The sequence below is a fragment of the Temnothorax nylanderi genome, unplaced genomic scaffold (assembly GCF_030848795.1).
Source record: "Temnothorax nylanderi isolate EJ_2023f unplaced genomic scaffold, tnyl_v1.0 TNYL_tig0375_pilon, whole genome shotgun sequence".
Classification (NCBI taxonomy): Eukaryota; Metazoa; Arthropoda; class Insecta; order Hymenoptera; family Formicidae; genus Temnothorax; species Temnothorax nylanderi.
In genome coordinates this window covers 17030-89118 of record NW_027249437.1, presented here as the reverse complement: position 1 = coordinate 89118, position 72089 = coordinate 17030, and the positions used below count along the sequence as shown (strand labels likewise).

Here is a 72089-nt window from a genome sequence, read left to right as displayed (position 1 = left end):
TTTTCTCACAATCTTCACAATTATTTTCTTAGTTGTTCAAAGAATGTTGGCATTCTTAAAACAATTTTTCGCTTTATCATTAATGTGTAAAATAAGTGTAATCAAGAACTTTATGATGTTCTCTTCGTCTTGTCTAGTATCTCTGATTGTAATATTGTCAGTTACCTCATATGTTCATGCTTGTTTTTGCCAAAACAACTTGTTTCAGAGTCAAGGATAAAAAATTATTTTTTATTTAATTGTTAATTTTCTGAAAAATTAGAAAATATTTTTATTTAATTATTAATTTTTTGAAAAATTAGAAATTATTTTTATTTAATTATTTATTTTTGAAAAATTAGTTTTAATTCTCGATTTATTATTAAATTTTCTAAGAATTAAAAAATAATGTTAAATATTAATAATTTTTGTAAAAATAATCTTTTTTTAAAATTAATTACAAATTGTTAGGTAAATAAAAATAAGTTGAAAAAAATTTTTATTTTTTTGGCAATTAATATTATATTTTGGCTTATTAATGATTGCTTTGACATTAAAAAATAAATAATGAAAATTTTTTTTTTGCCGATCACTGAGTTTCAGTGTCCTGACAACGCGGGATCAGAATATTATAATTATAAAGGCACTCACAGCATTATTTTACTTGCAATAAGTGATGCTAATTACATAATACGTTGTGTTGACATTGGAGCCCCTGGAAGGCAGGGTGATGCAGGTCTGTTTAAAAATAGTGCCATGGGCCTGTTATTGGAAAGCAAAGAATTCAATCTCCCACCTCCTGAAGCTTTATATGAAGATGGTCCAATTTTACCATACGTATTGGTAGGAGACGAGGCATTTCCACTAACCGATTACATGATGCGACCATATCCAGGCAAAGACATGACATTAGAGAAACGATTGTATAATTATCGTTTATCACTTGCTCGAAGAACGGTCGAGAATGTGTTTGGCATTTTAGCTAGCCAATGGCGACTGCTAAGACGACCAATTCTAGCAAAAGTTGAAAATGCAATCAAAATGGTTCATTGCAATTGTATGTCTTCACAACTGGCTCAGAAGACATGATGTTGAGCGAGAAACTTACATAACACAGGAACTTATAGATCGGCTTCTAGCAGACGGAGATATTGAAGACGGCTCTTGGAGAAACAATGTTGCAGATTATCGTTCATTTACTAACATTAGATGTACTCAAGCAAGAGCGTATTCGTTGCGCGCAGCTAACATTCGAGAAGAATTCTGCAGATATTTTAATGAAGAGGGGAAAGTTGCTTGGCAAAATGTGCAAATATACAAGTGAATAATTTATGTACATAGTTTTATTATCAAAATAATAAAGATATGCTCACTGATAACAAATATCTTATAACTAATGTAAGTCTCATATTACCTATTCTAGTGGACTAGCATACAGGTTATTGCGATACTGAAATATTATTTTGAAGAAAAACAGTGCTCTGTAAAAACGAAAACTAGTAGAAATCGGTCTACGCAAGTAGATAGGCTATAGGGATTCTAAAACATGGTGTGTCTGTCGGGGCGCAGGGGAGGATGTGGAACGCGTGGGGAATGCCGTAAGCGGTGGGCGAGGGGATGGCGTCGGCAGAGGGGCACCGCCTCACTTTCCGCCCTAGGGAGGAAAGCAGTCGTGACGAAGTATGATCACGCGTCTCGCGCGTGTCATCCAACGTCATAGGTGCCCCCTCTGCCGACGCCATCCCCTCGCCATACCGCTTACGGCATTTCCCGCGCGTTTCACATCCTCCCCCGCGCCCCGACAGACACTTTACGAATCTTTCCACAATTAGATTGTTAGTTTGAAGTTTAAATTTTTTTTCCGAAAGCGTGAGAACGTCGATAGTCGTTGTTCGCGCCGTACGTTTATATTGAGAGATAAAGAGTGCCATGGACAGTCAACTCAAGGACAGTCAACTCAAAGATACGGAGGTTTTGATTTCGTTGTCTGACGAGCATCTGCAGGATCAGGTCGTAGAAGTCGAACTCACATCGACGGATATTGAGTTGATCACTTTCACTTTGCTCGATCTGTTGCGCGAAGTTTGGAATTCTGAATGTCCGGCGTCGCGGAATTTGAGACTGTTGCTCGCAAGCGTCTCGAAGTACTTGGCGACTACGAATCCGAAGCGAACCGATTGCAACGTACGTCGTATGCGCGAGGGTAGCAACATAAAGAGCGTGCTGACAGAGCTCCATAAAATTTGGCTGAAGGAAGGTCCTAAGAATCCTACCTGTACAGAGAATGAAATGTACAATTTCATTCGCGATCAACTTCCGCCGAAGTTGTATTCGTCATTAGTGAGTGACCTAATAACACAAGATACCTATTACGAATGGATTAACTATCACGACAGATACGTCAATAGCTTATCCGTTGGTGCGGGAGGGGATATCCTCGCCGTGATTTCGACGGATCATTCGTACAGCATGGAGAAGCGGGTCGAGGAGGAGGCAGGAAGCGGTGGGCTCGACGCGTTGTTCGACCTGACGGAGTCGGGTCGCAACCTCGAACGTATGCCGCAGCATATATCGAGGATGAAGGATCGACGGATGCTTACCGTGAGGTCGCCTGGCGAGATCGGATCGCAGTTGATCCGTTTGGACATCTTTGACGTGAAGGATATCGTGAACAAGGATAGGCGCGAATGGTGGAGATACGCGAAATTGCGATCTCAAATTTTGACCACTTTGTCGCGTACGGATCGCAAACGACAATTACTGTGCCAGTTTTTGGATCAAGCCGTGGATGATTTGAGGAAGATTCCTGGGGTTGTGAAGGAGACGAAGAACGTCGTCTATGAAAGCGGTCGGAGCGACGTTTGAAAAAAAAAGATATATGTATTGTATATATCACAAATATTTTTTTGTTACATATATAAATAAAGAAATACGCGTATGTGTGTATCTTGAGATGAATATATGTACATGTACCATATATCTGCATTCCCTACTCTACGCTGTTATGCAGTAATCGCGATAACGATGAAGGGTGTCGATCAAAAGAAACATACATATAAAGAATATTGGTGGAGAAGAGGATAGGAAGTACAGTAACGGACGAAGTTTTGTCGGTTATTTTTTTTAATTTTTTTATTTTTAAAACGATACGAGGGTTACAACAATTTTTCTGTACTTTCAAAACACAGAACGGTTAACTCGCAATCGACGATATCATTGCGATCGAAAAATTCGCTCTCGCGTATCGTTCTCGGGACGTTCGCGGGATCCGTCGCGGTGACCGCGATAGCGATGAAGCGCGTTAGCTTTGCGTCGATCATGCCGGTAATCGCGCGCAACGAGGTCACGAGGCGGGTGACGCAAAGGTCGAGGTTGAACATACGGAGCACGGCGTTCATCGAGACGATCAGACGAGTTGTGGGCGTTTCTAGGCGTAGGGTCGACAGATTATTAATCTTTCCAAATCGTAATTTTAGATTTCCGTTTTCGAAGCACATCGGTGGTGGAGCGCGCTCGTTCTTGCCGCGCTGCAGGTGGGACAACACCGCGCGGCTTTGATCGACGAGTTCTTTCCACGTTTCAGGCGAGAGCGCGATCTCTTTGCCATGGCAATCCCCTATGATGATGTGCACGTAGCAGGGGAGTACGGCTGTGATACCGACGTCTATGAATTTATATCCCGTTTTTGTTAATAGGTATCTTCTTTCCAGAATTCGTACCGGATGACGTTCGGCATCGCGTTTCGAAGTACTGTCGTCGTCGTGACTGGAGAAAGAGAACAAAAAAATTATTGTTATATACTAGGTGCGCAACTAAGTTTCCGGGTTTTTTTGATCAATAAAAAATGGAAAATTTCAAGAAAAATACAAAAAATGGTTTATTCAAAGTATCGTCCCTCGCTAGCTATACATTTTCGCCATCTCTCTGGCAATACATGAATACCGCGACAATAAAACGACGCGTCTTTGGACCGAAACCATTCATCCAACCAATTTTGCACTTCTTCGAAATTGGTCAAGTGTAGCCCAGCCAAGCCATGCGCCATCGACCGGAACAACTGATAATCGGAAGGCGCCAGGTCTGGCGAATACGGCGGGTGCGGTAGCAGATCCCATTTCAGCGTTTTGATGGTGTCCTGGACGATGGAACTGCGATGGCACGGAGCGTTGTCGTGCTGCAATATCACTCGTTCGTGTCTCGTGTCCCATTCTGGCCGTTTTTCGAGCAATGTATGGTTTAAATTGATCAGTTGTTGTCGGTAGCGATGCCCATTGACAGTTTCGCCCGGTTTCAGCAGCTCATAGTACACGATTCCTTTCTGGTCCCACCAAAGCGCTCCTTGTCCTCAGTGTCGAAATCGCCACTTCTGAAGCGTTTAAACCAATCTTCACAGGTAGTTTTCGATGGTGCATGTTCGCCGTAGGCCTCCTCAAGCAAACGACGTGCTTCAGCTGCATTTTTTTTCAAGTTAAAGCAGAAAAGCAAAGCTTCCCGCAAATGCTGTTTATTTGGCACAAAACTCGACATCTCCGTTGTTAGAAAAAATATTTTTGCGTTGCGATATGTGTTTATATAACGACTGGTTATTGTTAACAGATGTCCAAGCTATAACTTCAGACAACTTCAGACATGTAAGTCGAGTACATGTGTTATTGGTGCCATCTATGTGTGAAACCCGGAAACTTAGTTGCGCACCTAGTATATATATCGTAGGCGAGCGATACGGGATCGCCGCAAACTTACCACATTTTTTGTTTTTTCCGTGAGTCGACGTTGCCTCGAATTGAAAACGGAGTCTCTAATTCCGTCGATTGCTCGTTGGCTCTTCTTTTCTTTTTCACGCTACCGACGCCGTTCTCGAGATCATCGCCGGATTGACGCTGTTCGAAATATGGGGCGTGTAACGTCGAGCACATCTCTCTCTTTTTTTTTCTTTTTTCTTTGTTGTCGCGGTGCGGATGACGGATCACGCGAGAATGAGTCGTTCGAGGGAAGTCAAGGCGGAATATAGTTTGAAAAAAATTATGAATCCCCACCTTTCATTAATATTCTCAGGAGCGGACCGTAAAAAAAAGGGTGGTTACGTCGAATCGTTCTGTTTTTCTTCCTCTTCTCTATTCGACGTCTCCTTCACGAACGCGTCAATTCGAACGAATCGACTCAATAGATCTCGCAGTTGCGTCATTAGTCCGTCTCTCGGGCAGGTAATACCGAGGATCCTCAGATCGAATTTGTCGGAAGCCGTTATGGTTTTCGTGAATTCGTTGAATCTGTAGAATCGGTTTTTACTGATGAAGTATAGATTACCGTCGATGTATCGAAAGGCCAACGATACGCTGTGAGGTATTCCCGGAAATATCGTGTCAATGTGGTAGAACTTAACGATATTCATCGAACAATCGTCTATCTCACCCACAAAATTATCGTTGTATATGACGAAGGTTCGTCTTTCGTTCGTGTTCAGCACGGCGTTGATCTTCGCGTTCGCATCGGGAAGTCCGAGATCTGTGTAGGATCTCGGCCAAGATGACATTAACTTTACACGCGGATAAGTGATCATGTAGCTCATATTGCCCGCGAACAGCATGATATTGCCCGAGGGCGTCTGATACGCGGCCGTTAGACGCGTAAAATTCTTAGGAAGAAATTTCATGTGGTTCGTCAATAGCAAGGGCTTCTTGTATGTTTTTCCGTCTATATCGATCGACCACATGTACCGATCGCGTGAGATGTACACTCGACCGTTCATTATCAGTACGGTATCCACGTTTCGCAAGGTGCACAGATCCGTCTCGACGTCTTTCGTAGTCGTCGCTATCGTTGTGGTAGTCGTCGTTGTCGTTGTGGTAGTCGTCGGTGTCGTCGTTGCTAGTTTTGGAATTTTAACGTTTTCTTTAGCGCCGTACAGATGTTGAATGGAAAGAATGTCCTCTAGACTGAGTTGAACGGGAAACATATCATCAGGCACGAACCCGTACATCGCCGAATCTTTGCGGAAGCTGTGCGCCAAGCCTAAAGAGTGACCGATCTCGTGCGTCAGCGTCTGAAGTAAATTGTACGTTCCCGGGGGATTCTTATTCAGCTGTATGTGCCACGTCTCCGCTTTGTCCACGTGCACCTCCGAGACGTAATTGGGTTCTCCGGTGGGAAAGAACGCGTGAGCGACATCTCCATGGGGACCCTTAAATGAAGCTGAACACAGTTCGTTTCGTAGGGAGTGTAGCATCGTGTGACGCCCTTCACGAAACGATATCAGAATATCGGGATTCAGCGAATTGCGTTCGAACGTCAATGACGAATTCGCTGCCCACAGATCGAACGCAGCCCGGGCCGTTTTCAAGATCCACTCGTTGGCCAGATGAAAGTTCCATTTGAGATGTTTCTTTGGCCATTTGTTTGAAAGCGGAGCGAACGTGCGTTCCGAAATGTCTTCGACGCCGCATCGCGGTTGACGCATTCGATTCAGCGTCTCTTCGTTTAATTCACCGTCGCCGGGTAGTTGGTAGACTTCTTGAAACAGCGAGATGGCTCGATGTAACTCCTGCGTAGTGTTGTCGGATGATGATGATGAAGAAAATCGTTGCACGCCGTCGTTATACAGATAGCCATATTTTTGCAGATAACGGATCACACTTTCATTCTCATCTTGAATCGAATTACAATTTACCGCAACGACGGTAATAATCGCGCACACAATTACGCGCGCGAATGACATTGCTGAGAGAGAAAGGGGCGGAAAAAAAATGACCGGTGCGTTTTTCCCTCAACCCTTCGAGAAAACGATAAGCGCCACCGCCCGACTGAGACTGACGTATCAAACGATGCGTACCTATTTTTTAACCATCGCCGCCGATCTAGAGTTCTAGAGTCTAGACGTCTAGACGTCTAGACGCTGACGGTTGCGACTTCCGGAGGTGACTAGCGGTCGCGACTTCCTCGCTAACCGCCGCGACTTCCAGAGGTGGCGACTTCCTCGCTAGCGGCCGCGACTTCCAGTATATTATAACTAGATATGAGTATCATATACGCCTATGCTGATCGGTGAATTTATACCGAGGAAAATTATCGTCGATTGAATCGTCATATGCAATCATCGCTAAATCATCGTTATTTGTTCCCAGTATAATCAAACATATTCAAATTTCATGTGATAATGTCTGAAAAGAATAAGTCACCGTATAATGATTTCTCTTTAATGAGTATATAAGGGGCTCTATTTTTTTTACGAGCTACCATTCTTTAAGCAAAGTTCTTAACTATTCTTTAAACAAAGTTTTTCGAGATGGAGGATATAAAAGATTTGATGATAGGTTGCGATCTGATAAAAAAAGAAATGGAGGAGGCTTACCATCAAACATTAATAATGACGGCAAGCGCCAAGCGATTGCAAACGGAGGTTGAAAAGATAAAACGCAATACCCCGAATTGCCTTGAAGTGGAGTACTGTATGGAGGAGAAGATGAAATTGTTCGATCAGATGTAAGTGTAATAATTTTTTTATTTCTATTCGTTACATCATCATCACAATCAATCAGACGCGATAAAGCGATTAATGTTTCTTTAATTTTTTTCTATTAGAAATCAATGTGTATCATCAATATTGGACTTGCGTATTCATTTGATAGATAGAACATTAATGGATATAAGAAAACGAGAATTCGAAGCACAAAGAATAAGCGAGAAATTTGACGAAATGTCAAAAAACACTCGTGTTATTATATCTAAAGATGATGATACCGTCGCTTCCGACAGCAGCGACAACGTCGATTGAATTGCCATATGCGATCATCGCTGAATCGTCGTTATTTATTCCCAGTATAATCAAACACATTCAAATTTAATTGCTTTAAGATACGGGTTTCTATGTATAATATAAGGAAAGTAATAAAGACAAAAAAAACAATGGGGAAAAAATATTATTGCGACTTCCTCGCTAGCGGCCGCGACTTCCAGAGGTGACGACGAGCGTCTACGTGAATCAGCGAAAAAAAAGATATCGTAATGATGAGAAGTTTCATTGTCAGTATGTCTGTAAGTTAATTATATATATTATAACTAGATATGAACAATCAATCATAAACGCTGATCGGTGAATTTATACCGAGGAAAATTATCGTCGATTTAATCGTCATATGCAATCATCGCTAAATCGTCGTTATTTGTTCCCAGTATAATCAAACATATTCAAATTTCATGTGATAATGTTTAAAAAAGAATAAGTCACCGTATTATGATTTTTCTCTTTAATGCGAGATACGTGTTGTGCCGCCGCCTTGAATTGGAGATCAGGGCCGGCACCGAGTTCTTTGGATCCGCCGATTAGAGGGAGAGAGGACACTGGCGATATTTAGTTAGCAGTCACGTTTAATAAAGGATAGTTTTATTAATACACTTGTGGATATTCACTACCCTGACTTGCGGGTTACAATTAACGTTTCATTGACTCGCGGTACGCGCTCTGTTCTTAGACTGCCCGCCGTTCCTTGGAAGGGCGGGCTTTTTATCGCCTCGGCATTGCTGACTTAGCAGTCAGCGATTTTGACTTCGCGATCAACGTCCTAGTGGGCTGGTGATATCCCGAATGACCATATATGGTCATTACCGCGACGCGTGCTGGCTTTCGCGTCATCGGTCCTCGTCGCTAGGGTCGGATTACCCAGTAATCCGGCCCTCGGTGTTGCCAGGTGCCATACTTTATCGTGAATACGTTGTGCGCTCACAACATACGGATAAAACAATTTTCTCGACAAACACAGCGCTACAGAGTGTCGAGACGCGCGCGACGTTCCGCCCACCAATCGTGTAACTTGCATACGTTCTCCATGGCACAATTCTTCGCGTGGCGTCCGCAGAGAAAAGATCGTATCGCACCGAGGGTCTCCAGTCGACCGATGTCCTCGTATTCAATGTCCATCGACTCGATTTTAACGTTAAATTCACCGACGGCATCGCCGAGAATCTCCTCCAGCCATCCTTTCTTTTCAGTGCCCTTCACGTAGATGAGCCTGAGCGTCTCGCAGTTCAGCCCGTCGCACACGGCGCGTCGAATGATTGTTCTCGCCCGAACGTAATTCACGTCTTCATCGTTCCATTTTAAACCATGATGATTCGCCGTCAACCAGCACGCCCGCGATTTTTCCGCTCTCGTTAGAAGATCCCACGTCATTGGCGCGCAAAACACTTGGTGAATCAGTTCCTTTCCGTTTCTGAGCACGGCCACTTCTTTAACTTTGAACTTATCGCGGATAACGAATCCCTGCAGATCCACGAATATTGGTACGTCGCGGTCGACGGGCATCGTCTCTCTCTCTCTCTCTCTCTCTCTCTCTCTCTCTCTCTCTCTCTCTCTCTCTCTCTCTCTCTCTCTCTCTCTCTCTCTCTCTCTCTCTCTCTCTCTCTCTCTCTCTCTCTCTCTCTCTCTCTCTCTCTCTCTCTCTCTCTCTCTCTTCTCTCTCCCTCTCCCTCTCCCTCTCCCTCTCCCTCTTCCCTCCCCTCTCCCTCCCCTCTCCCTCTCCCTCTCCCGTCTCCTCTCCTCTACCCCTCTCCCCTCTCCCTCGCCCTCTCCTCTCCCTCTCTCTCCCTCTCCGCTCCCTATCCCTCTGCCTCTCCCTCTCCCTCTCCCTCGTCCCTCTCCCTCTCCCCTCCATCTCGCCTCTCCCTCTCCGCTCCCTCCCCTCTCCCTCTCCCCTCTCCTCTCCCTCTCCCTCTCCTCTCCCTCTCCCTCTCCCTCTCCCTCTCCCTCTCCCTCTCCCCCCTCTCCCTCTCCCTCTCCCTCTCCCTCTCCCTCTCCCTCTCCCTCTCCCTCTCCCTCTCCCTCTCCCCTCCCTCTCCCTCTCCCTCTCCCTCTCCCTCTCCCCTCTCCCTCTCCCTCTCCCTCTCTCCTCTCCTCTCCTCTCTCTCCCTCTCCCTCTCCCTCTCCCTCTCCCTCTCCCTCCCTCTCCCTCCCTCTCCCTCCTCTCCCTCTCCCTCTCCCTCTCCTCCCTCTCCCTCTCCCCTCTCTCCCCTCTCCCTCTCCCTCTCCCTCTCCCTCTCCCTCTCTCCTCTCCCTCTCCTCTCCCTCTCTCTCTCTCTCTCTCTCTCTCTCTCTCTCTCTCTCTCTCTCTCTCTCTCTCTACGGACAGTCGTTACCCCTCTGTTACGTCGCGACCGATGAACATCGTCTTTGTCTATGGGCAGTCGCTACTCCCTCTCTTTGAACTTATCGTTTATCGCGATTTCGTCAGACAAATAGATACGTTCTTCTTCTGTTTTTTTTCTTTACACAATTTTACGGACTATGTTAGTCAGCGGATTGTACTCGATCACGCGATCGTGGATGATGAGACAGTAGGCTGTCGTATTGGAATCTATATTACGTTTGCAAGCAAACTCTATGCGAACGTCCACGGTGGCACTTTTGACCGATTCGTTCTGACGAGAACAGTCGATCACTACGAACGGGCCCCATTTGTCGAATTCTTCCATCGTTAGGAGCGCGCTCTCGCGCTCGCATCCGTAATACGACTTTTGAAATTTCATGTACATCTCGTACAGTATGGCTGTTCTACGCTTCTCAAAATCCAAGTTCATATCATCGTAGGGATAAAAATCTGAATTAAGGTACAGTTTTACATTGGTGAGATTACCGTCATCGAACTCGGAGGCGTGTTTCAATAAATTGTTAGACCTCCTGGTTTGCAGCGCGAAAATGACGTATCGCGGTTTCTCAAGTTGCGTCGCTGCTTTCACGGCCCACGAATGCCTGTTCGTGGTCTGCAGCAAAGGGTACTCGTACAGATCCCACGAGCGGAAGCCCATACTTAGGTATCGTCCGCTTTCCAACGTTCGTAAAAGGGACAATTTATTGATGTTGTTCAGCACCACGTGCGGCATTCGCCATTGCACTTTCAACAGAGTAATCATAGGATTCTTGTGGCGTTCCGGTTTCGTGATGATGCAATTGGTGTCGTTTCGGGAACGTATCAGAATGAGTTCGTGTCGCGCGTTTATCACCACGGGTTTGTAATCTTCGCAAAAACCTAGGAGTACGTTAAGGGGTACGCAGAAATTGAAATCGCCGATTTTAGATCTCGAACGAGGTCCCACGTTTTCCTCGATCACAGTCCATCCCGCGTTTTGCAGCTTCTTGCTTCTCTCGGCGGTCAGCGACACGAAATTCTTGATCGAACTGGTTATTCCAACGTTTCTGTTCCTGTCGATCTCCACGCCGTTGAGTTCGTATCGAATCTCGTCGAACATAAACGCCACGCAATTGTTGTCCATCGTCGTATCCGAATCCTTTTCCGGAACGTCGTCGGAGAGTATCCCCTCGATGTACAGAAAACTTTCGCAGGGTAGAGTGTACAGATCCTGTTGCTGTATCGGAATTCGTATTTCGTCGCTGTGCCCGAACGTGGTATTTGCATATGGATTATAAGTGTGAGTCTTGATCTTGACGATTCGATCGTCGAAGATCGGTTCACCTCCGATACTCAGGATGTCAGCCATGATCGTTCCTTACGACGAATCCCAGAGATCGTAGAAAAGCGACGTTCGCAGCACTCAGTCCGTTTTTCTTCTTCTTCTTCTTCTCTCTCACAGTCTACGTGTTCCTTTCGTCGTTGGAGCGTCGAACGATAACGTTCGCGGTGCAATGGTAGATGTGGCTCTCGCGAACGACTCGTTCAAAACGAGCATCTTTCACGCACGCACATATCCGTCCCGATTTTTTTATTTATTTTATTTTATCTTCTGCGCCGCACGTGTAGTCGAACCGTTATCTCCTCTCCGCGGAAGTCGATCAATCGTCCAATTTGATCCACGACGCGCAACGTTATATCGGTGATACTCCGCGCGATGACCGGAAGGTAAATGATCTGCGTCGGAGTCTCCGACAGTTTATATCCCGGTGGAACGTTCGGCGCAAATTCGTGTATCGTGTGTGCCGGCTTGCCGTTGCTATAGGCTCCCGCGGTGACGTTACATTCCACACGAATGATATTCACGGGCATAATATTTACCGGTTCGTCAGACGCGTTCCATTTATTCGGCTCGAGTACGCGACGTGTCGAGAAACCTAACAAAGAGCCAATGTTGTTCGGTTTGGTGAAGTCAACACTATAGGCGCACTTGATCTCGCTTCTCATGGTATTCTCGTTAGCGCGCAAAATTACCGAGCGTTCGCTTTTTTCGTGGTCGTCATCGTTATCGTCCACGTATATGTAATCGTCTTTCTTCTTCTCGCTACCGTGCGAAGAAATCGTACGTTTCTTGCGTAGGATAGCCGTTCTCAGGTATCTACCTATAGCGTCCAGTTCGTACGATCCTTCTGGAATAGCGATCACGTCGTCGATGTCGAAGTAAAATCTATTGTTCGTGGAGTCAATGTTCGGTATCGTGTTGTACGTCTCGAAATTCGCGAGACCTATCTCGTATTCGCCACCGCTCAGATCCAGAGCGGGAAAGTAGCTGGTCGAGAGGACGCTGCTTCTTCCGGTTAGCGAGAGAGTTAGCGACATAGCGAAATTGTTTCTCCCTCCTTCGCTTTGTCAGAGACGTTTCCAGTCGACCCCTCGGAGGAACCGCAGGCACAATTGACCGCAGATGCTCTGATCGAACGTCTGATACGAACGACGGTTGTACACGATATTCACGTCACTCCCGAGATATCGTTCGAGTTCCTTCGGGGGTCGAAGATTTCCAAAACTGTCGAAGTAGATCGCGTTGTTCCCCCTCTTCGCATAGGCGACCCAGTGCGTACCCGAGCCCTCCGCGTCGTCGAGATTCACGATTCCGCTCTCGTCGCGACGCACCTTCGTCGGCAACGCGTCGCGCATAAACACGCCCCTAAAGAAAGGTATGCGCGAAAGGCGCGCGGACCGATTCAATTGCTCATTCGTTGTGACGTTGAACGGCGACAAATCGAGCGTCGTCGTAGTCAGTGTCTTTTTCGACCAATTTTTTTTTACCCGTTCTCGTTCTTTTTCTGCTCGTCACGCCGCTACCGCGTTTGTACGGCGCGAGATATAGTCCGCGACCCTCCAACGTGCGATTGTGACGTTGCAGTTCCTCGAGCTGACGTTGAGCGGCCTTGTTGTCGTTCACCGCCTTGGCCACGCCAGCCGCTCCACCAATCAGGGATCCGAGCGCCCCCAATATCGGTAGAAAAGGAAGGAGACCCCCGCGTTTCGCCACCGGGAGAATTTTCTTTCTCGTTACCGCTCTCTTTTTCTTCCTTATGCCCATACCCATTTTCGTTTTTGCTTTCATAGCAGCCCATACAGCGGTCGCGGCAGCTCTCTCACCAAAGGTTGTGCCGCTCGCCGTAATACGCTCGCGCGCCTTTTCAGCTAGCGCTCGATCGGCGACGTGTCGATCGGCGAGATCGCCGCTTCGCGAATAAGCGATATCGTGCTCGCGACACGCCTCGTCCAACGGATTGATACCTCGATCACCGCGCGCTAGTCGCTTGGCGAGACGAGTACCCGGCCCGCAGAATTGATAGCCGGGTATGTGTAATTCAACGGGAAGCGCGCCTATCGCTCTGTTGAGAAGGCCGTTGCCGACGCTTCGGGACGCAGCGCGCGACATGCACCGCAATCCCTTATGAGCGATGGTGGGCCGTCTATGTGCGTTCTCTGCCACGGGCGATTGTAATGTTCCAAACACGGACGACAGTCTCGTACGTCGGGATCCGTCCTCAGATGAACGGGCAATTTGTCCCACAGTCGATCGACGTAGTCGGAAAAATTGCGCAGCAGAAGGATCTTCGGCACGAATTGCAGTTGCTCGGCGGATAGATCGAGAACATCGCGTTTATCCGTCGGTAGGAGAAACATCGCGGCCACTGGGGGCGTAAACCGATCGAACGCACGTATAAATAGGGCAAGTGTGCGCGCACGCGCGTAACAATGCGATTTGTGAGACAACCGTCGACGATAGGAGTGTCGAATCTCGATTGCAAGACGCGACTGACGTCGGATTTAACGTCGAGAGAGACGCGTCGGCACGGACCTCTTTTACCGATTGCGATACGTTGCGTCATCTGCGGCCCTTCCAACTGCGGTAAGACTAACGTGTTGTTAAGCCTACTGGAAAGTCCGCACGGTCTGCGTTTCGAGAACGTATACGTGTACTCGAAATCTCTGCATCAGCCGAAGTATCGTTACCTCGAGACACTGCTCGAATCGATGAACGAGATCGGTTATCGCGCGTTTTCCAACAATCGCGACGTCGTGCCGCCGAGCGAGGCGCTCCCCGATTCAATATTCGTGTTCGACGACGTAGCCTGCGACAAGCAGGACGCAATCAGGGAATACTTCGCTATGGGTCGACATTCGAATATCGATTGTTTCTATCTCTGTCAAACGTACGCCAAGATACCGAAGCACCTGATACGCGACAACGCGAATCTGTTGATCCTGTTTAGACAAGACAGGACTAATCTGAGACACGTGTACGACGATCACGTGAGCCCCGATATGTCGTATAAAGATTTCTGCGCGTTGTGCCGCGAGTGTTGGCGGCGCAGGTACGATTTTGCGGTGATAGACAAGGACAGCGCACTACAAAACGGCAGATACAGACGGGGATTCAACGACTTCGCCGTACTGTAGAACGATCAGTAGCAGTCGAACGTTCCGAGAGCGATGAACGACGCGAGGGACACCACCGAACGAGAAAAGACCGCGCGACAGATCGCTAAAACGCGTGCGTCGATACGCAGAAAATACAGAGCGTTGAAAACCGGCAGGATGGAGAACGAGATCGCTCTCAAGAGACAATTCAAGCCAATTGTCGACCCGTTGAAACAAATCGTCGAACATGTCGGGAAAAGCGAATCCAAAAATGACAATGTGGCGGCGACGAAAGAAATCGCCATTAAAAAGAAACGCGAGGATAGCGAAGATGACGACGACGACGACGACAAAGGAAAATTCGTTGGAAAGATGATATCGAGACCTAAGAAGAGAAAAAAACAAACGAGTCAGAAATGCTCCCGATCCATTCCACGCCTCTGGAACCGCGAAAATTATCGCTGTACGAGCAGATGGGGGAGGAGGAGGTTTTCGAGACCGACGCGTCGCCGTTGCCCTCCCTCGAAACATCCGTAAGGGACGTTCTACGAACGCCGCAGGGCCACGAGCAACTGCACAGTCAATTGGGTCCGTTTGAACGAAGATACATAGGCGCTCTTCTAAGCGGAGACGCAAAAAATGAAATCGATCACGTTTACGGTGTGTACTTCGGGACTGATGGCACGATGCTCGGCGACAAACGGTTCGACGTGAACGCGGACGATTCCGTGATCGTGGACGGAGTGAGATACGTGGGCACGCCCGGCTTGTACGAATTAATCTTCAAGAGGATTCCCGATGACGCAATTTACACCGAGGACGACGTGCAAAAGTACAAAAATCTACTGTTGGCGACAAACGCTTACAGACGCGGTCACAGTGCTCTAAATCCCATCATGGGTAACAGGGGACAAAAATACAGGCACATCATCGCTCCGTTGCTACCGCGCGAAAGGATCGGCAGTAATAGAAAGGGCGCTGGCGTGACCAGATTACCGTCGATCATGAGATTGAACGACAATACAAAAGATTACGTTTATTGGGACGATCCTAACAAATTGGTGGATCGTCTGCGATTGCTCGAGGCCTCTCGTTGAGCGGGCAACGACGCGCACGGTAACGAGATTCAGTCGATAATCGAGGAGCTTCGCGAGATCAGATTGATTATAAATTGAACTGTCGCGTCGACCGCGACGGCAGTGCGATTCTCGACGAGATCGGCGCAATGTCGGTGAACAAATTCGGAATGTCTCTGAGGAAACGCGGCGACGGCGGTGGATTCGCAACGGAAAGATCGCGATTCTCGATCGACTCCCTGCGAAACTACGTGCGAGACAGCGCGCTCTGCTTGAACGAGGATTCCTACGACGCGAGGGAGCGCAAGCTACGACGTCTAGCCGCGCCGGAGACCGACAGCGACGCGACCAACAAGAGTTACGTCGAACGCGCGCTTCAAGAATCGAGAAAAGAGATCGAGTCGTTTTACGAAAAAATAAATAAATCGTTGTCGACGGTAAAAAGCAAGGTGGATCAAACAAACGGCGACATGAACGGACTCAGAACCGCGTTGAGCGAATTCAAGGAGACTGAAAAGACGCGGGAAAAACAGATACAGAATTTGGAAAAATCTAAATCCACGCAGACGGAGCAGATACTCGGCGCGCAGAAAGCCATCGAAGAAACGACGGACAAGACGAATTCTTTGAGAAACGACGTAGATCAGATAAACAGCGTCATGAGCGGACTCAGAGTCGCGATGAACGATTTTCTGACAAAATTCCGTGAGATTGAAAGGGTGATGGTGACGAAGGAATCGCTCAAGAGAGAGATAGCGATAATGAAAGCGGACATTCGTGGCAACAGGGGGGAGCGTGCGCGTCAATAAGGAGGAAGAGGCGAACGTACATAAGGTGAGCCGTCTTTTTTTTACACAACCGCGCATAATCACGCGCGCAGTCGAGAGAGGAAGGCACGCGCGCAACGATGAGTATCGAAAAGCGGAGACTCGTGGAGGAGCTGCACGCACCGGCGCGGAGAAACTTCCCGCGGCGTCACGTCATGGTGCGCGGTTACGACGATCTGTGGCAGGCCGACGTGGTCGAGATGCGCCCCTACGCGCGGCACAACAAGGGTTACTACTACATACTGACGGTTATCGACGTGTTGAGCAAGTACGCGTGGGCGTTACCGCTCAAGAGCAAAAGCGGAAGCGAGGTAGCCGCGGCCCTGTCGAAGATATTTCGCGAAGACTCGCGATATCCGAGGAATCTGCAAACGGACAAGGGAAAGGAGTTCTACAACGCTAACGTGCGAGAGATTATGAAAAAACGAGACATAAATCACTACTCGACGTACTCGGTGATGAAGGCGTCGGTGGTGGAAAGATTCAATCGCACGCTGAAGAACGACATGTGGAAACTCTTCACGCTCAACGGATCGTACGCGTGGGTCGACTCGCTGCCGCGTTTGCTGTCGAATTACAACCACCGCAGGCATCGAACGATCCGAATGCGACCGGCGGACGTGACGCCCGCTGTCGCCAAGAGACTCTTGTCCACGGTGTACAGTCGCGCGAAGATCGCCGCTCCGGGTAGATTCAGGATGAACGATCCGGTGCGCGTGAGGAAATTCAAGACGCTGTTCGAAAAGGGCTACACCCCCAACTGGACTACCGAGATCTTCCGTGTCGCTAAGATACAACGGACCAATCCTGTGACGTATCTGTTGAAAGACTACCGCGGATAACCAATAGCCGGAGGATTTTACGAGCACGAGTTGTTGCGAGTTTCCAACCCCGACGTTTATCTCGTGGAAAAAGTGTTGCGCAGGCGAGGCAACGACGTATACGTGAAATGGTTGGGAGTGAACAGTTCGCATAACTCATGGATAAATAAAACAAATGTGTTGTAGTTAACAACAAATTTAATGTATTTTTCCCCCCCACCACATATTACAGTTTTTGTCCGCCTTAATGTAAGCTTAAAATATATATATATGTGTTTCTTAATAGTGATAGCGATATTTATTATTTTTTTTATATTTTTTTTCTTAATGTATAGGTTTTTGAAAAAAAAAACTATCTGGAAACTTCAGCTCCCTACGCACAGAAAAAAAGACTAGAGTGATTTTTTCTATGTAAAATCAACGTTTTCTCACCGTTGAAAAAAATCATCGACCATCGTGGGTAGGACTAGACAGTTTAAACATTTCTGCCTTCCAACGATAGCGCGTATAAATCTAACCCCCTAAAACGCATTGTGTACTTTATTGCTAAAAAAAGAAAAAAAAAGTCCCTCTTCACGACGATATCCTGTAATGCCCCCACGGTAGAGTGTCGTACGAGCCGGAAACGACGTATCGCTTGTCGTCGTATGGACTGAGAGCGAGTTTCAACTCGGACACGGTGTGCACCTCGTGTAACGTTGAACGAATACACGACTGACGCCTAGACTGCTGCATCGCGTCGTTCAGACAATGCATGTAATCGTTGAACGTTATCGTTCTCGCAACCACGTTTCTCTTGACGCCCTTTATTTTCTTCGTGTCGCTCTTTCCCTCGACTTTCAAGGCATACATCTTCGCCCTCAGTCCAACGAACTCCGTCATGACGGCGCCGTCGTTCTCGTCCTTCATCAAACCGGGTACTTTCTTGTTGACGCGCGGCATACGGTACGCGTTGTTCTCGAGGTAGCCGCTCGTATCAAATCTCGCGATGTCGCATTTCATATCCTCGTACGCGTCGTCGCACTCGAGAAAATATACAAGACTGTCGGTGTCAGTGTACATTATCTTACACTTTTCGCGATACAGGGGCACCATGTAGTCGTAATGAAAATCGTAAACGCGCGTCTTGGATATCTCGAGAATGCACATACCGACGTAGATGGGTTTGTTCAACCTCACCTCGAGCCTGCGCAATTCGACGGCCATCAGATCCTCCGCGAAGACGCTTCGACTGTGAAAATTCGGTTTCGCGATCATCGCCTCCGCGCCGTATCTCCCATCCCAACACGTCACGAGACGCACGTCGACGTGATCTCGCACGTTTTCCATAGTCTTGCCGAATACCGCATTGTTCATTAATTTATACATCTCTCTCTCGAAATCGTTGCTAGCGCGAGTTCTTAATTCCGTATTGAGCTCAATGTATCCGCGAAGCCACGGAGATTGCGCGAATTGCAGCGCGCGATGAATCTTCGTGACGCGCAATCCGTGTCTCACGCATTGCTGTAGATTACGGTAGTGCAGCACGTAGCGTGACTTATCGCACAGAGTGGCGAGGAGTTTATCGCACCGTTTTTCGGGAGGCTTATCGCGCATAGGGCAGAACGGAAGGTCCGCGTGAGCATCGTGGAGTTCACGCGGGTACGCAAGGTCGACCTCCAAGATGTAACCGATAGCAGAGTCCAATGTCACAGACATTACGTCGAGACTCTCCGCGTCGTCGACCCATTGAAACTCCGCGTGCGGCAACGGTTCGCACATCGCCCAGCCGTACAGATTGTTCACGTCGAAGTACATGAGATACGTCGACGGTCGCGAAGAGTCGCACGATGGCATGTATTTGTTGTTGGCGCGCGCGTACCTGTTGGAGCATTGACTCAGACCGCCGCGGATACCGCGCTTCACGAACATTACCATGTCGATATCGGTGAGCAATTCGAATCGCACCTTCGTGTACCTCAGCATCGCGTCCCACGCGTATCCCGGTAAAGTGTAGTAATGCGCGGGATCCAGTCCGTAAGTGTCGATACAGGTGTCGCGAAAATTTTCGAAGACATCCGCCAGGAGAAGCACATCCGTTTTAAGATACAGATCGCTGTACTCGCCGAGATTTTCCATGCGAAAACAACGCCAGACATTCCACGCGTGCTCGTAATCGTTATCGGTAACGGTCTCGCCGGTCAACGAACTATAAAAAGCCTCTCGCGGCGGTAATTCCGTCACCAGCAACTTATCGAAACCGTCAACGTACTCGTACGGAAATACACCTTTACGGGTGAGCAAATCGAAATCGCTTTCATTCAGTTCCGGAAATCCCGAACGCGTAATTCTCAGCTTGTTCCTATCGAGATACGACGCCAATTTCTCTAGACTGGCGCTAAGAAATTTAAACGAATCCACGAATCGCAACTTCGCGCAGTTTCCGGGTTTATCACCGCGCGACAACGTATCACTCACATTCTTCGTGAACGATATGTACGTCTCTTTAGTGAGCGGTAATAAATCAATGCTACCCTCGAAACTATTAGCTATATCCTTGATAATAAAATGAGCGTCGTATCCGGACAAATTGTGAAAAAAAAACGGGAATAACGTACGAGTCTCTGTAATTTAGATTACAGCGCGGATGCGCGGGACCTCTGTAGCGTCCGGTCAAGTGACAGTGATCGCGCACGCGTCGACCCTCTTCCGATTCGAACGTTTTCTCGCATATGTGGCAGCTCGTCGCGCTCCAAAAATTTTTTTGCTCGTCCGATGTGAGCTCCGCCATGGTCACGTTCGTCGAAAGTATCGTCTTCGCGCGATGCGCGATACCGTGGAGCTCGTTGACGAACCACGACACGCAGTCCTCGCCGCGACGAAATCTGTACTCGGATGCGATCTCGTCGTACGTGCTGCACAGATAGTATCCCACGCTGAACGCTCTGTGATGTTGATAGGCGTAACTCTTGACGTCATCCTCGTCTATCTTCTGTTTCTCCAACACGCATTCCAGATCGGCATACACCACGAAGGGAAGTCGCTCCTTCCTACTGTAATCGTGGAAAAACAGCCACTTGTCGTCATCGTTCGGAAGAACGATAGCGCAGTCGTTCATCTTTCCGCAATCGACGTTGTGAGCAGATAATTTCTCGCTCGAGTGAAAATAATGTAGGCACCTGGGGAAAAAATATATGTATGATTTTTTTCATTCCACACACATCTGATTCGCACGACTCTTTATATACCTACCGATCGCATATGTACTTCATAATCCTGCTCTTGTTCAACTGACACCCCACCAATCGCGGCAGATTCTTTATCCACAAGAAATGACCGACGTTCGAGTTGTTTCGCGAATCTAACAGATACAACAGATTAATGTGAGTGTCCTTCTTATTGTCGGCCAACCGCAAAGGAACGATCTTCTTTTTATAGTGGCGTCCCCTCCCCCAAGTGGTGAAAACGTTGACAGACACGTTGTTGTTGAGTCGTTCAAATTTTGAAATTTGCTTCACAGTCATAGGAAACTCGATTCCGTTGAAATTCAATTTCGTCGTCGTCAAATAGTGAGGGTACGCGCTACACCTATACGGGTTTCTTTGAACGGGATACAGAACAGAGACTACCGCCCACGCGAAACACGCGTTGTCCGCCGAACGCACGTTGACCACCGCTCTCTTTAGCTTTATCCATCGCGGTGTTTCGAACCAACATCCGGCATGCATGGAATTGCACTTGTTCACGTTCACCATCAGGTTCAATATACGCGACAATGCCCAGCCACTGTCGCGTTCCTAAAACTCATCCAGACCCGCAAGAATGACATCGATCACGTATCTGTCGTACCATTCTCGCAAATCGGATTCAGGAAAGAGCTGTTGATTTCTCGTAACGATGCTTTTGACGCCGATTTGAGCTCCTGCGACAAACTCGCCGTTGAAAACCGTGTTGACCTTCAGGCATGCGTATCTCTCGTGATTAACGCGCACTTGTTCGAGCACCGTGGCCCTCGCTTCCTCAAGAAATCGTTGAGGATCGACGTGATTAGCGTTCAATACCGCACCGGTCAGTACGCGATTGTCGAAAGCTGTCTCGATCTCCGTCCGCGAATATCCTCTGCTCGGTTCGCCATGACCGGCGCCAACCTGCGCGAAACGCTGACGCAGAACGTTTCTCGCTCCTTCCAATCGGGCCACTCGAGCGATGAGAGAGTTCAACGTTCCTGTGTGCCTCGGCCCACGTTTTCTTCGACATCTCTCTCGCAAAGACGCGATACGCTCGTCGCACTGTCGTCCCCACTCGTGATACGAGTCCAATGAGTTGACGTCCGTCGCAAGTTCGTCGAGATCGCGATCCTCATTGTGTTCCTCCATATTTCGATCGCTCAAGAACGTTTCGACGCGTAATTACACGTACTCAACCACATGGTCGAACCTTCGCTGTCCACAGGTGTACTGAATTTAACTCTTCGACGAATCTCTTTGAATCTTTCGATTTTTTTCGTATCCCCCGTCGAAAACTTCCTCGGAATTCCAAGCACGTAAAACTTCGCTCTGACGCTTTGAGCCACTACAGTCTTCATCCACATTTCCTCACGCAGAGACCGAAAACCGATCTCTCTTCTCAAACTGTACGTCGTCAGATTCTATCGAGCGTTCTCCTTCAACGCGACCGCCTCGCGTTCGGTAAAAATCGACGACGATAAGTCTTCGAATTCGTTGTCCGTGTTGGACGACAACGACTCGCTGCAATATATCTCAGAATTGTCAGATAATGACGATGATGAGTCACCGTAACTATTCGAATCGGACGGAATTTCGAGATTTTGAGAGACCCCATCCTCCCCTCCTCCTCCTTGTGATCCATCGTCGCGTTGATACATATTTTTTTTAAAATAAATACGAAGAAGAGTGATACTTTCCACCACGCAAAAATTTTTTTGAAGACTCGAGAAATCGCATTCTCCCTTTCGCTTATACAGCGCCCGACAGCGATGGCCGACGGAAAAGAAGGCCAGGGGTAACCGCATCGTTTCCTCCAACGATTCCACCCACGCAAAAATTAACAAAAGCGACGGAAAAAAGATCAGAGGTAACCGCGTCGTTTCCTACCGAGACCGCGAAAAGCTCGCGCGTGCCGATCACGTGACCGACAGATCTCCAGCAACGATGACGATCGCGATCGATCACCATATACCGACGATCGATTATCGTCGGCGTTGTCTCGCTCGCTCGCGCACCCAGACGGGAATTCAACGACTTCGCCGTATTGTACAGTACAGAGTACAGCAATCAGTAGTTATCAAACGTTCCCACGCTTCATCGCTATCGCGGTTACCGTGACATGTGACCCGTGACCCGCGAACATGCCGATCCGCGAATGATACGCAAGAGCGACGAATTTTCACAGTCGAAGCGTCTTCGCGGAATAATAAAATCGCCGTCGAGTTCCGTCGACGAATTTTCACAGTCAAAGCGTCTTAGCGGCAAAAAATATGATCGCCGTCCAGTTCTACTGGTTCCACAGGCTCGAGGTGAAGTTGAACAAACCAATATGAATATTTTGTGTAACCTATGTGCATAATTTTTTAAATGTAAATAATTATACCTCCGTATCTTTGAGTTGACTGTCCATGGCACTCTTTATCTCTCAATATAAACATACCGCGCGAGCAACGACTATCAACGTTCTCACGCTTTCGAAAAAAAATACTTCTAACTTCTAACCTCAAACTGACAATATTCGTAAAGTGTCTGTCGGGGCGCGGGGGAGGATGTGGAACGCGCGGGAAATGCCGTAAGCGGTATGGCGAGGGGATGGCGTCGGCAGAGAGGGCACCTATGACGTTGGATGACACGCGCGAGACGCGTGATCATACTTCGTCACGACTGCTTTCCTCCCTAGGGCGGAAAGTGAGGCGGTGCCCCTCTGCCGACGCCATCCCCTCGCCCACCGCTTACGGCATTCCCCACGCGTTCCACATCCTCCCCCGCGCCCCGACAGACACACCATGTTTTAGAATCCCTATAGCCTATCTACTTACGCAAATAACTACTATGTCACAATAAATTATATATATCTATATATAAATTAACATTAATATATTGTTAAATGCAGTTGAAACAAGAGCACTTGTCAGTATCATCACATCTTCAATTATATTAAAATATCAAATAAATCTCATGACATTGCAATATGGATATTACTTTAAATAACAAATACTTTATACTTATTACGTACAAAACTTATATTGTAACTTTATAAACGTAACGGTGTTAAAACACACACATTAAAAGTATACCATAAATTATATTCCAACGGAATACAGAGAAAACACAAATATACGAAAGTAGGAACGTAGCAATTGCCAATATGTTACCAAGCGAAATACACAATTATTCACGCTCGTTCTGTTTTTCTTTAGTAATGTCTTTAGTAATGTCTTTAGTAATGTCTTTAGTAATGTCTTGTAGAAATTTTAATAACAGCATATTCTGTTTGTCTTTATTAAATGTGAGCAATGTTTGTTTTATATATATAAACATATCATCCAATGCATCTATTTCAGGTGGCTTTGGAAGGTTTATCGCAGGCATGTCTTTTTTACAAATTGCTTCAGCTATACGACTTATTGATGCACTTAAATCATCTTTGGTTTTAGCTCGACGTTTAGCAGGGGATTCATCTGAAAAGACAGTGTTTGCATGTGTCTTTAATGCATATAAATTAACAACACATTTTATGATACACTCGGTCGGATCAGCAAATACGTTATATGCTCTATAATAATAGTAATACCTTGATTAAGTTCTTCGCTGTTGTTTGCGCTAGTTTCTTCAACAAGAGTATTGTTGGACTCACGAATTGGAACCGTAAGATTAGAAATGGATCTGTACAATAAGACATGTTTCGAATTAGTCATCATAATATTTATGATATATATGTATATATGTATATATATGTATATATGTATGTATGTATGTATGCACATGAACATTGATATATACGGTTTGTGTTTTGACACCGAACGTAAGAAGGACATTGCTTCAAAATGTTTCCATGGTTTTTGTTGCGACCTTGCTGATCCACTGGGTTTTTTTCGTCAGCAACTAGTTTACTATAAGTGTCTTTCAAGGATTTCCACTTCTTTTTCGCCTCTTCAGCACTCAAATGACCTAATACATTTGTTACAATGGGTTAAATAAATTTGTTAATACATACTTTGACACCATTTAATGTAATATCATCGCTTTTATTTGGTAATTCAGGCTTATGTAGGTACCTTTAAGAGCGTTAGAAATTTCTGTCCATAACTCTGCAACTTTGTGTCTGCCACGGAAAGACAAAGGCAGTGTGTAATCGTATATAGGGGGTCTCTTTCTGACTTCTTCGATCAATAATTCGTCTACTATAGTTTTGTTTACTGCTGTTGAGCACAATACTGATGTTTGTGAATCATCATCTGAAGGACAGCAATCATCCACTGATAGATTAGACGTTGCCACTTCATTGCCTATTTGTATTTGTTGTTTTAAATAGGATTGGCCAAGTGACTCATTATTTATTAATATGATTTGTTCCTTGCCATCACATATTACTCTCGCCAAACATTCAGCTCTTTCTGCAAAATCGCACACATACTACTTATACTTACAATGTCTTTCAATACATATATATATATATATATATATATATATATATATATATATATAATATCCCAGATAGCAAAATGTGTTCGTTCTGAGTACATATTGTACTCACGTTTATTAAAAACATGATGGCAAGAACAGACACAGATGCGGGCTTATATGTTACTCAGAATGCAGACATGTTATGAAATCTATAAAAGTTTACAAAATAGTGATATAATGAACACATAAATTGTTCAATGAAATACTGCATATTGTGTGCATATAAAGCTCAAGAAATGACAACAATTTTAAATATTTCATGCTTAATAAAATTATTTAAAAACATGTAAATAAATAAGTAAGACGTATCCAACAATTTATCAAAAATTGCTTCGCAGACCTCTGCATTATGTGATACCAGAGGTATCACTTAAACTGATCTGCAGCAAAGAACATTGTATAATTAGGCTTCTCACAAGCTCGCCTCTTATACTAGCGCGTGATGATTTTTGATTACGAGAAAGTGACGCGTGGTATTGGGATCTGACATTCGTCGCCATGACATCTGGTAGTCGAAAGTGAAAGCACTCCATGAGATACGGATCTCGTGGCATTGTACAGGCTTGACGTGCGGTCGTACTGGCTTTGCGTTACTGGCTTTGTATTTTTATTAATATGGAATTTTCTCCGCGTTGTAAATTTACGAGCGGAATTAAGTGTTCAGTTCGCGGTTGTAAAAGTAAGGTTGATCGTAATTTAAATGTTCAATTTCATCTCTCGAAAATTTAATTTGGCAGTTGAATTTTTGATATTTTTTATTTTATTTCACATAATGAGTAATAGCAAGTAGTTTATTAAAATGTTAAACACATATATCATCTTATATCAACTTTTAAAATAAACTTTATCACATTAACATGTTAACATTAATATAAATATATACTCATTCTTTTAACCTTTTCTATATCTTATAATTCTATATCTAATGACTTCCTATATCTAATGACTTTCTATATCTTATAACTTTTAACCCTTTTCTATTTCTGAAAACTTTTTTATATAATCTTTTATATAATCTTGTAATCATTTCTATATTTTATAACTTTTAACTCTTTTATAATCCTATGACTCAATGTTTTCACTAGCATCTTTTATTGAACTTTCAGTTCTTAAACAGATTTCATGCAACATAATGCCATAGTATACTTTTTTTAATTCTTTTAACATTGTGGTAAGAAATATTTCATTTCGATTCACCCTTAGAATAAATAAATTTTTATCAAAAGCAGAATATATCACAAACAAAGTTGACTTTAAATTGAGCACTGCCATTCCTAATTGCACCTGTCCATAATATCGATGTTTTTCTTTTAAATAAATATTTTCTTTATCTTTCATTAAACTTTCCCCCCCTAAAAAAAATTTATTTAAAAGAAAAACACTTATATTCTTACACAATGTTAAAAGAATTAAAAAAAGTATGTATGTCTTTATTTCAGCTATACGCCAAGAAAGGACTTGGTTTACAATTCTACTTAACACACACATCCATCCACACATCAAACATCATTCTTCTTTACAAACAAGCCGCAATACATTATTATTTACATTATTATTATTTACAACCGTTATCTTTTTTATAGCATTTCTCTCTCCTTTTCCATAATCTATTTAGCACCCTTCCTTTTTCCATTCTAAATTTGTCATCGCATATCTTCTCTAATCGTTCTCCGTTATTCCTACCTAAATTCTCAAACCACGTACTTGTGATGTTGCACTCGCTTATATAATGCTCTAAGTTGTCCCTACCTGACTTGCAGAATCTACACTTTGTATCTTCTTCGTCAAACTAGTATTTATTTGTGTCCTCTAAATTGCCGCACCTTAATTTTACCATCGCTCTAATCTCATCTCCTGTTTTTACTTTATCCAAGTTCGCTTTTAATAAATAACTCGGTGTTTTGTTCCTCGCCTCTATCTCTTTGTACCTTGTATTATACCTTGCCTCTACTATTTTACTGTTTATTATTTGCCCTTGAATGTCCTGTTCCCTTATTCTTACTTCAGTACTTAAGCCTTCAGTATTTTTACCTTCATTATTTAACTCTTTTATCACTTCAGAGCTCCATCCATTGTTATTATAAAATCTTTCTCGTTCCAAATTATATATATCTTTTTTCTTTTTATCCATTATGTCCTTTTCATCCCAACATGCCTTTACTAAACTTCCGTCTTTTTTCTCTCTGCTCCTTTTCTCGTACCTCATGGCTCTTATACCCCAACAGATTTTTAGTTTCTCTAATCCTAGTTCCCTTAGTATTACATACCTCGGTGTGCAAAAATCTAGTCTAAACACCCACCTTACATAATCCAACATGACTTTTTCCAGCTTCTTTTTTTCACTCCACCCCCATATCTCTGCTCCGTATTCCATCACACTTTTCACTAGGTACTTAAAAAGCGTCCATCTCCTGCTAAAATCATCTTTACATAATTTTTCTCCTAAACCCCAGACCCTATTTGCAGCGATCCTTCCTTTCCTTTTCAGTTCTTTTATATGATCGACATAATTACCTTTCCTATTAAACGTGAAACCCAGATATTTAAACATTTCTACTTCCTCTATTATTTTTTCTCCCCATTTCCATGTCGTCCTGTCTTTTTTACCTTTACTATTAAATACCAACACTTTAGTCTTTTCTGTATTTAATTCTAGTTTTCTTTCCTTTAAAAATCTTTTTAACATGCTTATCATATCTAGTAAAGCCTCTCTATTTTTCGCTATCAAAACCATATCATCCGCGTATGCTAATGACCACACTCTCACTCCTCCAAGCTCTACTCCTCCTATGCCACGCTTTTCTAAAACTTTATCAATGTCCGCATTGTATAAGTTGAACAGGGCGGGACTCATCACACAGCCCTGCCTTACACCTTTCTTCGTCTTGAAGCTCCTTGTGAACCTATCCTTCGTCCTTATTGTCACCTCCGTCTTTTTGTAAATTTCTTTTATCCTGTTTATTAAACTGCGTTCCACTCCTCTCTCTTCCATTATCTTCCATAAAATTCCTCTGTCAACGTTGTCGAATGCTGCCCTTAGATCCACAAATATTGCGAAGATCTTGTCTTTCCCAATTGCCATACCTTTCTCCTTCTCCCTTTGCACTATATGGTTCAAGATAAATATGTTGTCCATCGTAGACCTTCCTTTCCTAAAGCCGGCTTGGCTGTCAGGTATCATCCCTTTCCTCTCCATTATTTCCTCCAATCTGTTCCTTAGAATTTCCGCATATACCTTGTATGCCGTGCACAGCAGAGAGATCCCTCGATAGTTGTCTGTTCTTTTTTATCCCCCCTTTTATATAAGGGGACAACTATACTTGTTCACCATTCGGTCGGAATTTTACCTTCCTTCCAAATGAGCTTCAACAGATCAGTTAGACCTCTTCTTACTGCTGCGCCACCATACCGCCATGCTTCCATTGGGATTCCATCAACACCTGCAGCTTTGCCTAACTTCATGTTCCTGACTGCCCTCACTATCTCCTCTTCTTGCAACTCCCTTTCTGTATCTTGAACCTGTTCCTCATTTCTTTCTTCTGTTCCCATGTCACGCACCTCCAACGCCTCTTCCCTTACTTCCAACTCGGTCCCACCTAACAACTCCATGAAGTAACTTCTCCAGTTCTCTTTCGGAATATTATTATCTTTCCATTCCTTCTTCTTTCTTCGACTGTTTATGTAGTTCCAAATTTTCTTTTCGTCCTTCAGTTTTCTTAATTCCTCTTCTTCCCTCTCTCTCTTCTCCATCCTTTTCCTCTCCAACCACCCCTTCAGGCATTTCTTTCCTTCCAGGTATTCTTCCTTACTTCCCTTTCCACTTCTCCATCTTCTGTACTTTCTTTTCACCTCTCTCTTCTTTCTGGTGCAGCTCCTATCCCACCAATCTTTGTGCCCTATTTTCCTTCTCTTCTTTAACTTGATTTCCTTATAAACTAAGGCTCCAAGGATCCAGTTTTTGATTTTCTCCCATTTCCTATCCACCGACTCTATTTCCTGGTCCTCGTTTTCATTCCATACCTCCGTCCTCTCCCTGTATAATTTCCTTGCCTCTTCGTTCTAGCATATGATCTTTAACATATTCTGTTCCTCTTCTTCCTCTTCTGTCCACCCCTCTATTTGTCTCGTATTCTCCTCTTCCTCCAGTAACAAGGTCAGAGGCAAATGATCTGAGTCCACCCTGTCCCCTATTCTGAATTCCAACACTCGTTCTTGCGCACTATCGTTTACAATTGCATAATCGATTACCGAGCACCCTCTCGCACCCACATACGTATATTCCCCCTCCCAATCCCCTTCTGTACAACCATTCAAAAAATACCATCCTTTTTCATTTATCATATCCACAAAACTTCTACCACCATCTCCTATGACTTTATCTTTACTCTCCTTTTCAAAGTCATACTCATCCTCCCTACAACCTCCTAAGTTTTTTATTCTAATATTAAAATCGCCTCCTATAATAATATCCTCTCCTTCGCCTCCTTCGCATTGCTCTGTTATTTTCGCCATTATCTCTTCAACATCTTTCTTTGCTCCTACATTATATACTGTAAAAATATTTAGTCCTTTTTCCTCTTTTACTATTCTCGTTCGCGCAATTCTTTCTGTAATCATAACACTTTCATAATTCTCCACTTCCGCCACCCAATCTTTTCTAATACCTATTAGTAAACCTTCCTTCGCCCTACCCTTCTTATTTTCCCTTACAGCGTTAATGTTTTTCCAGTTGTGCGTTTCCGGCAGTCTACCCTTAATTCTATCCCATCCCTTATCCTCTAACCATGTTTCACATAACCCTATAAAATCGAAACCTACTATGTAATTCCAAAAATCTTTGTCCTGCCTCTCGATACCCGCAACATTCCAAAAAATTATCTTTCGCCTATTTTCATTCTTCAGCTGCTTCACTTTTCCGACCTCCATTTGTGTTGTTCGCCTGTTGTCATCTTGAATGCTGTAACTTGCTGGTTCTCTTCTCCTAACTTGGCAGCCATCTAGAAATTTTCCTTTTCTATTAGCTTATTTTCTTCCTCGCTCCATACATACTTCCTACCTTGTACTTCTAGCTTCCTATAACCTATTTTCACCCATTTTCCTTCTGTTTTCTCTTTCCATCCCCTTTCTTTTATCCGTCTTTGCACTTCTCTGTCCTCAAAGATCAGGTCGTGATCAATGAAAATTTTCTTGCTTCCCAACTTCTTCTTCTCCTTCATGATGTTATCCTTCGATTCCCAGCAGTCCATTTCGACTATTACTATCTCTCTTCCTTCTTTGCCTGTTGACCGCATCTTCTTTACTCCCGCTTTTGCACCAAACTCCCTCTCAAGAAACGTCTCCGCTGTGTCCATTAAGCTCTTGTTTTCCTCTTTATGTAATCCTCTGATCATTAGATTATTTTTCTTTTCCTTCCTTTCTTTCATATTTCTTTCTCTCTTCCTAACCATCTCCGCCACCTTTTCCACAATCTCCTCCATTTTGCCGCCGGTCACCTCTTCCGTTGTGTTTTCACTCCTTTGTTCGATCTTCGATAGTCTCCCTTCTATCTTATCCATCCTTTCCTCTAGCTTTTCTTCTTTTTTTCTCCGTCCCTCTTCTAAGCCGCTCATCCTCTCTCTCATCTCTCGCATCTCGTCCCTCAGTTCCCTCATCTCGTCTCTAATTTCTCTCAGGATTGCTAGTAGCGTACCGTCCTCTTCATCCTTCCTTATTGCTGACCGATCTCCTTCCTCTTCTCTCTTCTTACCCACAGCACCGACTACTTCCTTCGATTTGTCTAATCCTGGCGGCGTTCTCACAGTCTTGTTATCCCTCTTAAAAATTTCCTTCGCACGTTGTTCGTTTTCCTCTCTTTTCCTTTTAGCTTTCGCTAATTCGCACGCCGTGCTGTTATCACTTGTCATAAACTCCAGTATGCTGACCGAGCTCGATCTTTCTCTCATTCTTAGCTCATCCTTTGTGAGTCTTTCTTTTCCTCTTTTTTCTCCTTTTGGCGTGGCAAAAAATTCTTTACTCGTTTTCTCACTGCTTACACTATCCAAAATTGTAGCCGGATCCACGTCTTTGTTCCTTATTGCATCCTTCTCACTCTCGCCTGCCTCTCCCTCCATCCTGTACGTCGCTCGTTCACGCTCTCCCTCTAGTCAATCTCCTTAATCGCTGCCTATATGCCTAGACTGTTCCGTCTAGTGTCGCTACCTACTCTATGCGTGACGCAAATCTCGCTCCCTTTTGGAACGCACAGTGTTATTCTCCCGCCTTCTCTCACCTAACCTCTCCCTCTCTCTAAAACATTTAACGCTCTTTTCCTTCACTAATTAATATTTCCTTGCTACATCTATTATCCTATCCTAAATTTAAGTTCTTCTTCCTACCTTTCTATCGGTTTAACGCCTACCTCGACTCCTATTTCCCTCTAAAACTCTCGCCTAATCATCCGCAGCTCTCACACGCATGCACAACACACACGCTCCACTAACCAAGTCCGAATTAAAAAAAAAGTATACTATGGCATTATGTTGCATGAAATCTGTTTAAGAACTGAAAGTTCAATAAAAGATGCTAGTGAAAACATTGAATCATAGGATTATAAAAGAGTTAAAAGTTATAAAATATAGAAACGATTACAAGATTATATAAAAGATTATATACAAAAGTTTTCAAAATTAAAAAAAGTATACTGTGGCATTATGTTGCATGAAATCTGTTTAAGAACTGAAAGTTCAATAAAAGATGCTAGTGAAAACATTGAGTCATAGGATTATAAAAAAGTTAAAAGTTATAAAATATAGAAATAATTACAAGATTATATAAAAGATTATTTACAAAAGTTTTCAGAAATAGAAAAGGGTTAAAAGTTATAAGATATAGAAAGTCATTAGATATAGGAAGTCATTAGATATAGGATTATGTTTGAGAATGAGCTTGGCTGATAGAATGCTAACACACGAATGAGTAGATCATACAACGGGGTAATTGAAATGAACAGATCGGCACTGAGTTTCAGGATTTATTTCTTTCACAGAGTCGTAAATCACTATATACACTATATACACTGCGTTATGTACTAATTAACTGAGCGTGAGCGGTTTATACAATAACGATGAGTACCGTGCTAAACTGATTTACTTGCGTAGAGTACAACGTGAGGCCGTTGAATCGTTCCGATTACAATCAGCAGCCACGTGGCTTTAGAAAATGAGACGTTTCACGAGATTAACCAACGCGACACTGGACCTCAGTTTAATTAATCCGCGTAACAATCTTAATGAGGTCCATTGGCCTCAAAGATGAGGTTTATCCTTACTGAATGCCCGACAGAATAAATGATTACGCGAGCGTTAGAATTTAGACTGCCATTGTTCACGAAAGCAAGAGAGTAACTGCCGGAATGCCGGCGATATCGGCAAGGCGAAGGCCGGAGCATGCTAGCATCACGTGCCATCGCTATTCGAAACGATCCGCACGATCGTCCAGGAGGTGCTGCCACCTCACTGGGCTTGACTACCGCACTCCTGAACATTTCTGCCCGCCATCAGCAACCAAGTTGATGATGTCCCTTGAGTGATCTTTAATAAGTTACTCAGGATGATACACTGGCAGCACAGCAAGCTTGGTGATGGGCCTGGTGAGTGTAGTGGTAGCGGTTTTCAGCTGTACCACCCTGGTGAGGCCATCCTTGCCCGGCATTAATGTTAGGACACGGGCAAGGGGCCACTTGCAGGGAGGAAATCTCTCATCGGTGAGCAAGACTAATGAGCCTGGCTTAATGAGATTTGAAGGATGATGCCATTTTGAGATTGCCTGCTGTCGTTGTAGGTAGTGAGCTGACCATTGAGACCAAAATTGCTGAACCTTCTGTTGAATGAATTGCCATCTTGACAACCTAGAAGTAGAGAGATCAATAAGTGAAGGTTCTGGTATGGCAGTGAGGGCTGTTCCAATGAGAAAATGTCCTGGTGTGAGGGCTGAGATATCTTCCGGGTCGTCGCTGAGAGGCTCCAGAGGTCTTGAGTTGAGTACAGCCTCGATTTGCGTGAGCAGCGTCATTGACTCCTCAAAGGTGAGCCGCGTTTCACCCACAGTGCGCCTTATATGGAATTTAATGGATTTCACTGCAGCTTCCCACTTTCCTCCCATATGCGGGGCAGCAGGTGGGTTGAAACTCCACTGAGTTCTATTTTCTGTGAGCATTGCCGTGATGAGTTGATTTTCTTGAGTATATTGAGTGAATAACTTCCGAAGCTCCCTGTCGGCTCCAATAAAGTTTGTTCCGCAGTCTGAGGTCAAGGAGGCAGGCACTCCCCTTCTCGAAGTGAATCGTCTATACGTTGAGATGAACCCTTCCGTTGAGTAATCGGAGACGACCTCTAGATGTACGGCTGATGTAGTGAGACACACAAAGACACAAATCCATGCTTTGTAGGTTTTTGCTCCTCTTCCCTTGGTAGTCTTAAGGATGATTGGCCCTGCATAATCAAGTCCAGTGTGAGCGAATGCACGTGAGGGTGTGACTCGGGTCAGAGGTAGTTGGCCCATCAATTGATGAGCACGGATCCCCCTTTGCCGAGCACACACCACACACCGCAAGATGTGGGATTTGACAGAAGCTCGTCCACCAACTATCCAGTAAAGTTGTCTGATATGAGCCAACGTGAGCTGAGTGCCTCCATGCATGGTAGATCTGTGCGCTTGATCTATAATGAGTTCAGATAACTTTGAATCACGAGGCAAAATTGCTTGGTGTTTACCTTCGTACGTGAGTGCAGCGTTATTGAGACGACCACCCACTCTAATAGTGCCCTGATTGTCGATGAACGCTGTGAGGCGACTAAATGGGTGAGATGTTGGCAACAGAGAGTTGGAATGTAACACCTTGAGTTCGTGAGTGAAAAGGGCAGCTTGAGTGGCATTGATCCAGAAAGTTCGTGCCCTTTCCATGTCAGCCAGGGTAATGAGACTAGCTGGTGATGAGTTGAGCTTGCGTTGTAACCGTGAGCAAAATCTGAAACAAAGAGCTGTGATTCTGAGTAATTTATTGAGGGTTGAGTACCTATAGATGAGATCCCAATGATATTCTTGAGCTGATTGAGTCGTGAAAAGCGAGGTTCCTGGACGAGACTCGAATGTGCATTGCCCGTCGAATTGAGTAGGTTGGGTGGGCCATGAGGTTTCAGAGGCTAAGATCCAAGGTGGTCCCGTCCACCAAAGTGCATGGGTTTCAAGTTGAGCCATTGTGACGCCTCTTGAAGCACAGTCAGCTGGATTGGCTGCGCTTGGCACGTATTTCCAATGAGCTCCTTCAGTGAGTTCCTGAATTTGAGACACCCTGTTGCGTACGTAGTCTTTCCAGCGAGACGCATGAGTTTTGATCCACGCGAGCGTTGCTTGAGAATCTGTCCACAGGTATTTGTCCCTGATGTCCATTGTGAGTGTGGCTAGGACATGCTTCATGAGTTTTGCCAATAGGAGAGCTGCCGTGAGCTCTAACCTCGGGATGGTTAGTCGCTTCAGCGGCGCGACCTTTGTTTTTGAGCAGATAAATGTCGATTGAGTACCTGTGGATGGTGTGTATGCCGTCAAGTAAATCACGGCAGCCATGGCGAATTGAGATGCATCAGAAAAGCCATGAAGGTCCACTATTGAGCTGCTGGTTGTGTTGAACCAACGAGGAATTGAGAGCCTGGCCAGGCTGGTGAGATCCTTTCTGATGTTGAGCCAACGTGAGACGACCTGGAATGGTAGTGGATCATCCCAGCTGAGTTTGTGAAGCCAAAGTTCTTGAAGAAGCATCTTTGCTTTGATCACTACTGGTGAGAGAAAACCTAGTGGATCAAATATCTGAGCCACTTCAGACAATATGAGGCGTTTTGTGAATTGACCCTGGTGAGCTGGTAACATGGTTGAGACAGAAAATGTATCTTCCTGAGGCGACCATTTGAGACCGAGTAGTTTTGTGTTGCAATCGTCAAGTGAGACTGAAGAGTGAGCGACTGTTTTCGATGAGATTGCCTTTAGGAGTTCAGGATGATTGGAGTGCCACTTTGCTAGAGGAAATCCGCCCGCATTACACAGATCTCTGAGTTGATGAGCTATTTTGATGAGATGTTTGATTGTGTCTGATCCACCGAACATGTCGTCCACACATCTCCCACGCTCGATTGGCGGCAATGCGAGGGGAAACCTGTGGCCTTCATCCTTAGCCAGTTGGAGAAGAGTTCTCACTGCAAGGAATGGGGCAGCTTTCGTTCCATAGGTGACAGTGGTGAGGTAGTACAGTACTTCGTTGTATAGCTCGTCTATCCAGATGATGCGTTGCAAATCCCAATCGGATGGATGCACTTTGATTTGACGGTACATCTTGGTGATGTCAGTAGAAAATAGGTATCGGTGCTGTCGGATCCAGATGAGTACATCAAAGATGTTGAGCAACAGGTTTGCTCCGGTGTACATGGTGTCATTTAGCGAGAAGCCCGTAGAAGTGGCACAAGACCCGTTGAACACTACTCTCAGCTTCGTAGTTTCACTGTCAGGTTTGAGTACTCCATGATGAGGCAAATAATAATGAGTTGAACTTCTTGATGTATTTGATGGGATTTTAGCCATGTGATCGAGTTGTTCATACTCTTGCATAAACTGGGTGTAAAGTTTCTGAAGTTCACTATCTCGTTTGAACCTTTTGAGAGTTCCCTGTAGACTTCTACGTGCTGCCTCATATGAGTTTCCTAAGATACTAGTTGACAACTTGAATGGAATGCGGACGATGTATCGACCAGTAGAGTCCCGTGAATGAGTAGTCCTGAAGTGAGTCTCGCACTCCTGTTCGTCTGTGGTGAGTGAAGCTGTGGTTGCCGTTGGAGGCTCCTCCTGTATCCAGAATTTCGTTAACAGTTCTTCTAGGTTGGTGTCCTGCTGGAGTACCTTGGTATGATGTGCCGTCCTTGTGTGAGTAGGGATTGTGGACCGAACTGGGCCAAGAACGAGCCAACCAAATATGGATAATTGAGCAACTGGTGAGTCTGACGTGCATTTCTTAAGGTTAGGTTTGATGACTTGTCCATACGAGTCAGCTCCAATGATAAGATCAATTTCTCTTGGTTTGAGAAATTCCGGATCCGCCAGTTTTAGATGTTGAAGATGAGGCCAATCTTGTTGAGGGGATTCAAATGTTGGCAGAATCGTTGTCAGTGTCTTGAGTATGTGAGCACGGACGGTGACAGCTGCGTGAGAGTGAGTTGAATGCAGACTGAGGTCAACCACTCCCTTGGTTTGAGTTGTTTGGTTGCCACCAATTCCAGTGATCGAAACTGACGAATGTTGTCGCTTGAGTGAGAGCTGAGTGACGAGCCTTTCTGAAACAAACGTGAGTTCTGATCCTGAATCAACGAGAAGTCTGACTGTGTGAGTGGCCACCGCTGAGCGAACGTGGGCCATTGCAGTGGCTAGCAAGGTGTGTGTTGACCTTGAGCACTGAGTTGCCTGGTTGACGATTGCAACATCGCCTCAGCATGTTGTTGAGGGTGATGAGGTTGAAGTAGCCGCTACTTGCTGAGAGGGTGAGGTGGTCGGCTGTGTCGGTGTCGATGAAGTTGAGTGAAGCATGGTGTGATGTCGAGCAGAACATGTTTTGCACCCTTGAGTTGATCTGCATGCACGAGCGTTGTGTCTGCCAAGACAATTATAGCAGAGGCGTTTTGTTTCTGCAATTCCCTTTCGTTGTGCAGGCGTGAGTTGCCGGAACTTTTCACAGGTCACTATGAAGTGATTGGCGTTGCACATGTCACAAGCATAGGGTGCCGGCTTGGACTGATTGGCTGATGAGGACGGCGTGGTTGGTTTTGAGGACGCGTGGTGAGCAGTTGCCTTTCGTTGAGTTGGCTTTGACTGAGCATTAGCGGCCTCCACTCTTTCCAGTGCCCTTGCCTTGGCAGTGAGAAACTCCATGAGTAGCTCAAACTTGGGAAATTCTTGAGAAGCACCGAGTGAGGTTTCCCATGCTTCTCTTGTGTCACTGTCCAGGAATCTTGATACGTGATGCACTAACATACAATTTCCCAGCTGTTCTGAGATGCCTAACGACTGTAAGGCGTTGGTTGCTTCGGTCACCGTACTGATGAGCTTCGTCAGGGATGACGCGTTTTTGTGAGCGGGCGTTCTGATGCTGGACAGCTGATCGAGATGTGCTTGTATTATAAGGCGTTTATTTTCATAGCGCCCGATAAGTAGTTCCCAAGATGGCATTAATGAATCTCCTGTCATCGAAAGATTTTGTATGAGCTGGGCCGGTGAGCCCTTCAAGGACGATCTCAAATAATGTAACTTCTCGACATTAGTTAATCGTGAACTGTCCATGATTACGGACGAAAAGAGCTCCTTGAATTGTGGCCACGCTGTGTAGCTGCCATCAAAACTTGGTAGTGAGATTTCTGGCAGCCTCGGATGAGCAGGGCGATTCAATTGAGTAGTCAAATTTTGCGTGAGGAGTGGTTCAGTGAGTTCATGCTTGAATTGCGTCAGCGCCTCTCTGCCTGAACAAACCAGAAGTGTCTCGTTAAAGTGCACATTGTTGCTGAAGTATTCATGGTCCAAGAATGATTCCGCTGCTACTTCAAAGTAGGTATGTTCCTTGAGGAACGCTTTGTGCAGCTCCTCCAGTTGAGTAATTTGAGCCGTCACTCTTCCAAGAGAAGTCTCCGTTGCTGAATCAGGGATAGATTCCACAAGCTTCCGAATTGATTCCACTCGACACATCTGGGTTCTGCATTTTAAGTAGAGCTCTGCTGAAAGGCGAGCTGGGGATTTTGTACGTTGAGACGTCCTTGACGGTTCTGTTTGCTCACTAGTCTTAGTTTGTGATGGTACCTTGAGTGTTTGTGTCGGAGTGCTACGTCCGGAATCCATGGGTTTGTTGACATCTTTTTCTGACATGTTGAGCGTGAAGGATCGTTCGAGAACCGTGAAATGGCGGCGCGCACCGACACTGCGTACCGCGATTAACCGAGAGTCACTGAATTTTCACTCCTTTCAATCCCCGTTGTATCCGGCTCGAAGGACCAAATGTTTGAGAATGAGCTTGGCTGATAGAATGCTAACACACGAATGAGTAGATCATACAACGGGGTAATTGAAATGAACAGATCGGCACTGAGTTTCAGGATTTATTTCTTTCACAGAGTCGTAAATCACTATATACACTATATACACTGCGTTATGTACTAATTAACTGAGCGTGAGCGGTTTATACAATAACGATGAGTACCGTGCTAAACTGATTTACTTGCGTAGAGTACAACGTGAGGCCGTTGAATCGTTCCGATTACAATCAGCAGCCACGTGGCTTTAGAAAATGAGACGTTTCACGAGATTAACCAACGAGACACTGGACCTCAGTTTAATTAATCCGCGTAACAATCTTAATGAGGTCCATTGGCCTCAAAGATGAGGTTTATCCTTACTGAATGCCCGACAGAATAAATGATTACGCGAGCGTTAGAATTTAGACTGCCATTGTTCACGAAAGCAAGAGAGTAACTGCCGGAATGCCGGCGATATCGGCAAGGCGAAGGCCGGAGCATGCTAGCATCACGTGCCATCGCTATTCGAAACGATCCGCACGATCGTCCAGGAGGTGCTGCCACCTCACTGGGCTTGACTACCGCACTCCTGAACAGATTATAAGATATAGAAAAAGTTAAAAGAATGAGTATATATTTAGATTAATGTTAACATGTTAATGTGATAAAGTTTATTTTAAAAGTTGATATAAGATGATATATGTGTTTAACATTTTAATAAACTATTTGCTATTACTCATTATGTGAAATAGAATAAAAAATCCAACTGCCAAATTAAATTTTCGAGAGATGAAATCGAACATTCAAATTACGATCAACCTTACTTTTACAACCGCGAACTGAACACTTAATTCCGCTCGTAGATTTACAACGCGGAGAAAATTCCATATTAATAAAAATACAAAGCCAGTAACGCAAAGCCAGTACGACCGCACGTCAAGCCTGTACAATGCCACGAGATCCGTATCTCATGGAGTGCTTTCACTTTCGACCACCAGATGTCATGGCGACGAATGTCAGATCCCAATAGCCGCGTCGCGGCAGCGTGCGGTACTAGCGCTCGCGGTAATTGTTGTAAAATTATTTCCACCAGGGTCAGCATGTGATTATCATGAGTTGGCTAAGTAACGTCAATATCTGAGCTCATATATTTCCTCATATACATGTTAACTTGTACTCATGATGTGTATCATCACAATATGATCACAAGACATACATCACATTTCGATCAATATCAGAAGATCATGACGTGATGAAATCTGATCATCAGGCATTGCTATCTAATAGTTGTATATTATCATATAATTTAATGAATTATAGGCCATACCATTCGTAGGATAAAATATTTGGGAATCAGACTCGATGGTAATACTGTGTGCCATTGTTGCACACATTGGTGACTCTTAATATTTTGCCTCGCAATTGTCGCCGTGCACACGCCGCACGTTATATCTGATGCCTACAACATACAATATTTCAATTACTTATCTCAACAAGAGATATGCCAAAACAAGAACATAACCTATTTACCTTTTCGGTGACCGAGGGAGTTCCGCTCGAGCCGTGGTACGAGACTCTTACTTAGCCTGTCCTCAGTTCTGATTATACGTTTCGTGCGAAAATTAGTACACAGGGGGTGGATCACTATTGGCTTTCGGGAGGGAATATATATTGTAATTAATTTTGTTGCTCCCCTCTCGGAGGGGGAGCGGATTAACTTCAGTGAAAAGAAAGCGTATGGATCTGTTGGACGAAGATTCTCAGCTCCCTTACGATAATCCTCAGTCTCAGGATGTCGATTCTAGCCGGGTCTCAAATAAGAGGATGAAAACCGGTATATCTGAGCTTGATTTCGATAGGATCACCAGAGAATTAAGAACAGAGGATTCTCCCACGGACGCGGAATGGACAACGCAATCCCGTAGACATACAACCGCCAAGAAACAGAGGGACGAGGAGCTGAATAAACGACGGAATATGAACAATGAAGTGGTGTTCAATGTGCCTGAGATTAATATGGAAGTAGATAACGTTAGACATAATCGGGGAAGCGAACTTTTAATCAACCAAGCCTCCCCAAATAATAGCAATAATAACCACGATAGTGCCCTTCATTTGTCTCCTGCTAAGGACCATGTAGCCGGTGATGGTTGTTCACGTGATACCGTCGTGACTGAGGGCATTCCTGCCACGACACGTGATAGCAGCGTGAATATCACGCACGAGTCTATCGACAGGGAAGTATACAGCGTGTGCGGTTCGGCCCTTATCAGGGGTGACTCTTCGAGGGATGCTCCAAGTGAAGTACAGAGAATTGTCAGATTCGAAGATGACTTTGAGGGTAAAGCGATTATAATTCTCCGTCTCCCCCCCGATCAAACCTTGACCAAAAAAGGTAGGAATTTGATTAAAATCTGGATGGTACTAGCTGAGTTACAGATTTGCCCTTCCACCGTAGTTATGATTAATCATTTTGCTGCTGAGGCTGAATTCGGGGATTTTGTGGATGCAAATATTGCATTGGATAAAATCGATAAGCTTAAGGCCCCAATAAAATTAAAGGCCAATTTAGAGCAGCGTTTATTTATTTTTAAGGGTGTGATTTCCGACTGGCCTTCGACTATTCCTGAACTATGGTCGGTAATCGGGGATAAGTCGAAAATCCTTAAGTTAGAACGAATGTATCGACGGAAGTGGGATTCGGTAAACAACATCTCTACGTTATCGGCAACTGACAATATAATTATCACATTTAAGGATAATAGTATACGTGATTTGAAAATATTTTCTAACGGAGTCGGCCTTAGAGTTCGGCCTTGTGTGCCACAGGTTCGCCAATGCTTCAATTGTTTCAGATTCGGCCACACCAAAAATGCCTGTAAAAGTGAAACTCGCTGCATTATTTGTGGAGACAAGGCACACGGTCAATGTTCCAAACCGGCACGATGCTGTAATTGTGGAGATTCACACAGGTCAACTTTTAGAGGCTGCTCTCTCTTCGAAAAAAATAGAAATATTAATGTCGTTATGGCTCATAAGAATATTACGTTTCACAGAGCGAGAAGAATTGTTGAGGGTGGCGATCCTGCCCCAGTAGCTAGCCACGATAGATTCCTTAATCCAGAGGCATGGCCGGCCTTGTCGGTGCCTCCCAGGATTAGGTCGTACTCCGAGACTACAAGAACGGAGGGACGCGGAGTGCGTGAGTCGCCTCCAGCTATTTCACAACACACATCTGACAACCGGGAACGACGATCCCGGGCCGTGAATAATATTAGGGACAAACGGAGTTCATCGTATGATGTCTCTCGCAATTACTACAAACAATTTGACCCCCGAGAGAGTGATATAACTAAGGACAAGAGGGGCATTCTTCTTTCTGCCTCTCGCAACGGAGATGCGTGGTCGGAGGTTGTTCGGGGGAATGGTGGATTTACGGAAGTACGGGGTGAATCGCCTCGCCCACAGAGCGACCCACTTATAATAGATACTATTGAACAAATCCTGCTATTGCTGCGGAGGGCCCCAGGAGCCAGGAGCCTATTGAATGATGCCTTGATGTATGCGGATGATCGGGAGACGGTCGGGGGAGGATCCCCCTTGCGTATTAGAGAACGCTTAGGTTTTCGTGATGAATCGGTGTCTGTTAGAGGGGACAGCAGAATGGTTGCTTCGAGGGGAGCCGTGAGGACTCCCCGTTCTGCTTATTAATTCAGACTCCTACTGTGGAACTGCCAGGGCTACAGAAGCCACAAGCACGAGCTCTCTAAGCACGTCATGGATTTTGACATTGTCGTCCTCACGGAGACCAGGTGTGCGGAACAGAGCCAGGTATTCTTTTCTGGTTTTAGAACTTTGCATAGCAAGAATCTCTTGGGAAGCGGTGGCGTGTCTATCTCGGTACGATCTCATATCGAGTTTGACGTTGTGCCGATCATCGCCCCTCCCGTTGGGTATGACCATTTGTCTTAAAACGAAAAATATGAATCACAACCTTAATATCGTCGCTATCTACAGACACCCAAGAAAGGCTATTGCCAGACATGACTTTCGTGCCATTTTCGACTCTATTCGTGGACATCAAGAGGACACTATTATCCTTGGAGATCTGAACGCACATAACACCTTATGGAACTATGACACCACCAAAGACAGCGGGGAAATATTGTTTAATATTATGAGTGACAAAAATTTGCTGTGCGTGAATACTGATACCAGATCGCGGGTGGGATATACTGGCCAACGCGATTCGAACCTTGATCTCTTGTTTGGCTCGGCTGGTGTTATGGATAGGGTTGAATACCGGCAATTGGAGAAAACCTGGGGTAGTGACCACTTCCCTATTTCATTTAAACTTGACTATCAAACACAGGTTTATAGAAAATTGTCCAACAGAATTTCCTCTAAAAAAACTGACTGGTCCCGCTTTCAGGTGCTGGTGTCCGACGATATTGATGCTTCGCTTCTTCCGCACGTGGACCTTTTCTCCTCGAATTTCGATTACTATTACAATCGCTTCGTTGAAATTCTTAAAAAATCTGTTGCTCGTGCGTCTGGCAGGAATGATGCTCACACTAAACCAGTTCGGGACGATCCGAAAACGCGGAAGAGATCACACAGATGGTGGGATGCGGAGTGTGACGAGGTCATCAGTAGCAGGAAGCTAGCTTTTGCTGAATTTAAAAGGCTTAAGACCTTGCACACCTGGGTCGAGTATAAAAGACGATGTGCACTGGCGAAGAAAATCATCAATAGTAAGAAGAAAAAGAATTTCGAAGACTTTTGTCGCGGTATCAACAGATTTACGGGCTTGGGCTATGTATGGAACACCATTCGTATTATGAAGAACGCTAGAAAGAATGTTGAATGGAACAAATGGCAGACTACAAATAGAGAATCGGAGATTAGAAAGTCTATTGACGGACTTGCAGCCCCCCCCCCCCCCCACTGTGGGCTGCAGGCCTGTGGAGGATTTTGGTTGCTGTAGAAGTTATGGGGAACTTGAAGTGCCTTTTTCGCGGGCTGAATTGGATAGAGCCATCGCCATGGCCAGGATCGAATATAATATTTTTTAAAAATAATTTTTTAAACAAAACTTTTTTTTTCAAAATTTTGTTAATGTTGTTGAATAGAGGAGATTTTACTATAAAACTTTTATTTGAAACATTTTTTGATATCTCGAATATTTTTCGAAATATATCGAGAAAAGCAAAAAACCGCTCTACATATGAGCAGTGGTTTCACCCCTTAAAACCGTTTTTGGGCCGCTACAAAAAATATCTAAATTCATCTTTTTACTCCTCCTACATGTGTGGAAAGTTTCATTAAAATCAGAATTTTCCACTTCGCGAGGTTCCCTTGTTAGTGAGATCCGTCACAGACTATGGTAATTTCATTTATTTCCCTAGGGACGCAGCTTTTCAGCTCAAGTTAGAGAAAGCTCAGTACATGGGCATTTGTACCGCCTTGGGATATAGGAACAGCACCCCAAACAATGTCATTGTGGCGGAGGCCAAGGTGAGGTCCCTGCGAGATCGTGCCTTTATGCTGGGAAGCAACTTTGTCAATAAAACAATTGTATACAATCAGAATTGTCTTTGCCAGAAGTTGCAGCGTATGTTTGATTGTGAGGGGTACTCTCGTTTTTTGCAACCGACATATCGATTCTCTCTTTTATCTGAAATATGGAAAAGATCTTTGGTGAATGGAGCTATGCTTGGCCCGCCTCGTAAGTTCGAGATTTTTCAGGGCCCTTTTGGGGCTCATACTTTTGTGCCTGTCGTTGACATGGATATTGGAACGATTAGAAAACACAAAAAATATTCGGATCGGATCCTGATCCAAGACATTGTCTCTGAGCATGGTCTGGAGTCCCCGGATTGTATTTACGGATGGATCATATGATGAGGACAAGCGGTCTACCGGCGCCAGTTTAGTGGTCTGTGATCAGGACAAGGCCTATAAGATCAGCTTACCATATTTGTGCTCCTCGTTTACTGCGGAGGCGTTCGCGGTTAAGTCTGCCTTACAGCTTATGTCCACTCAGTCGGAACATAGAAAGCGTGATATCGTTGTTCTCTCGGACTGTAAGTCCGTGCTGCAGGGTATTCGTAATAATCATCTTAATGTTCACAAGAACCCGTATGTAACGGAGGCCAGAAGACTGCTGTATGATTTGACGCACTTCCTTGACAAGAGAGTTGTTTTAGTTTGGATTCCCGCGCACGTCGGTATACTTGGCAATGAGCTTGCTGATTCTCTCGCTAGGGAGGCGGCGTGTGAGGAGGCCGATCCCTCCATCGCTGTTCCGGTGGGGGATGTCATGATTGGCGTTAGACGGATGACGTGGGATGCCACTCCGGAATCGATTTTGTCGGAGTCTGCGCACAAGGGGATATTCTACTTTAGGAATTTTTATGATCGCCAGGCAAGGAGGTCCTGGTTCTGGGGTCTTGACAAGGACAGAGATTTCGTCACGCTCATTAATAGATTGAGAGCTAACCACTTCAACCTGGGATCGTCCCTGAACAGGAAAGGATACGTGGATAGCGAGAGATGCGATTGTGGTTATGAGAGAGAGGATTTGAACCATGTTCTGCTACAGTGTCGAAGATACGATGATCTGAGAATAGCCATGGACGCTGAACTTAGAGCTGTGGGATTTTTTGCTGCCATAGATGTTCTCAATCTCATCAAGAGAAAGAATTGGAAGATTTTGTATATCATTTTTAAATTTTTTTTTAAATTGATAAGATTACTTAAACTTGGAGGGCAGACAGTAATAATATAGGTTTACACTTATTGTGTCAATTACCCTGGGTAGAAGACACCTTTCTATTCCTCATCCGAGGAAATTTGAAAAAACCCCCGGTGACCGAGCTCTCGTCACTCGCCATTGCAATAGCGTCAAGACGCTGAAATCTGTACAATTTAGAATCCTGCGCAAAGGTGATGCGCACGTGTTTGACGCTCGACGCTCGGACGCTCCCATGTATTGGCACCTTTAGAGATACTTTGTATAATAATTATGTTTCAAATATATAATTATGTCTATATCGTGTTCTTTTTCTATTTAGAAAGTGCTCTACTGTGTAAAGCAGCGGAAAATCGAAAAGAAGTTGCAAAAGAAAAGGCAGGGAAAGGAGCAATATAAAATAAAACATATTCTTTATTGTAAACATTTGCATTTGCACATGCAATTTGTGAATTTATTTCACTTTTGCTCATTTTAAGTTATTTTTGTTTTTAAACAATGCAAAAGTGTAAATTTGGAGTAAAATTTCTAGAAAATGTGAAAATTTTTTTTACAAAATTTGAGTAACCCTTATTGAAATTTTCACATTAGTTTTTATAACTATTTTGAACAAATTGCTGTTTTCTTTAATTAATTTGCAATACGCGTGTGCAATACGTTTAACAATGTGTGTATGTGTGTGTGTGTGTGTGGATACATACATATATACATACTAGGGTGGCAATATTTTTGGGTCAAAAATTTGATTTTAAGTCTCACCCCTTAAATTCGTTCTACGAACTCTTAAATGAAAACCCTTGAAGAGCAGGCGCTGTAACTTAATATTTAGAGGTCGCTCAAAGCCTCTAAACATTAAATTTTTTTCGAAAAAGTGGTAAAAAACTGCATTTTTCGCTCATTTTTACTGCTAAATCTCTTTTAGTTACCTTATTAAAGTACCTGGCCATCAAGTTTGAGGTACAACACATGAAACAAAAATGTAAATATAAGTAACTAATGCAATCTTCGGCATAAGATCGTCTATAGCAAATATAAAATGATTTAATGAATTTAACCATTTTTTAACCATCCACGGTTTATAATCTTGTTTTGTAAGTATATCAAACGCCACTTTAGAAAAACATTCTATCATTTTCAAACTAAAGCTTCTCTAAAGTTATATGCTGTAGCTTAAAAATTAATGGTCGTTAATTGCTTTAAAATATTGCTATTTTATTAAATAGTGCACTTAATGTAATTTTCTACATTGAATCCTTTTATTATTTTGGAAAATAAATTATATTATAAATATATCATTTAAATTAAGTCTACATTTCCCGCAGGAAGTTTTCGTGCATCGCATTTATCAGATTTCATATAGTTTATGCTATAGGTCAATCAATCAATCTTTATTTAATTCCCCTTCCGGAGCTGGAAAGGCGCTTTTTCAGTAAAAACGGTCCCAAAAACCTTTACAATTTATCTTATTTCCCCGACCTGGTCATTGAACGACCTCACAACTTATTTCCCTTTCCTCCCTATTCCATCCGGCACCCCTCTGTCCATCTCCTTTAGCTTTCCCTAATCAGCCTCCTCTGACTCCCTCCATCCTGACGCAGCTCTTCTCTTTTTTCCGGCTCCCTCCTTCCAGTACTTGGCGCCTTCCTTCTTTCCTACTCTGCCTTCTACTCTGAATATAAAATAGAGATTATTCTTACAGTCTTGCAATCTTACCTCCTTCTCCTTCTCCCCTCCCTCTCCCTTAACGCTTCTCTCCTTATCTCCCTTCATCTCCCCTTTCCATCCTAAATTCCTCCTATTCTTTTTTCTTCCTATCTGCTTCGTCCTCGTCCGTATCCATTAGCAGATTCTCCTCCATCCTTTTCGCTATCTCGTCCTCCGCGGTCCTCTTTGGCCTCCCGCTTTCCTCTCCTCTTTTTTCTCCTTTCTTTCTCCTCTCTTTCTCTTACCCTCGTTTCCACCGATTTGTCTTCGTCCATTTTCACCCTCAATCTGCTTCCTTCCTTTCTCCTTGCATCCAATACCTTCCATTTATCCTCCTCATTTCCCATTTTCACTAATATCGTTACCCAGTCTCCTCTCTGTCCTATCACGTTTACCTCTTTCACTTCCACCTTCACATTTAGTCCATCCGAAAATAATTCCTTTACCTTCTCCCAATTTGATTCCTTTCCCACCTATCTCTCCTTCTCGATCCTTAGTATCACGTTCTTCTTTCTCTTCTCGTCGTCATTCCTTTCGTACTCCTCTGCCCACAATTTTCTCTTGTAAAACTTACCCTTTCTCTCTTCACTGTCATCCCTCTTCCTTTTGCCCGTGCTCTGTTCCATCTTATACACCTTTTTTTTAAATCTCTCTACCTCCTCCCTCAGTTCTTTTATTTCCTCATCTTTTCTCTTACTACCCTCCTTAAACTCTTTCATCATCTCCAATACCTGTCCCTTCACTATCTTTTCTATCGCCTCCTTTTCTATTACAAACGTCCCTCTGCACTCCATCCTTCTTTCCACCGTTTTCCTCTCCTTCTTCCTTCAGGCTATCTGTAACAAAAATCATCTGTATTATTCTCTAATCTTTCTGACTAACTCACCGCTGTATTGGCCTGTCTTCTTCTTCTCTCCAGGTCTGCCATCCATTTCTCTCCCTCTTTTTTACTATTCAGTATCCTTTTGATTTTTTCGCTAATTCCTTCTGGCTTCTCCTCCTCCTCTCCTCTTGTGCACCACTCTAACACATGCTCCCATGTCTCCGGTTCTGCACCACATATTCTACAGCTTCTTTTCTCTATTGGTTCCCAATATCTTCCACCTCTCATCTCATTACCTAGCCTAAATCTCGCTATCCTGATCATGGACTTCTCTTTCCCTTTTTTCTCTAGGTATTCCGGCCTTCTGATTTCTGCTATCTCCCTGTACCACCTGTTGTATCTAGACTCTCTTACCCTTTCATCTCTCTCCTGACTCTGAATGTCTTTGTCTCTTCTTGTTAACTCCTCTATACTGCTTCATCCTTCTCCTCTTTTCCTTTCTATCTCCTCAGTTGCATATCCTCTTTTTTCATAGAAACTCCGTCTTTTTTCTTCCCATTTTGCTTTTTCCTTCTTGACATTTCCTTTTATTTCTTTCCAGCATTCTCTTGCAATCTCATTTCCCTCTCCCCTTTCCAGTTTTTCCTCGTATTTCATCGCCCTTTTACCAGCACTTACTCTCATTCTGTCCCTCTTGGTTTCCTCCCTTAGCATGTATCCGGGTGTACTCCAGTCTAGGTTCAATGTCCACCTTATATACCTTTCATGCATTCTTTCTGTTTTCTCTCTCTCTTTCCATCCCACACTTCTGCTCCGTATAAAGCTATGCTTGCTACCAGCGAGTCGTATAGCTTAATCCTTCTTATCCAGTCTCCTCCAAATAACCTTTTTCCTATTCCCCAAACCTGTCTCATTGCTAGGGTAGCTTTCCTTACTCTTTCGTTTATATGCGCCTCCTGTCCTCCGTTCTTTTGGAATGTGTAGCCTAGATAGCAGAATTCCTTTACCTCCTCTATTTCTTCTCCCTTCCATTTCCATTCCATTTAGTATGAAGAGCATAGCGCTCAGCGGACATCCCTGTCTGACTCCTTTGACCGTCCAGAAGCATAATCCCTTTACTCCCTTTACTCTTACTACGCATCTTGTCTCTTTGTACAGGTCTTCTATCCTAGTTCTCAGCTGTTTACTAATCCCTTCTCTTTTCAATACTTCAGAAATTTTTTCTCTGTCCACGGAGTCGAATGCTGGTTTCAGATCAATAAATGCTGCCACTAGCTTCCCTCTTTTTTTGCTAACAGCTCTTCCAATTACATAGTTCAGTGCGTATATATTCTCCATTGTGCCCCTTCCTTTCCTGAATCCTGCTTGCGTTTCTGGTAATATTCTTCTTTCTTCTGCTTCCTTCTCCAATCTTTTAGCCAAAATTGCCGCGTATATTTTGTAGCTTGTATTCATTAATGTCACCCCTCTGTAATCTTGTGCTTCTTTTCCTTCTCCTTTCTTTACTATTGGTACTACAATATTATACCTTCTTTCCAGTATTCTGCTATTTCTCCTGTCCTCCACGCTGTATCACATACCTCCCATATTTTTTCCTTCAATCTCTCTCCTCCATATATCCATACCTCATTTGGCAATCCATCCGTACCTGCTGCTTTCTTTTCTTTCATTTCTTTAATTACTTCTTCCACTTCCTCTCTTCTTATTCCTTCCTGCTCCTCTTTGTTCCCCATTCTTTCCTCTCCCTTCTTGTCTTTTTCACGCGGTTTCACAGTTACTCCTTCTAGTAGCTCCATGAAATGTTTATTCCACTGCTCCTCCGTTATTTCTTCGCAAACCTCTTTTCTACCTTTCCTTTCAGAGAACTGTTTATAAATCTCCATACTTCCTTCTCGTTAGTTGCTTCTCTCGCCTCTTTCATTAATCTCTCCCTTTCGATCTCTTTCTTCTCTTTTATTTTCTTTTCATATTCTTTTTTCTTTAGAATGTACCTCTTTTTATCTACTTCTCCTTTCCTCCATTTAACTAGATTCTCTCGTGCTTCTCTCCTTAGTCTTACACATTCGCTATCCCACCATCCGTTTTTTTCTTCGATCTCTGGTCTTCTCTTATTTCCTTCCAAACAGTAGCCTGTTTTACTGCGTCCTTTATTCCCTCCAATATTTCTTCTATGTTCGCACCCTCTATTCTTACCTCTTTCATTCTCTCCTTGTAACTTTCTGTTCCTTCTTTTGACCAATTCATTATTCTCATGACTCTTTTCTCCCCTTTTTTTCTCTCATCAGTTTCTTTTACCTTTAATATTATGGGCTGATGATCAGAATCGATAGCATCTCCAATCTTTATTTCCTCAGTTTTCTCCCAAATTTCCTGGTTTCCAGTTATATAACCTATTACTGGTTCGCCTCTCCCTCCTATAAAAGTGAACTCTCCGTCTTTGTCTCCCTTTGTTCCGTTCATTATTCCTAATCCTTCTTCCTCTACAAACTCCAATAGCTTCCTTCCTTCTGAATTAATTTCTTTATCTTTCGATTTTCTTCTTTCTCTCTGTTAATCCTCCTTCCTCTCCAGTTCTTGCGTTAAAGTCGCCTCCTATTATTGTTTGCTCCCCTAAACCACCATCATTTGTATACTCCTTTATATACTTTATCTTCTTTTCAATATCATTGTTCACATATACCGCTATGATCCTCCACGTACCTTCCTTTGTTTTTGCTATTCTTTCCACAATTCCTTCCTCTTCTCTCTCTTCTATTCCATCTGCTGCTATTTCTTTCCTAACGCCTGTTATTATTCCTCCTCTTGCTCTTCCCTTCTTTCTTTCTTTCGTCGCTGACTGACATTTCCACACATATTTATCCGATAACCTTCTTTTAACTTTACACCATTCTTTTTGCTCTACCCATGTTTCTAACATAGCTACTATATCCCATTTTTCTATCTTTTTCCAGAATTCTTCGTTTTTCCTCATTAATCCAGCTATATTTCAGAAGCCTACTGTCATTGTGTTCACCTTTTCCTCAATTTGCTTGCTCCCTTCCTGCTCCCCGTTCCGCATCTTCTCTCTCTTTCTCCTGTTCCTTAGGCCTTCTCCTTCCTTAGCCTCTTTCTTTTCCTTATAACTTCCGAAAATCACTCCTCTTCTCTAACTTTCCTTTACTTTCGTTCCATTTCAACTCTCTGTTATCCACCCACATCTTCTGGTAGCTAATTGTGATTCTCTTTCCTGCCTCTCTTTCCTCTTTTGCTATTCTTCTTATTTCTTTTTGTATCTGTCTTTCTACTTTAGTGAGATCGTCATCCAAGAAGATTTCATATTTCCTTCCTCTTTCCTTTTTGCCATTATCTCCCTTTTGGCTTCCTAGTTCCTACATTTTAACATTGTCATTTTATTATCTCCATACCCTACTTCTTCAACGGCCACTTTTATCTTATTTATTTCTCCTATCATCTTCTCGATTTTCTCTTTCCTTTCTATCTCGCTTTTTATCGTCGTCCCTTTCACAATTATATTGTTTCTCCTCCTTCTTCTCTCCGCCATTTCCATATTTTTTTCTATTTCCTTCATTTTCCCTATTAAATCTCTTCTTTCATTTCCCTCTGTTCCGCTCAGGTCTACCTTCTCAACTTTCTCCTCCAGATTTTTTATTCTTTCCTCCAACGACTTTCTTTGCTGCTCCCATATTTCTTCTCTCCTCTTGTATTCTTCCTTCAACCCTTTTATTTTATTTTTTATTTCCTCTTTATCTTATTTTCTTTCCTTCTTCTGTTCCTCCATTTTCCTTAAAATTTCTTTTAACATCTCCTCTGCTGCCATGTTCTCTTTTCCTTCTTCTCCTTTTTTAATCTTAGTTGGCGGTGATCTATTCACCGCCCTTGCTGCGTTAAATTTTTCCAATATTTCCTTTTCTGCTCTAGCTGTTTCTTCCTCTATTTCTCCTTTTTTCCTTTTTTGAATAAAGTCTTTGATTGATCCTAGGCTATCCGTTCTCCCTCTTAGTTTGTACAGCTCCTCCGCCTTCGTAGGCCTGCCTTTTGCTTTCTTTCTTCTCCCCCTTATCGCCTTGCTGCTTACTCTCTATTACTCTTTCCTTCTCTATCTCCATCCGCCACCTTGATAAATTGTACGCTTGTTAACTTCCTCTATGCCTATGCTTTCTTCTTTTTTTTTTTACTACTTTTATCCGTTCCTTCCCTGTCCGTAAATTACCTCTTGTTTTTTCCGACAGCTGTCGCCGCTTTCCGTCTTCTCTACATTCGTGTCTTTTCCTGCCACTCTAACCTAACACGTCTCTTGCCTTTCTTTTAGTGTCTCCTAAAATAAATTCCAATTTTCTGCACTTGACCTACCGTATATCTCCTTATTCTCTTGCCTCCGCTCTTTCCTACTCCCTGCTTCTCTCCTCTCTCTTCCTACTGTATCCGTTACGTCCAGCTATCTATCTCCGCCTGAATATCCACGTCCGCACTCCTCAACCGTCAACTCAATTCCTCCAGTTTATGCTATAGGTGATTGTTTTAATGAATTTTGTATGTACAGTCGTTCACGGAAAGATTGCAACACCTTTTTTTAATGATTTTTGTAACGCGCAGAAAATTTGAGATCGCGATCCACCATCTCTGTATGCACGCACTGAACGGTTATGATAGCTGTCAAAGTGAACTATACAAGGTGAGTTCACGAAATGTGTCTTGTGCGCCGCGGCAAATCTTAAGATATCAACTGCTGGATACTGTAATATCGGGGTTAGTATAAAAGAATAAGCTAAATAGACAATTTTATTTTATAACACAATAGGAATAAAGGCCAATAATCGAGCAAAACAGTAGATGTCAAATTATAAGTTTATTCTATCTCATAATACATGCATATATATGACGGGACGTTTCGAACACATAGTGTCTTCTTCAGCCGACGAAAAATAGATATAGTTACGTGTAACTTATATAGTTAACTTATTAAGTACGTGTAACTTATATAGTTACGTAACTATATCTATTTTTCGTCGGCTGAAGAAGACACTGTGTGTTCGAAACGTCCCGTCATATATATGTATGTATTATGAGATAGAATGAACTTATAATTTGACATCTACTGTTTTGCTCGATTATTGGTCTTTATTCCTATTGTGTTATAAAATAAAATTGTCTATTTAGCTTATTTTTTTATACTAACCCCGATATTACAGTATCCAGCAGTTGATACCCTGGTGGAAATAATTTTACAACAATTTACGTATTTTTATGAAAAATTACAATCCTCTACAACAAATCACAAATTTCTACAAATTTGTGATAATTATAGAAATTCATGGTAAATTGTAGTAAATTGTAATAAGTTGTAAAAAGTAATAGAAAATTTTTACAAGTTTTAACAACTTTTTACGAACATTTTTATGAGAACATAGTAAATTGTAGAAGTTGTAGATTATTGTAAAAATCATAACTATTTACAACTATCTACAACATTTTACGAATATTTTTATGAGATATTTTTAGAAATTTCTACAACTTTTCATGAACTTTTTTGAAGTGAAACTTCTTTAGGCACGGTAGTGAGTTCGATTCGCGACACGAAATCACGAATTTCGCGACACGAAAAGTGTAACGAAAATTCGACCAATAGGCGTACGGCGTTGGCGAGACGGCTCCTTCTTTTGGTACGGTAGTAAGTTCGATTTTGCGACACGAAAAAGCGACACGAAAAGTGTAACGAAAATTCGACCAATAGGTGTACGGCATTGGCGAGACGGCTCCTTCTTTTGGCACGGTAGTAAGTTCGATTTTGCGACACGGAAAAGCGACACGAATTTCGCGACACGAAAAGTGTAACGAAAATTCGATCAATAGGTGTACGGCATTGGCGAGACGGTCCTTCTTCTAGCACGGTAGTAAGTTCGATTATGCGATACGGAAAAGCGACACGAATTTCGCGACACGAAAAGTGTAACGAAAATTCGATCAATAGGTGTACGGCATTGGCGAGACGGTCCTTCTTCTAGCACGGTAGTAAGTTCGATTATGCGATACGGAAAAGCGACACGAATTTCGCGACACGAAAAGTGTAACGAAAATTCGACCAATAGGCGTACGGCATTGGCGGGACGGCTCCATCTTTTAGCACGGTAGTAAGTTCGATTTTGCAACACGGAAAAACGACACGAATTTCGCGACACGAAAAGTGTAACGAAAATTCGACCAATAGGCGTACGGCATTGGCGAGACGGCTCCTTCTTTTGGTACGGTAGTAAGTTCGATTTTGCGACACGGAAAGTGTAACGAAAATTCGACCAATAGGCGTACGGCATTGGCGGGACGGCTCCATCTTTTGGCACGGTAGTAAGTTCGATTTTGCAACACGGAAAAACGACACGAATTTCGCGACACGAAAAGTGTAACGAAAATTCGACCAATAAGCGTACGGCATTGGCGAGACGGCTCATTCTTTTTGAAGTGAAACTTCTTTAGGCACGGTAGTGAGTTCGATTCGCGACACGAAATCACGAATTTCGCGACACGAAAAGTGTAACGAAAATTCGACCAATAGGCGTACGGCGTTGGCGAGACGGCTCCTTCTTTTGGTACGGTAGTAAGTTCGATTTTGCGACACGGAAAAGCGACACGAAAAGTGTAACGAAAATTCGACCAATAGGTGTACGGCATTGGCGAGACGGCTCCTTCTTTTGGCACGGTAGTAAGTTCGATTTTGCGACACGGAAAAGCGACACGAATTTCGCGACACGAAAAGTGTAACGAAAATTCGACTAATAGTCGTACGGCATTGGTGAGACGGCTCCTTCTTTTGGCACGGTAGTAAGTTCGATTTTGCGACACGAATTTCGCGACACGAAAAGTGTAACGAAAATTCGACCAATAGACGTACGGCATTGGCGAGACGGCTCCTTCTTTTGGCACGGTAGTAAGTTCGATTTTGCGACACGAAACTCAAAAGTGTAACGAAAATTCGACCAATAGGCGTACGAAATGAAACTCTTTTTGGATCGGTAAGTAAATTCGATTTTGCGACTCGAAAACGCGTCACGAAAATTCGATCAGGCGTACGGCACTGGCGAGACGGATATAGTGAGAACTGCGTGTAACACTACATTTTCGAGTTGCGGGCGGCTTGGAGTGACTAATTCCGTTGTACTATTTTTGTATTAATTTCAGAAAAGTTATGGCAAAGCCTTGCCTTCAGAAGTTTCACTTCTAATGCGCGTGGCGACCACGCGTTCATTTTTTTTTTAGCAATTTATAACTATTTTAATATTATACTATTTACAACTTTCTACATCTTTTTACACAGCATTAAACAAGTTTTCATGACGTAAAAGGCATTTGAATTTTTTATGTCAATATATTTCCTGTAATACGGGGCTAATATTTTTTTTAGCATGATAAATCCAAAAAAGATCCAATACTATTTTTTCTATTTTTATGAAAAGATACAAGTTGTATTAAGTTATAATAAATCGTAAGAAATGTTCACTATTTTCTATATTTTACAACAATTATATTGTAAATTGACGTCTTTTAATATTTTAAATAATCATAGGGAATTTTACTTACATATTGAAAATTATCTATTTGCATAAATATACATGACCTAATAAAATATAAAATTTAATAATTTTTATAATTTAATAATTTAATATTAAATGTGATAGTCAGACCACACTGTGCACACACAACAAACTGTTCACTGCAATGTTTGATAACTCGCAATAAGCGCGAAGACGCCCTGATTTCGCGAGAACGCTCCGCGACCGCGAGCGCTAGTACCGCGCGCTGCCGCGACGGCTATACCACGCGTCACTTTCTCGTAATCAAAAACCATCACGCGCTAGTATAAGAGGCGAGCTTGTGAGAAGCCTAATTACAATGTTCTTTGTTGCAGATCAGCTTATAGGCCAGTCATATTAGATATCGAATCGTCCAATTAATCTTCCCAGGTTGCAACCACCATGAATCGCTTTGATTTGAGTTGCTATAAGTGGGATTTATTTTGCTTCGCAAAATTAACGCGGAATAAAAAGTTATTAACAATATTATGAACAAAAAACACGATTTTTTTTTATTTTTTCTCATATATCTCAAAAACTAAGCAAGATAGGGTAACTAACTATACGTACCTATTTTGTAGAGCGTAAAATTATCTACAATAATGATCTGAACAACATTGATCGTCAAGTCAGTCGTTTAGCTTGCACGCGCCGTCAAACTCCGAGACTCGGATCCCAAAAACCCTCGATTTCATCTTTTTTTTTATGTTGCGCCGGTGATTTTTTTCCGTCATTTAAAATGGAATAAAAAATCCCCCAAAAATCGCACATCATCTGAGAACTACAAAGAATACTTTTCATAATGCAACCGATTTTTTAGACCCTTTTCTTTAGTTTGTAGCTATGTAAGCAAAAAATTTTGATTTTTTAAATTAGTCTTAGTTTTTCGCTGTTTTCAGGCCTTAGAATTCATTTGAGACGAATTTTATCATATGCACGACGAACGTTGATTTTTTTATTGACGCGCAAAGTTAAGCGTTATCCGACCTGTGCGCAATATTGGATAACTTTGCGTGTCAATAAAAAAATCAGCGTTCGTCGTACGAAAAAAATACAAGGGTCCTTTTTTGTTGCAAATTTCGTCCACAACAAGATGCATACGATAAAATTCGTCTCAAATAAATTCTAAGGCCTGAAAACAGCGAAAAACTAAGACTATTCCAAAAAATCAAAATTTTTTGCTTACATAGCTACAAACTAAAGAAAAAGGGTCTAAAAAATCGGTTGCATCATGAAAAGTATTTTTTGTAGTTCTCAGATGATGTGATTTTTTGGGATTTTTAATTTCATTTTAAATGACGGAAAAAAATCACCGGCGCAACATCAAAAAAACGATGAAATCGAGGATTTTCAGGATCCGAGTCTCGGACTTTGACGGCGCGTGCAAGCTAAACGACTGACTTGACGATAAATGTTGTTCAGATCATTATTGTAGATAATTTTACGCTCTACAAAAAAGGTACGTATAGTTAGTTACCCTATCTTGCTTAGTTTTCGAGATATTTGAGAAAAAATGAAATTTGTTCATAATATTGTTAATAACTTTTTATTCCGCGTTAATTTTGCGAAGCAAAATAAATCCCACTTATAGCACCTCAAATCAAAGCGATTCATGGTGGTTGCAACCTGGGAAAATTAATTGGACGATTCGATGTCTAATATGACTGGCCTATTAAGGACGTTCACCGGTCCTTGTACTAGAGAAAATCGAAATTCTATAGATTTTCTTAAAACTGTGAATATACGTTAATTTAGGTGTGCTTTATGAGTGGTATAAATTTCAGTACCTCTTGCGGTATAAAAATCGAGATACTGAGCCTCCAAAGTTTCAATTTTTACCAAAATTTAGTAAAAGTTGAAACTTTGAGGCTCAGTATCTTGATTTTTTATACCGCAAGAGGTACTGAAATTTATACAACGCATAAAGCACACCTAAATTAACGTATATTCACAGTTTCAAGAAAATCTATAGAAATCGATTTTCTCTAGTATAAGGACCGGTGAACGTCCTTAAGTGATACCTCTGGTATCACATAGTGCAGAGGTCTGCGAAGCAATTTTTGATAAATTGTTGGATACGTCTTACTTATTTATTTACATGTTTTTAAATAATTTTATTAAGCATGAAATATTTATATTTATATCTTATAAAATATATTTTTTTGTGTTAGATGCAATCATCACGTACATAAAAATAACTAAATAAGATATGCAACAACTTATAAATAATTATCTAATTTCTAAATCCTTATCAACAAGCAGCATAGTTCGTTGTAAAATGTTGAATATATCACGTATTTACATCTAAAAAATTGTAGTTGCATAAAAACTTTCTACGTAAATTTATGAAAAACTACAAACATGGCCCAAATCGCGTAGTTTGATGTAAAAATTACGTAAAAATAATTTAAAAAGTTGTAATTACATCATAAGAAATTGTAATTTTCACGTAATATTTGAGTGAAAAATTGTAAAATTATTTCCACCAGGGTATCTTAAGATTTTTCGCGGTGCACAAGATACATTTCGTGAACTCACCTTGTATAGTTCACTTTGACAGCTATTATAACCGTTCACTACGTGCATACAGAGATGGTGGATCGCGATCTCAAATTTTCTGCGCGTTCCAAAAATCATAAAAAAAAGGTGTTGCAACCTTTCCGTGAACGACTGTACATACAAAATTCATTAAAACAATCACCTATAGCATAAACTATATGAAATCTGATAAATGCAATGCACGAAAACTTCCTGCGGGAAATGTAGACTTAGGCCCGTATTCATAGTCCAGTCTCAAATCAATACTTAAGACAGTCTTGACCAAGTCAATCTTATTCAATCAAAACCGTCTTAATATTGGTAGATTTCATAGTCGTGAAACAAGATGATCTTCACGAAGAAGATTTTGCTAAAGTAAAGTCTTATTTGATTTGAGCTTGACTTACAAGGGAAGGGTCAACCCTTGGGGTCACCGATTTTGTCGAAATTTTACTAAAATGTAGTATTGATATAGAAGTGACAAATGCTGTACGGAGACGATGCGCTTCTCAACCGTTGCCGAGAAATCGCGATGTGAATTTTAGCAAGCTTCTTTCATACCATTGTAGTAAAGCGTCTTTCAAGTGTCAGCGTGGCGTAGCGAACTAGGCGTCGGACTACAAGCGTGAAGGTTGCTGGTTCGCGTCCCGTTCCTTTTATATAATTTTTTTTCTTTTTTTTTTTACTTATATTACAGCATACATCATATACAATATATTTATTATTATTATTATTACTTTTAGACAAAAAATGTTTATGATTATAATTTTAAAACTGTGCATAAAATGTTCGTAAAATATTAGCGATTTTGAAAGTAACATTTTAAGGCATGCTTCTTGTAAAAAATTATTTATATTCGGTTATAATATTATTTTCTATGCATTCGAATTGCCTTGCATTGGAATTATGATGCATTGGAATTATAATGCGGTATACAGCACAGCCTCTTCCTAGAATTTTACGTCTTATATTTCAAAACATTAGGGACTGCCTTTCAAACCTGATCTTTTGTTGCCTGTTTGCCTGCTCATAGTATTTTTAAAAGAGCGCTCGGGCGCTAGGGTCGCATTTCAAATGTTGAACCGTTAGTCGATCGTTTACTGTCGTCGAAGACACTCGTCTGTTCCTGAACACTAACAATAAAATAGTGAATTGTGTGAATATTCTGCGCTAAAAGTTTTCAAAATGGAACAACCACCGGGTACATCTACTGCAAAAGAAAATTTAGAAGATGAGCGCGAACGATTATTAAAAGACGAAGATGTTAAGGGTGAATTAACAAATGCCCTGAATTGTGATAGTTTGTTGCAAGCGAAAGATCTTCTAACAGATACACCTCCTGATAAAATAAGTTCTGTGTCTGTAGTTATGGGCGAAGTAATTTGTGAAAAAATTATCAACATTTTGGCAGATCGACAAATTGTTATAGAAGAGGATTTAATATTATTCGATGAGAGCGATACCGAAGGAGAATACGAAGAGGTATGTTAAAGTATTTCTATTATTGGCAATGAAATGAGTATATTTCTCAAAATTATAGAAACAATTATGTGCTTTAACGTATATTAACGCTATTTTATTTTACATTGTTAGTCAATGTGCTAATGTTTACAGCATAAACATTCATAATTTACTCATGCAATTTTATTTTTATTCGCAGTGTAAAATTAATGAAGATGAAGATTACGAGCCCGAAAAATTTCAAAAACCACCTTTCGATTATATTCCTCTAGAATATAAAATGAAAACCGTCGCTCTGGCTGAAGCTCATCCAAAGTGGTCTTTAGCAAATTTGCATAAAAAAGGCTGCAGTCGCTTGAAGAAAAAAGAACATCTTAAAATATGGGCAGAAGATGTGAAGAAGGGTGGAACACACTTTGATAAGTGGACATACATTGATACAGAAACCTTCGAACGTTTCAAGGAAGCTAGAGCCTCTTATGAGCAGGTAAATTTATTGTTTTATCGAAACGGAAAAATAAACAAAAGTAGATAAATTTTTAAAACTATGAATATATTGATTTTTAACTTTAATAGGTGACAAGCAGGACAATCCAGCAATGGTCAATGGCAGCAGCATTTCCTTATATTTCGGAACAGTTTACTTTCAACGCTAGCGAATCATGGGTAAAATATTTCAAAAGAAGGCATAGAATAAAACAGCGGAAAATCACGAAATACGTTAGTGAAAAGGAATGCGCCACAATGGAAGAAGTACTAGAAGCGGCAGAAAAATTCCAAACGCAAACTAGAGCTCTGATTTCTAAATTTCAAAAAGATTTTGTTATTAATACCGATCAGACTGGATGCCAATATGATAGTACCTATAATAGAACTCTTGAGCATAAAGGTGCGAAACAGTTTTTGTACAGAAAAAACAATTAAATAAGATTAGTCACTCTTATACTGCGCAGTACACTTTGACTGCGTCGGGAAAGATTATTCCTTTTGTATTTTTGTGCTTGCAAGAGCCCTCGGGAAAATTTGGACCTTTAGTTCAAAAAAATGTTGATAAGTTGACCGATGAATATAAAAACGTTGTTGTCACTTGTTCAAAATCCGGAAAACTTACAACCGATTTATACAAAAAATTTTTGACAAATGTTATCTTACCATATGTTAAAAACAACAAGTTTTTATTTATTATCGATTCTTGGGGAGGCCAAACTAACCCCGCTGTACACGATGAAATTTTTGAAAATGAACAAGGAGAAGCAACGTGTACATTAAAAATCAGGGTTGGCATGTTTTAAACAATTTGTTTAAAACTGTCTGATTAAAACTGATTTAAAACAGTGGACACTGTTTTAAACATTTTTGTTTTAAACAGTTTTAAACTACTGTTTAGAACTGTTTAAAACACTGCAATTAAAAACATGTGATTATTTAGAAAAAATTGCAAAAAAACAAAAACTAAACTTTTATTTAGTTTTTTATCTATATTATTTATGTAGCATATAAATATAAAGATATATATATTAAAATAAAAATTAAAAATGATAAGATGGGTATTATTCTATTATTTTAGCAGAATATTTATTTTTAGATATTAAATAACAGTCATCACAATAAAGACTACTTAACTTAGTAGATATTGAATGACTTTACATTTTAGCAGTTTAAAATAATAGTACATAGCAGGTACATTTTAGCATTTTAAAGTAATAGTGTATAGCAGGTAGCAGGTCAGTAGTTCGTAGTTGTAGTTATTGATATTTAATATATTCAATTAATCTTTATTTCACTCCCCTTCCGGGGTTGGAAAGGCGTTTTTTTCAGTAAAAACGTTTCCAAAAACCTTTACAATTTCTGCTATACAAATAAAATCATATACATTATACATTCAATCATTAATCATATACATTTTATATCTATAATATAATTTTTCTTATTTCTTCTTTCCCCGATCTGGTCATTGAGCGACCTCACATCTCATTTCCCTTCCCTTCGTCTTCCATCCGGCACCCTTCTGGTCATCTCTTTCAGTTTCCTTTAATTCCGCACCCCTCTGACTTCCTCCTTTCTGTCACTGCTCTTCCCTTTTCTTTCCGGCTCTCTCCCTCCTCTTGTTCGTTGCCTTCCTTCTTTCTTATTCTACGTTCACTCTGCAAATAACTGTATTAAAGATTATTCTTACATTCTTACAATCTTACCTCCTTCTCCCCTTCCTCTCCCTTAATGCTTCTCTCTTTATCTCCCTTCATCTCTCCTTTCCATCCTAAATTTCTCCTATTCTTTTTTCTTCCTATCTGCTTCGTCCTCGTCCGTATCCATAAGGAGATTCTCCTCCATCCTTTTCGCTCTTTCTTCCTCCGCGGTCCTCTTTGGCCTCCCGCTTTCCTCTCCTCTCCTCTCCTCTCTTTTCTCCTTTCTTTCTCCTCTCTTTCTCTTACCCTCGTTTCCACCGACTTGTCCTCGTCCATTTTCACCCTCAATCCGCTCTCTTCCTTTCTCTTTGCATCCAATACCTTCCGCTTATGCTCTTCAACAAAAATCATCAGTATTATTCTCTAATCTTTCTGACTAACTTGCCGCTGTATTAACCTGCCTTCTTCTTCTCTCCAGCTCTGCCATCCATTTCTCTCCCTTTCTTTTTACTATTCAGTATCCTTATGATCTTCTCGCCAATTCCTTCTGGCTTCTCCTCCTCCTCTCCTCTTGTGCACCGCTCTAACACATGCTCCCATGTCTCTGGTTCTGCACCACATATTCTACAGCTTCTTTTCTCTATTGGTTCCCAATATCTTCCACCTCTCATCTCATTACCTAGCCTAAATCTCGCTATCCTGATCATGGACTTCTCTTTCCCTTTTTTCTCTAGGTATTCTGGCCTTCTGATTTCTGCTATCTTCCTGTACCACCTGTTATATCTAGACTCTCTTACTCTTTCATCTCTCTCTTGACTCTGAATGTCTTTGTCTCTTCTTGTTATCTCCTCTATACTGCTCCAGCCATTTCCTCTTTTCCTTTCTATCTCCTCAGTTGCGTATCCTCTTTTTTTATAGAAGCTCCTTTTCTCTTCTTCCCAATTTGCCTTTTCCTTCCTGACATTCCCTTTTATTTCTTTCCAGCATTTTCTTGCAATCTCATTTCCCTCTCCCCTTTCCAGTTTTTCCTCGTATTTCATCGCCCTTTTACCAGCACTTACTCTCATTCTGTCCCTCTTGGTTTCCTCCCTTATCATGTATCCGGGTGTGCTCCAGTCTAGGCCCAATGTCCACCTTATATACCTTTCGTGCATTCTTTCTATTTTCTCTCTCTCTTTCCATTCCCACACTTCTGCTCCATATAAAGCTATGCTTGCTACCAGCGAATCGTATAACTTAATTCTTCTTATCCAGTCTCTTCCAAATAACTTTTTTCCTATTCCCCAAACCTGTCTCATTGCTATGGTAGCTTTCCTTACTCTTTCGTTTATATGCGCCTCCTGTCTTCCGTTCTTTTGGAATGTGTAGCCTAGATAGCAGAATTCCTTTACCTCCTCTATTTCTTCTCCCTTCCATTTCCATTCCATTTTCTTCATGTTACCTCCTCCCTTCCTGAATCTCATTACCTTTGTTTTCCCTACATTCACTCTCAGCTTTTTTCTGTCGAAATATTTCTCCAGTCTTTTCATCATCCTCTTCATCTTCTCTTCGTTTTCTGCTATAGCTACTACATCGTCTGCGTATGCTAACGTCCAAAATTTTATTCTCCCTACTACCACGCCTCCATCTTGCCCCCTCCTCATTGTTTCCTCTAAGTCTGCCAGCAGCAGTATAAAGAGCATAGCGCTCGGCGGGCATATCTGTCTGACTCCTTTGACCGTCCAGAAGCATGATCCCTTTTCTCCTTTCACTCTTACCACGCTTCTTGTCTCTTCGTACAGATCTTCTATCCTAGTTCACTCAGCTGTTCACTAATCCCTTCTCTTTTCAGTACCTCCCAAATTTTTTCTCTGTTCACGGAGTCGAATGCTGTTTTCAGATCAATAAATGCTGCCACTAACTTCCCTCTTTTTTTGCTAACAGCCTTTTCAATTACATAATTTAGTGCGTATATATTCTCCATTGTACCCCTTTTTTTCCTGAACCCTGCCTGTGTTTATGGTAATATTCTTCTTTCTTCCGCCTCCTTCTCCAATCTTTTCGGCAAAATTGCCGCGTATATTTTGTAGTTTGTGTTCATTAATGTCACCCCTCTGTAATCTTGTGCTTCTTTTCCTTCTCCTTTCTTCACTATGGTACTATTATACCTTCTTTCCAGTCTTCTGCTATTTCTTCTGTCCTCCACGCTGTATCACATACCTCCCATATTTTTTCCTTCAATCTCTCTCCTCCATATATCCATACCTCATTTGGCAATCCATCCGTACCTGCTGCTTTCTTTTCTTTCATTTCTTTAATTACTTCTTCCACTTCCTCTCTTCTTATTCCTTCCTGCTCCTCTTTGCTACCCATTCTTTCCTCTCCCTTCCTGTCTTTTTCACGCGGTTTCACAGTTACTCTTTCCAATAGCTCCATGAAGTGTTTATTCCATTGCTCCTCCGTTATTTCTTCGCAAACCTCTTTTCTACCCTTCCTTTCTCTGTTTATAAATCTCCATACTTCCTTCTCGCTAGTTGCTTCTCTCGCCTCTTTTATAACTCTCTCCCTTTCTATCTCTTTCTTCTCTTTTATTTTCTCCTCATATTCTTTTTTCTTTAGAATGTACCTCTTTTTATCTACTTCTCCCTTCCTCCATTTAACTAGTTTCTCTCGTGCTTCTCTCCTTAGTCTTACACATTCACTATCCCACCATCTGCTTTTTTTCTTCGATCTCTGGTCTTCTCTTATTTCTTTCCAAACAGCAGCCTGTTTTATCTCTCTATACACAGAGAGGTTAGATTGACATGTAGACTGTGCGTGTGTCTTGCGTTTTGCGAACTGCGGCCTATGTAGACCGGGCTTAACGGCGCGCCTTATTTCTCACAGCCTCCGCCGTTAGCGTTTTCAATTTTTTAAATTTTGGCAACGTTATTTATATATTTACAGTTGTTTAATGTTACGCTAGCGAAAAATTTAAATGCCTGATAGCGTTTTTTTTGGCAGAACTGGTGCGCACTCAGTGCACATTAAAGCCGTCGTACACAAATCAACGTAAAGTGTATGTTTAATATAAACGGGTTAAGTCACGAAAGCCTCTATACTTTATTGTATTATTTGGTAAAATATGTATTGGGTATTTTATCAATCAAAATATTTGCATTTTACTTTAAATATTAAAGATTAAATCAGTGTACAACGGCTTTAATGTGCACTGAGTGCGCACTAGTTCTGCCAATGAAAAACGCTATGACATTATTATTACTTATGGATGCTCCGCACATATTTTAAATCTTCTTGCATAGATCAAAGCTATCAAGTGTTTTTTTTGCTTGTTTAAAACATGTTTTTTTTTGTTTAAAACATGTTTTTTTTATACCTTAGTTTAAAACACAAATAAAACATAAAACATTGTTTTAAACAAAAAAAACAATGTTTTTTGTTTAAAATAAAAAAAACATGTTTTTTGCCAATCCTGTTAAAAATTATACCGCCGAAATGCACACCGCTGTGCCAGCCCTGCGATGTGTATTTCTATCGTCAGGTTAAAAATTTTCTCAAGCGCTTGCAGAATGCTCCTATATTACTGCAAGAAAAAAGAGAAATAGCATCTCGTGAAGATGTTATAAAAATTCACTCTTTAATATTGCATCAGTTAAATGCTCCGGTATTTTCACTTATGATTAAATACGCATGGTTTGCATCAAAACTGACGAGCGAACGGCCGAGCTTTTTGAATGTTAATGACGTGTGTTTTCCTGTCTCATTATTAAAAACAAAATGTGCTTGCGAAAAAATTGGATTTATAAAGTGTGCTTGGTGTAAGTCAGTTCTATGTTTCACTTGTTTTTTTGATTTCAATCACTCTAAAGTTTGTAAAGTTACAGAGCAAGACGACGAATAATCGCAATCATTTTATTATAATATTCTTTTTTTGTACGCCTTTTTTTATTGTAACCTTTTTTTATACCTATACAAAACTAATAAATAAACCAATAAATATACATACAATTTTTTTAATATTATGTAAATATCCCCGCCAATATATATATATTTTTATTTACTTTCAAAATCGCTAATATTTTACGAACATTTTATGCACAGTTTTAAAATTATAATCATAAACATTTTTTTGTCTAAAAGTAATAATAATAATAATAAATATATTGTATATGATGTATGCTGTAATATAAGTAAAAAAAAAAGAAAAAAAATTATATAAAAGGAACGGGACGCGAACCAGCAACCTTCACGCTTGTAGTCCGACGCCTAGTTCGCTACGCCACGCTGACACTTGAAAGACGCTTTACTACAATGGTATGAAAGGAGCGTGCTAAAATTCACATCGCGATTTCTCGGCAACGGTTGAGAAGCGCATCGTCTCCGTACAGCATTTGTCACTTCTATATCAATACTACATTTTAGTAAAATTTCGACAAAATCGGTGACCCCAAGGGTTGACCCTTCCCTTGTTAGCGGATACTGTATTTAAGGCAAGCTTATTCTCAAATCGGCTGTTTCCGTACCCTTTCCGTTAGTTCCTCCAATAAGAACATTGCATTCAAGATATAAATATGTTACGTTGCGTACTATCTTGTATACAAATGTTATCGAAGAATTTGAGGTTAGTGTTTCGAGAATAATTGCTGGCTGTGCGGTTAAAACGATTTTTCTTTTCTGTAACGAAAATTGTTGGCTTACCGGGTAATCGATTTTCATACATTGTAATCGATTTTCATACATTTTTTATTTTATCTTTGTTCAGTTTATTACACGTTTATACACGTCAACAAAAGATTATTAGTGGCCAAATAGTTTCTGTGTACAGAAGTGTCAATAATCAAAAGATTTCGTCGGAAATTTCGGGAAATAAACAGGTTTGTAATATTTATTATTCAATCGTAAATAAAAGATATATACAGTATATGACATAAATACATAAATTATTTAATACGTAAATAATACTTTATATTATAAATTGATATTATCTTCATTATTAATTTAAAAAATTATAGCAATACACATTCTGTTTCATTTATTTTAGAGATAACAAAAGATCTTTGAATCTTATATAATAATTTTTATTATAAAATATTGTATTTACAGAATGTCGTGCAAAGAAAAGCCTACAAGACAACCGTCCAGCAAAAATAAACATTACACGTTAATGGAGAGAAAATTGTTTTTACAAATACTGGAAAAATATAAACATATAATAGAAACAAAAAAAAGTGATGCTACTACATTAAAAGACAAAGATATCGCGTGGAACGAAATATGTGAGGAATATAATCAATCAGCCTTGATCTCTCAAGAAGTAAGGCATAATTTAGATATAATTACAAGTTTTATAATTTCTCTCTGGATATAATACATGCTTCAGTTCAAACATTATATACAATTTTATTTATAGAGAAGCATACAACAGTTAAAAAAATTATGGGCCAATTTAAAACAGTCTCAAAGAGATGCCTTAACTAAAGAGAGACAATCATGGCTGCGTTCGTAAACCTTACCCTGCGGGGTAAGGTAAACTTCACGGGGAATAATCACGTGACCGTGTAGAGACATATTTACGTCGGAGAACACCTCAAAGTTTATGAACGATCATGGAGTAAAATTTTATCGCGTAATACAAATTTGTTAGAGGTATAATTATCGTCATATTATCTGAATCATTATCTTAGACAGTTATTTATAAAATACAAATTGTGCGACTGAATGAAAAATGTAACATATGAAAATGTATTTGTAATTATATTATATATTATTAAAAATTGTTATAATAATTTTTTTTTAATTTAATGTAAAATTTACGACTGGAAAACATTTGCGAAAAACTTGTATGTACGTTAATATAATTTTAATAGTTGCATCAGTCTTGTTTACATTATATATATATATATATATATATATATATATATATTATTCGCTAGATTCGAGCGTTAATTGAATAATATAGTGAATATATAATAATATTTACAAGTAAATGAGAGAATTATACTAGTTGTTATTATTATTTATATTTATATTGTTTTAATTTAATTTTATAAAATATAAAATACATATTTCATATTGTAGATATAAATAAATAAATATATTTTTTAAAAGATAAAATAAAATATTTTAAACGAAAAATAAGAGTTTTATCCGCCAATATTATTCAACAAAAATGGTGTTTATTTAGATCGACACAATTTGCAAGTATAATTAGTAGGTATAACGTTCTGTCACGGCTGTCCATTTACTTGCCAATTGGGTCGATCTAAATAAACACCATGTTTTGTAAAATATTTTAACTAAGGAAAAACGCCGTTAAACGGTTAAGATTGGATCTTGGTTGCCTAATAATATTATTCGATTGAATTTAACGTATGTACAATTCTTCGTCTTAGCAAACCAACGCGCCATTCTCATACAGTACAGAGCTTGCAGTCACATTGCAGAAACGTTGTTTTAACGTTCCTGCAATGTGACTGCAAGCTTCTGTGCTGTATGGGTTACTTATGGACTTAAAACGTAGTTTCAACCAAAGCAAGAATATGTAGAATATGTTGCAAAAAATATAATATTTTAATGTTTTTTAGCAAACTGTTATACACGGCACGAAAGAAAACATGAGTAACGACAGAGAAAAGATTGCTAAAAAAGCAATCATTGTCATGGCAATATTAATGGGAAGGAGCCTTTTGTCCAATTACGAATTATTTGATTCTGATTTATCATCTGACAGTAAAACTGAAATTTTGTTGACACTTTCCTCAAAGAAAAAGAAGAAGAAGGCCCGACGCATCCAAGACTACGTTGAACAAACCATTCATTATTTTACTAACAAACAATTTCAGTCAAACTTTAGAATAACGCGTGAAACTTTTGAATGTGAAAGGATTGTGGATGCGGTAATACTTGGAGTGATATGTGATTTCAGTATAGCAAAAGTTTCTTTAATACTAGCTTACAATTAGTGATACAGTATAATGATCAACGTTCCTTCCTCTGCGCGAGTCTGTATAGCTCTGAGAGCGTAATGTACATTTGCTTCGCTCTCCCGCGACACTCACGTGACACACACGCTACACTCACGCTACATCCACGCACACGGGAATACATACGTCTACCCTCTCTTGCGTGCTCTAACTCTTACCATAGTTTCTCGCGTATAATATTATTGAATTTGACTATCGTACAATATAGATGTACATATATTCTAACACGCCTCCTTACATTTATATTGTACGCTTTCCTATTCTCTTTACCTGATATTCATTAACATTCTAAATTTTTCAAACTTTTCTTTACACAGTGCCTTAGTAAATATATCCGCAATATTCTCATCCGAAACAACCTTACATACTTCAATCAAGTTTTCTTTCACACTTTCATGTACATAATGATAATGTATTTCTATATGCTTTGAATTTTTTGTGAAATTTCCATAATTCGCAATGTTAATCGCTCCAGAATTGTCTTCAAATATCTTTACAGGGTCACTCAATTTTACATTAAAAATTCTTATCAACTCTCGTATAAATTTCACTTCACTAACTGCCTCAGATAGTGCTACATACTCAGCATAAGTAGAAGCTTTTGTTACACACTTTTGTTTCCGCGATTTCCAATCAATTACATTTCCGAATAACCTAATTACATATCCAGAAGTAGACTTTCTATCTACATTATCGCCAGCCCAATCTGCGTCTACATGACAATCTATAATATCGCAGTTTTCATTTCTCTTATACTGCAAGTTCAAGTCTTTTGTTAAATATAAGTATTTCAATACTCGCAAAGCATATTTCCAATGTGTCTCATTATAACTATTCTGATATCTACTCAAATAGTTTACGCTATGACTTACATCAGGTCTTGTACTCGAACTTATATATAGTAAAGCACCTATCAAATTTCTATATTTAATATCTGACTCGCAATTTTCAGCCTTTTCAATTTTCAGATTCGTTTCCATTGGAGTACTATATAATCTACTATTCTGTAATTGATATTTATTAGCTAATGACTCTATATACTTAGTTTGACTTAATTTCATTTCGCATTTTCGATAATCATACTCTACATTAATACCAAGATATTCTTTAATTTCACCTAAATCTTTCATTTTAAACTTTTCTAATAAAGCCTTTTTTATACTCTGAATTTTCCTTTTGCTTTTACCGCATATCAACAAATCATCGACATAAATTAATAGATATATAGCCTCTATTCCTTCTCCAAAAGTATATAGGCAATAATCAACATTACTTCTTTTAAATCCTAATCCTGTTAAATATTCATCGAGGCACTCATACCACGCTCTTGGACTTTCTCGTAGTCCGTATAACGCTTTTAACAATTTACAAACTCTATTTGTTCCATCATTGTAACCTTTAGGTTGACTGACATATACCTCTGAGCTTACTTTACCGTTAAGAAATGCTGTAACTACATCCATATGTTCTATAATTAAACCAGATTGACAACAAAAAGACAACATAATTTTTAAAGTTTGAGTTTCCCTGGCGAAAATAAGAAGCCTTATAGAGCGTTGACAAACGTTTGGTGAGGATTTTCTGAGCGTTTATACGCTTTCAAACGTTGTAAGAACACTTACACAACGCTGTTGGGTTGTAAACGCTTTCGGAACGCTTATCAAACGCTGTATAAAACGTTTCGTGAAAATTCTGTAATGCTAAGCCAACGCTTTTCAGAGAACGCTTAGTGAACGCTGATACAACTTCGTATAGAGAGTTTGCTGTCAGACTTTACAAACGTTTATCAAACGCTTTTCCCAACGCCGTAAGACAAGCGTTTTCCCTTTGCTCAGCAAATGCTCTTCTAATGCGGCGAATTGTAGGGCGTTTGTGCAAACGGTTTGAGAACGCTTAAGAAACGCTTTATCCGGCGCCGTAAGACAAGCGTTTTCCTTCCGTTCAACAAACGTTTTTCTAACAATGCCGCTAGGCAGCGCATCTTTCTCGCATTTAAAATACATCCAGCCGCGAATATAAGCAGACCCTCTGCGAGGCGAAAAGCAGATTTTAACATTTAACGCTCTTTCCGCCGTTTCTTCTAACGACAAGAGTAAACGCCTGTTAAACGCTCAATAGAGGCTGCATGCAGTTTCCAATGATGAAAGCAAACGCTTTCGACTTATTAACAGAGGATCTCTAAATGTTTTAGGCCCGGTCTACAATGGATGTATTGTAGGTCGTAAGTCGTAAGAATTGGCCAATCACAGTTAATTATTCTTCGACCGCAAGAAGAACCCTAAAGCGATGCAATTTCCGCTTTTCAAACGCTTTTCAAACAAATTACTGGCCGTTTTCAAACGCTCAACAAACTCCCGTAAACGCTGTGCAAACGCTGTAAAAATGCTGTGCAAACTTTCAAAACGCTTTACAAATGTCTTTCAAACGCTAAAGCGTTGCAATTTCTGCTTTTTAAACGTTTTACTGACCGATTCTAAACGCTCAACAAACTCCCGCAAACGCTCACGTAAACGCTTAACAAACGCTTATGAAACTTTCTATTTTCGCCAGGGTTTTGCTACAGGGGCGTATATGTCGTCAATTACATTCGTCTGTTGAAAGCCTCTCACGACTAACCTAGCTTTATACGTATCATCGGACTTTCTTGTATATACCCATTTTACATCTAAGACCTTTTTACCTTGTTGTTTATCAACTAGCTCCCATGTCTTATTCTCTTTTAAGCTTTCTATTTCTTTGTCCATAGCTTTTATCCAATTTTCACAATCATTACTATTCAACGCCTCCTCAAATGTATATGGAGTATACTCTACAATAATTTACATAAATATTACTAGAACTGTTTTCTGGATATCTTATTGGACCTTTTCTGTCGCGTGTAGATCTACGTGGAATCTCTAACTCTAACTTTTCAGTACCTTCCCCTTTTATTTTATTTTTCTTTTCTTTGATTTCGTTCTCACTTTCGAATACATTGTCACTTAAACTTTCATCTAGACTAGCGTTGCTTTCAGTGTCATCATGATTATACTCAATACCAATACATTTTACGTCTCTTTCTACAATATTAACGTGTCTCGCAACTATTATTTTATTATTTACAAGAACTCTATATCCCACATCGCTATAACCCAATAAGATACCCATATCTGCCTTTTTGTCCCATTTAGAGTCTCTACACTGTTCAGGTCTTTTTACAAAAATTTTACTACCATACAATCGTAAATTTTCTACATTTGGCTTTCTCTTGAAAAATATTTCATACGGAGTTTTCTTTTCTATAGTATTAGCTAACGTACGATTTTTTAAATAAGTCGCTGCACAGATTATTTCTGGCCAAAATCTTTTATGTACATTTGCCTCTGCTAATAGACAACGTGCCATGTTCATTATTGTTCTATTAAATCTTTCCGCTGTACCATTCAGTTCATGTACGTACGCTGGACAATTGTTTATAATTATTCCTTTCTCTTTTGCAAATTTGTAGAAGCGATTATTTAAATATTCTGTGCCATTATTACATCTCAATATTTTTACTCTTTTTTCAGTTAAATTTTCAGATTCATTAATAAATTGAATTAAACAATCAAATACTTCATCTTCAGATTTTATGCAGTAAACTTGAGCTATTTTACTATAATCATCAATAAACGACACAAAATATTTTTCTCCTCTTAAACCCGCTGTTTTGAAGCTACCACATACATCAGTATGAATAATTTCTAAAATATCTTTTGCTTTTGTTCTATTGTTACTGAATGGCAAGTTATGCATCTTATTTTCAATACAAGTCTTACATTTCATAAACTCTGATTCAAGTTCGCTTGGAATGCCCACTAATAACTGCTGTTTACATAATGTATTTAGGTAGCCGAAATTTACATGTCCTAACATTCTATGCCATTTCTCCTTCGAACTCATGATATTCTTATTATTACTGTCGGCTGTATTTACTAACGTTTCTCCGTATTTCAAAGTACTTGTTAATTTGTAAGTTCGATTTTCCTTGTATGCTACAGCTATTAACTTATTATTCTCATCTATTATTTTTGCTTTATTTCCCTTTGAAATAATCGTATTGTTATTTGTTAATTTTCCAAAACTTATTAAATTGGCATTCATTTTTTCGGCATAAAAAACATTACTCATATTTAC

At 41.4% G+C, this 72089-nt stretch overlaps 6 protein-coding genes and 1 pseudogene across 6 annotated transcripts; 2 read left to right on the top strand and 5 right to left on the bottom strand.

Moving 5' to 3' along the window:
• Positions 1–5059: 5059 nt before the first annotated feature.
• On the bottom strand, positions 5060–6694 carry LOC139781927 (collagenase 3-like). The gene has a single exon (XM_071720807.1). It carries the CDS (start codon positions 6692–6694, stop codon positions 5060–5062), a length of 1635 nt encoding a protein of 544 aa, XP_071576908.1.
• A 2521-nt stretch (positions 6695–9215) lies between these two features.
• On the bottom strand, positions 9216–9900 carry LOC139781926 (uncharacterized; the record flags this gene model as incomplete). The annotated part of the gene is made up of 2 exons (XM_071720806.1): positions 9216–9449; positions 9847–9900. Coding segments are annotated over 2 exons (288 nt in total), but the record flags the coding sequence as incomplete, so codon positions are not given.
• A 336-nt stretch (positions 9901–10236) lies between these two features.
• On the bottom strand, positions 10237–11466 carry LOC139781924 (uncharacterized). Its single transcript, XM_071720805.1, has one exon. It carries the CDS (start codon positions 11464–11466, stop codon positions 10237–10239), a length of 1230 nt encoding a protein of 409 aa, XP_071576906.1.
• Positions 11467–14950: 3484 nt separating this feature from the next.
• Positions 14951–15631, top strand: LOC139781923 (uncharacterized). Its single transcript, XM_071720804.1, has one exon. It carries the CDS (start codon positions 14951–14953, stop codon positions 15629–15631), a length of 681 nt encoding a protein of 226 aa, XP_071576905.1.
• A 2200-nt stretch (positions 15632–17831) lies between these two features.
• Positions 17832–20992, bottom strand: LOC139781922 (uncharacterized). The gene is made up of 3 exons (XM_071720803.1): positions 20490–20992; positions 19856–20416; positions 17832–19635 (listed from the first exon to the last, which is right to left on the bottom strand). Exons 1-3 carry the CDS (start codon positions 20990–20992, stop codon positions 17832–17834), a joined length of 2868 nt encoding a protein of 955 aa, XP_071576904.1.
• Positions 20993–32247: 11255 nt separating this feature from the next.
• On the bottom strand, positions 32248–36373 carry LOC139781920 (uncharacterized). The gene is made up of 2 exons (XM_071720802.1): positions 33682–36373; positions 32248–33627 (listed from the first exon to the last, which is right to left on the bottom strand). Exons 1-2 carry the CDS (start codon positions 36362–36364, stop codon positions 32510–32512), a joined length of 3801 nt encoding a protein of 1266 aa, XP_071576903.1. The 5' UTR covers positions 36365–36373; the 3' UTR covers positions 32248–32509.
• Positions 36374–58552: 22179 nt separating this feature from the next.
• On the top strand, positions 58553–64852 carry LOC139781921 (uncharacterized; annotated as a pseudogene).
• The last annotated feature ends 7237 nt before the right edge of the window (positions 64853–72089 follow it).

What these genes read in the sequence shown, in the direction of transcription:
- LOC139781924 (XM_071720805.1), bottom strand. Translation starts at nt 11,466, where the DNA reads ATGGCTGACATCCTGAGTATCGGAGGTGAACCGATCTTCGACGATCGA.
- LOC139781922 (XM_071720803.1), bottom strand. Translation starts at nt 20,992, where the DNA reads ATGGTGAACGTGAACAAGTGCAATTCCATGCATGCCGGATGTTGGTTC. An exon ending in ATGAAGTACATATGCGATCG is followed by an intron (nt 20,417 to 20,489) that starts GTAGGTATATAA and finishes TTTTTTCCCCAG; the next exon opens with GTGCCTACATTATTTTCACT. An exon ending in AATCTAAATTACAGAGACTC is followed by an intron (nt 19,636 to 19,855) that starts GTACGTTATTCC and finishes TAAATTTCTTAG; the next exon opens with CGCCAGTCTAGAGAAATTGG.
- LOC139781923 (XM_071720804.1), top strand. Translation starts at nt 14,951, where the DNA reads ATGCTCCCGATCCATTCCACGCCTCTGGAACCGCGAAAATTATCGCTG.
- LOC139781920 (XM_071720802.1), bottom strand. Translation starts at nt 36,364, where the DNA reads ATGGCCCACGTTCGCTCAGCGGTGGCCACTCACACAGTCAGACTTCTC. An exon ending in CGCTGCACTCACGTACGAAG is followed by an intron (nt 33,628 to 33,681) that starts GTAAACACCAAG and finishes AACTCATTATAG; the next exon opens with ATCAAGCGCACAGATCTACC.
- LOC139781927 (XM_071720807.1), bottom strand. Translation starts at nt 6,694, where the DNA reads ATGTCATTCGCGCGCGTAATTGTGTGCGCGATTATTACCGTCGTTGCG.